This window comes from Coloeus monedula (assembly GCF_965178545.1).
Source record: "Coloeus monedula genome assembly, chromosome: 2".
Lineage (NCBI taxonomy): Eukaryota > Metazoa > Chordata > Aves > Passeriformes > Corvidae > Coloeus > Coloeus monedula.
In genome coordinates, this window is record NC_138782.1 from 33438843 (window position 1) to 33510931 (window position 72089).

General features: G+C 41.0%; 1 protein-coding gene across 1 annotated transcript; it reads left to right on the top strand.

Moving 5' to 3' along the window:
• Nucleotides 1-630: 630 nt before the first annotated feature.
• KCNK5 (potassium two pore domain channel subfamily K member 5) lies at nucleotides 631-31708 on the top strand (the record flags this gene model as incomplete). Its single annotated transcript, XM_082276743.1, has 5 exons — nucleotides 631-816; nucleotides 27101-27212; nucleotides 28628-28794; nucleotides 29894-30062; nucleotides 30894-31708. 5 exons carry the CDS (start codon nucleotides 631-633, stop codon nucleotides 31706-31708), a joined length of 1449 nt encoding a protein of 482 aa, XP_082132869.1.
• Nucleotides 31709-72089: the final 40381 nt, after the last annotated feature.

Here is a 72089-nt window from a genome sequence, read left to right on the forward strand (position 1 = left end):
ACGTACAGACGGCTGCGGGCGCGGGGACCAGCCGCGCTCAGGGGGAGGAGGCCGGGGCCGAGCCGCCCTCTCGGCCCCACACCAGCTCCTGCCAGGCAGGGCGGGAAGAGCGGAGGTCGCGGCCCCGCTCCCCTTCCCCCAGGCGGCCCCTCGGGGGAGGGCGATGGCGATGGCCGGACCCCACCGCCGCCCTCCCGCCCCGCGGGGACCGCCCGTCCCTGGCCGGGCCGCGGGCTGGGTCCCGCCGCGCCCGGGACACCCCGCCGGCCTCTCCCCGGCGGCAGCACCGCATGCGCGGGCCGGGGGCAGAGAGGAAGCGGGAGAGCACCAGGTTCAAATCGCTGCTCTGGAGGGAGGGGAAAGAACTGGGGGAAGGAGATCAGCCCGGGGGGAGTGGAGTGGAGCGGAGCAGAGGAGGGAGGAGGAAGAGTGGGAGGGGAGTGTGGAAGACTCTAAGGGAACGCGGCAGAAGCCGGGAGAGGAGGCACGGCGGACGGCCGGGGTAGGCAGAGGTGGTCAGGGAAGGACAGGGCGGCTTTGGGCACCCACGGCCGCAGCGCGGGGCACCCGCCCCGGCTCGCCCGCCTGCCGCGCTCCGCCAGCCCGCCCTCCTTGCCTGCCGCCGGCACCATGGTGGACAGGGGCCCCTTGCTGACCTCGGCCATCATCTTCTACCTGTCCATTGGGGCGGCGATCTTCGAGGTGCTGGAGGAGCCCCACTGGCGCTCGGCTACCGACAACTATAAGCGGCAGAAGACGGAGCTGCTCAAGCAGTTTCCTTGCCTGGGCCAAGAGGGGCTGGACAAGATCCTGCAGGTACAGCGGGCGCCGCCGGGGCGGGGGCCGGGGCTGGGGCTGGGGGGTGCCAGCAGCAGCAGCAGCAGGTGCTGCCCGGCGCCCTGGAGCGGAAAACCCCGCGCCCGTGGGCGGGCGGGCTGAGGAACCAGCCGGGACCCGGCACAGCCCGACCGCGTCTGTGCCTTCACAAAGCCCGCTGCCGAAAAACTGTCCCTCGAGCAGGAGCGTAGGGAAACCTCTTAATCGTTCCTAACTACTTAATGATAGAGCCCTTAAATGGGTCCGCGTTGCCTTCTCTTTCCCTCTGAGTGCTAAAGGAGCTGGGGGTTGATTTCAGCGTTAGCTGGCCGGCCCAGAGGTGCCCGCCCGGAGTGTGCTCCCGCCCGCTGCTCGGCGCGGCGCCCTGAATGCGGCTCTTGTTTTAGCGCCCAGGGTGGTTCCTTTTGCCTCAATGGATGTTGTGTTAAGAAGGAGGGAAGGTGAAGCCAAGAGTCTCGATCCTCTTCTGTTTGGTCTGATTTTCTTCCCTTTCTCTTTTTTAATTGTTTTCTTACTAAATGCTGAAGAGGTACCCTGGGGGTCCCGGAGGTCGGTCGGGGTAACCGGGGGAAAGGGTGCACGGCTCGCACGGAGGGATGCTCGCAACTCTTGCGCTGTTGTACTCTAGGAGACTGACTTCTTTCCAAGCCATAAGGAGTTGATAATCGTCCTGGTTTGGTCATCTGGCAGAATGCCTCTTCAAAACTAATTGTTAATCGATAGCATGTATTAAATCCGAGAGCAGTATAAACTTGGTTAGTGCTTTTTTATGGATCCGTTAAAATGTCGTGGCAAGCAATGGTGAACTATGAAAAACAGGCTGCCCAGATATGTGGGACTCCAGTGGTGAGAATGTTTATACCGGGTAGATTTTCTGTTCATTATTTCTGTTCATTGGGTTTTTTTTAAAAAAAATATTTTATTTTCAAATTCACTAAAAGTCTATTAAAATGCTAAAATACAGAAGAATGGCAAAGTGGCTCATTATTTTTCTTGGTGTAATCGATACTGTGCAAGCTTTGAAGAGTATAGGTTCTTGATCCCAAAAGTTTGTGGTTTAAGTTTCCTCAGTTGGTGGCTGCCTTCTGTCTGCTTCAGATAGCAGAGCTTTCTGGTGGTAGTGTCCTTATTGTTACCATCTTAGTGCCCTGGTGTGTCTTTGTGGTATACAGTGGAACAGGTGGATGGAGGCTTGAAACCATAAAGGAATGTTGGAAAATGAAAGATATGCGATGTGTTTGGAGTATGTTTTTGCTGTCCTGGAGTCTTAACGAAATCTTACTCTTAAGTTATATCCCAAGTCTGTTCTGATGTCCTCAAGAAAGAAACCGTGTTTGGATTGGGATGTGCATTAAGCCTGGTGTGCTTAACTTGCTGCAAACATAATGCAAAATCTACATTCTGCCTCAATTTAGGATGAAAATTATGTTGATATGAGGGAATCGTTAGGGGGTTTTTTGTTTGTTTGTTTTCTCCCATGATGCATATCACAATTAATCCTGAAGTGGCAGAAAGTTGCGGGTTTTTTGGTTTGGGTTTTTTCTTTTTTCTTAAAAAACAAGATGACAGTGAAAAAATGTGGAGGGCCTTCCCTCTTCAATGCGTGTTAGCCCCTGGTAATAGTCCCATATGTGGTTTGAGTTTTCCCTCTGTACTTCTTCCAGTCATGTCCTACTTTCCATGTCCAGTCTCGAGGGTCTGATGATCCCTCATAGATGGTCTGTTGTCGTCCTAAGCTCAAGTTAGCTCAAATGTAAATGCCTTTATTTCACTCTTACTGGTAACTGGAAGCTTTACTGCCTGCTTTCTTTTAGTCTTGTAGTTTTGTTCCTGTTCTTATTCAACTTCTATGTAAGAAGTGATGGGAAAGAGGGTAGTGTCATTTCTGACAGAGGATGATGGCAGGGTGAAATCTAACCTAGCTGAAGCTAACTGTGATGGGGGAATCATGTAAGGACATCGGGATTCTGTCCTGAGTAAGCTGTAAAGTATATCAGAAATAGTCGTTGTAGTTGTCCTTTCTCAGCCACTCAGTGCTGCTTCTGTTGGGTTCTGCCGAATCTTTAAAACATTGCTAGCATCTCTTTCACAAATCTTGATTATCCTCTTCTCTTATTAAACCTCCAGATTTTTTCTCTTGTAATAAATCCAGAAGGTTGCTGATTTGAAAGTGGGCTTTTAACACGTCCCCACCCATCCTCACCCCCACTTCTGTCTTGTTCCTCTGAGCCTCTTCCTCTAGCTTCTTCCATGGACTCCCTAAACTTGTTCTTGGGATTTTGCATAGTTTAAGTCATTTCTCTGCTGTTGTCTCTTTTTAATGGGTGGTTTCATCTTGAAGCCTTTTCTTTCACTCTGTTTTTGGTCCCCACTGACACTCATATGACTTTACAGAGCCATGTTGAGCTTTGCTGTTACTTCTCTGATGTTCTATTTAAGACCCCCATTTAAAACACACCAGATAAAGTTCTTCAGCAAATATCACCAACTGTAGAATTTTAAACGGGTATTAGTAAAATGAAAGGATGCCAAGAAATGTTCAAGTTGAACTAACAATACCAATTTTGTTTCCAGAAGCAGCCTGAAAGGTGACAAGGACTGACTTATTCAGAGACCAGTCTCTCTGCTGCCCTTGTTCCCCACCCAGGTTAGCTTGTGTGTTCCTTTGAGCCTAATGCTAGCTCTAAGTGCAATGGAAACTGTGTGGAATGACTACAAAGCTAGATCTGTAGCGTTGATCTTGAGCACTTAAAAAGACAAGTAGGTTATCAGCACAGATTCTCAGCTCACCTACAGACCAGTATCTCTGTGCCAACAGTTCAACTGATTATTAAGTGAGCTGTATTTGGTCAAATACTGTCTAAAGTTTATATTCCGTAATAAAAATTTCACAATGCATTACAGTAGAAATACACCACAATAAATGTTTACTGAAATGTGTTTAACACACGTGCAGAAATTTACAAGCTGAGTATTGTCGGATATGCTAAGAAGAAAGCCTTTTCCTTCCATGCTGAGAAATGCCTAAAAATAAACTTGCTTAAAAGCAACTTTTAGGAGTCTCTTGTGTGAAGAATCCATTTGCTTTTGATTGTTGAGAGCACCATATTACTTATCATAACTGTAAGAAGTAAAGAAAGTACTTAAACACTTCTTGGAGTAATGTTATGTAGACCCTGATTTTAAAGGTGGCTCACCCTGGGCAGTGTATAGGCTGGTTTCTGCCTGTCCATGTTCTTCTGGGTAGAGCTGATTGCTCAAATGTAAATGTGGCTGAGATGCCACATCATTCACATTATTTAAGCCTCCAAAGACCCTCAGCCACAACTGCGTATTTACACAAGAACTGCGTAATCTCCCATCTCTATGTACAATTACTTTGCAAGAGAAATGTCTCATACCTCTTTAGACTATATGCAAAAATTAACATTTTTAGCATTAATATACCATATTTATCATCATTGTAGAATCCTAAAAACAGTTTAACAGCTTTGTCTGTTGATAAAAAGTCTATGGCTTGTCATTGCCACTTGTTTCAGTGGCCCTAAATCCTGGGACTCTTTAGGAAGGGCAACAAAGCAGGGATCCATAGTGATGACACCTTTATCTACCCTGCTGCAGGAGGAAGACTGAGCCAAATATAAGGTGATTCAGTCATTTCCCTCTTCTCCAGTTCCTTACTTTTACTCTTTATTGCTCCATCCTGGTTGTGAAACATCAGCTTAATAATAAAGAAGCTATTCATGCAAGGAGGTGCCCTCTTGACCCTCATGTCTATTCACATAAGCAAAGGTTTGCCTACCCTGGGCCATGTCTTATTTACCAGGAAATCTTCTACTGGCCCCCCAGAGTCATTGAAAAATGAAATGTTTCCCATTGATAAACATCAAGGCTGGTGAAAAGAAAGGGAAGAATTTGCAGATGAGTGAAAATGGTTACTTTCAAAACAGCAATAAAATGAAAAGAGAAACTGCTGGCTGTATTTAGGGGAGGCAGACAAACATACTGAGTATGACGTCTTTATTTGAAAAGCATGCAAGACTCTAAACAGGTCTAAGATATAACTTTAGAAACCTAAATGTTTAGACTTAAAGCCCAGTGCTGTTAGCAAACATTTTAGAAGACTTTTAGGGATAGCTGCTGGGATATACATGGCACATGGTTTATGCTAAAGGCAATAACAATAAAGTGGGTTAATAGTAGTTTCTCCCCTGTTTTTTAAGCGTCTTCTTCACTTTTCACAAGTACAGGTGCATTTGCAGGATTTTGGTTTGTGTTTGAGGATGCTGAAGCTTGCTTTTAGATCTGGATATTCTTGGAATTTGTCTTAAATTGTGAAAATTTAAGAATATTCTCTGATACTGAACATTGTTTCCCACATGACTGTACTTTCAAGCTGCTGCCTCAAGGTTTAAATCTATGTGCAGTACTTTTGAGAGAGTCTGCAAATTAGTTTTCTTGAAAACTTGAACTAGGTTTTCAGTGCTGTTTGTTCAACATTTAACAGAGATGATGGCTTTTGCTTAGGCTTTGTGGAATGATTTGGTTTTCAGTGTAAAGTTAATAGGAGCATCTTTTTCATAATATTTTTCCCTTTTTTGTGCTCTTCAGGAGATGCATAAATGAGATTCTAGACTTACTGGGGTTTGTTTGTTTGCCCTTTACCTTCTTGATCCCTTCCACTAAGATATTAAAGGTGGGGTGGATAAATAGAGGACAATTAACTATCTAGAATGCCAGTTAACTTGTTCTTTTCAAGCCTAAGCCTTTTCCATAGGGTGAACAAAGTAAAGCTGAGCATCTTTCAGACAAGGACAAGTGACTGCCGATGAAACAAGGTTGTTAACTACTTATAATATCTTTCATATAAAAACTTGACAGTGTAAATTAAGGCTTATGTTTGTGAAATAGGTATTCCTAGGTTTTTCAAATTTATATCTTTAATTATGCATCCTTTAAGTTCAGCAGGTATGAACTGAGATGAAAATGTAGGACCACTGTCCACGGCTGCCTAAGACACCTCCGACTGTGAGGTATGGATATTGTCACTGCAACATTAGGAGAAAAGAATTGAGGACAGGCAGCACAGAATCATTCAGGTTGGAAAAGACCTCAGAGATCATAGAGTGTAACCTTTGACCAAACATCAACTTGTCAAGTGGACCCTGGCACTGAGTGCCATGTCCAGTTGTTTCTTAAATGTCTCCAGGGATGGTGACTCCACCACCTTCCCGGGCAGTCCATTCCAATGCTTATCAACCCTTTCTGTGAAGAAATTGCTCCTGATGTCCAGCTGCATTACCCCACAGCTTTTCTCTGTATGTTTCTACACATAAAACCAAATGTAAGCAGACATGCTTTTCTGTTGTGTTTTTTTTTTTTCATTTTCACTGTTTAACCATTAAATTGTTTGAACTTTCTTGGAACATAGTTAAACAAAGCTGATAGTGCATACACTGCAACTCTCTGCTGATGGAGCAATAGCAATCGATCAGAAGCTATAATTTTCCTGCTATGGGCTTTTCCTTTTTCCTGTTATGAACTTAATTCTTGAGTGTTCCTAGTATGCTGTCCTTCTGTTACCTTAGAACTGAATGTTTGTGTTACCTTACATGTTACCTTCTGCTACTAGGTGTGTTTTTGGCAAGCTCTGCTCTAGAGACCATTGCATGCAGGTAGTTTTGCAAGTTATCAACAGCTTGTTCTAAAAGATATTGGAAGCCCTGCTGTGGTTCATACTGTATATGTGGTTTTTGCAAGATACCTTCTGTAGCCAGTGAAGATACAGTGTAATGATGACTTCTTACAGATTTCCTATTTTAAAACAAATTTTTGTTTTTGCTATTAATACTAATTAAATATAATGAATTGTTTTGCTTTTCTCTGAATGCTGTTGACTTTCAGAACAGTTGTATTCCTTGCTGGTAGTGCAAGTAGATGTCAACATAGGAACATACAACCCAGAAGCAAACTGGATTACAAGTGACAGTCAATAATCTGATCAACTGGGGAGCAAAGGAGAATGCTTTTACACTTTGGTGCTTTGGTTCTGCTGATCACAGTGCCTGTGATTTGCAGAGGTTTTATTTTGTCCTGGCACTTATTTGATTCTATGGAATGAATACATACGAAATTGTAGTTAAATTTCTTCCTGGAGTAGGATGGAGTAGTACTATGTCTTTGGGCTTTGTTTAGTCCAAATAAGTTCAGATGACAAACTGAGTCTGCTCTGTAATATGTAGCAGAATGTGGTAACAGGACAAGTGGAAGAGTTGCGCTCTTCAGTTAAATTAAAATGCCAGTGAGGTCGCACCTGAAGCACCTGTGGTGCTACAGACATTCTCAGGAGTGCCACACTTTGAGACAGATTGAACCTTTAAAATAAGCATGCAATATGCGCTCTGCATTTTGCTAGCTTTCTCTGCTGAGGGGATGCCTTGGCCTTGAAGGGGCTTTGTCTTCCTTTATTTTCTGTCTTGATTCTGTCAGGTCCCTCATCAGCACTGCTGGTTCTAGCATTACTAGGTCTTTCCTTTAAAACACCAAGTTCTTTAGCAGGGAACTTCAGGCTGGCTGTTTGTTTTCTGTGTCCTCCCATCTTACTTTATTATGTCTTTGTGTTAGAGCTTTTAGATTTTACTGTGTTAGTTATGCACTTACCAACACTTGAATTGTAGGCAGGAGAGATTGCTCCTAGGCATTTATTGCCCTAGTAGCTCTATTTACAGTCAAATCAGTAAGGAAGTTACTCTTTTTTTTTTCTCCTCCATTGTGTTGTGTGAACTGGAGTGGATCAAAGACACTCTTGGGTGCAAAACAGTTTCTGAAATGTTTTAAATCAAACCTCATACACTGATTTTCTTAAGAGAAAGAAATGTGAGCGATAAAAAGGAAGTAGGAAACAAATAATAGGTTATGTTTCCTTTTCTAACCATGTGTATTGGTAGTGTTTCTTACGATGGACCTATTTTTTTAACCGCTGTTGTGGGATTGATTGCTACAGATCAGCCAGTCTGTAGGACCATATTTCTGCCTTAATCAAAAGGTAGACACGGACTGTGATTTAGCAAACTGGCAAATACTAAATTAGCTTTGTTCTGTGCCGGCATCTTGCAAATACTCTGTAAGCAGTCTCCAACTGCTGAGAAACAAAACCCAGACCTGTGCGGCGTCTCTTTGAGGTTGCAAGAGGTGCAAAAATGTCCCAGTTGGACCTATCCCAGGTTTCTGAATTCTGATACTTCCTAACAACAGGTGACAGTTAACATTCATTTGGACTGCAAAGTAAGTCATAAGATTGTCAGATAATGGCGGCGAGTGAGTAATAGCTGATGGAACTTGAAGATAATTCTGCAAAGGGTTGTGAAGGTCCTGAGGTAGAAAGCATAGTCAGATATGATACAGTATTTTTGATGGCCTGGCTAAAATATCAAATTATCAGTGATGACTTCTCTGCGTGACTTCGAAATGCTCTTATTGCTGCTCTTCTTTGCTACTCCCAACCTACTCCAAAGGAGTAAAAAAGCTTTGGAGGAAAGCTGCTCAAGAGTCACGTTTGGTCCCTTGCTAACAAAACAGCAGTTTGTAAGCAGGTTAGTTCTGGCCTATAAGGGAAGTGAGGTTGATGAGTCTCCTCCAGGCACCAAAGAAATAGGGGAGGTGTTTGGAGCCACCCAGCTGAACAAAGAGAAGGGGTCTAATCAAGCTCACTGTGATATTGACTTCTCCCTCAGCCTCTCTTGCATTAGTCTGGCTGGAACGCTTAGCCTGGCACATGCTCAGCTCTTACAGTTGCTGTTAACCAGCTACAGACAGTAGTGCAAATATGTTAAAATCAAGTTAAATAGTTGACCTATGGTAAATTGCCAGTCAAGGCTTAAGGCCTGTCTTAAGTGGTGTGTACGTGACTGCAGAATGACAGAGGGCAATCTATGCTTGCCTTGCTGGCAAAGGGTTTTTGAAGGGCACTGGAGTTTATGCTTCACTCTTTCTTATTTTTATCAGTGCACTCTGAAAGCTTTTCACCTGCGTCACTATCAACTGCCCTTTTAGAATATCACTTACATGTTTCCAACTTTTCTTGTGGCTTTTCAGGTGGAAGGCAAGGGAAGAGAGAGAGACTGAAAAATTCTGAAGTTGCTTTTGCCTAGCAGCAGACCCAGTAGTCATCTTTATTGTGTCTCTATTTTATTTGTTACAGTAATACTAGATTTTCGGGTAGTGTTTTAACTGGATTGAGACTATAGGATAACAGTGATTTTCATGAGTTGTTACATAGCCTCTGCAAGGCCCTAAAGCTGTCAACTTGATTAATGAAATGAGAATAGGATGTCTTTATCTTATATTTAGGGGAAGTAAAATGTAGTTCATACTTTGAGAGTGCCTTGGCTTTATTTACATGTTTTAATAATGCTTGTTCAGCTCTGCTACAATTAGACATTTGGTTATTTGGACAGATGTCCTCACACCTGGCTGCTTCTTGTCTCCTAGTGGAGAGACACTGCCATAAAGTAGTTCCACACTAGACATTGACTAGGTGCTTTGAGCTGAATTCTGTGCATCTTAGGAAAACCGTCTCACTTATTTGAGGTAACTGCAGCTTTTCTGTGGTTTTGTTGACTCCCTTGGCATCTTGAACGTGAGCAGCTTTTAAGCTTGAGGGTTCTCTACTTAGAAATGTGCAAGTGCTTCCCCTGTCTCAGCTTCTGAGAAGGTAATAAATGCTGCTGGACAGTCATGATGTCACTTTCAGGAAATCTGGGCTAGGAAGGAAAAGAATACAACAGAAGGCAGCAACTATAGTACTTGTGCCAGCTGATCCCTCTTGCCTTTAATACAGTAGCAAGAAGATGACAAAGTGGTTTGGCTTTAATACATCCTTAGGGATGGGACAGTTGAGAAGTGACAGGGCACAGAGTGTTATTCACCTGCCACACGTCAGTGCTGTACATTGCTCTTTGCCTGCAATTTGTCTCTTGTTAGCCGTTCAGGGGAAACCTGCAGACGTATGGGAAATTTTGTGAATCTGAAAGTGTGTGTGGTTTGGTAGTCTTAAAGTGGGAAGATTTTTCAGTTGACTAAGCTTACTTTTTCGCTTACTTTAAATCCTTTCCACAGGATATATGCAATTTCTAGTTTACAGTTGGGTTTTGACCAGGAACTAGGTGTGGTACAGGACTGAAAAGGTTATTGGAGAATTATTGAAGTAGTATCTGTTCTGCTTTCTGTCAGTTAGTGGTTGGAAGCTCTCTTGGTAAGAAAGCCCCTTCTGTGTACTTACTAGTATAGTGCAGAATATATTAAAATAGCAGAAGATTGTGTTCCAGTGCACGTGTTGCATGTGTGGTTTTTAATGTTATACAATTCCTGAAAAAATGGGGTTTGTATATATGCTGACACAACTGTGTTTAAGAAATACTCTAATGCACAGCCAGCTCTTAGCAGCAAACTGATGTTATTGGCAGTCTAATTCACTCGCCCAACAGAAGAAATAACATAGACTAGGCAAACCAAGCGATTACAGGTCTGAGTGTCTAGGTCAGACGTTTCTTTGCATGTTATCTCAGTTACTGATCACACTTCTTTCTAACCTGCTGTAACTGTGCCAGCAGATCTCTGTATTTGAAAACATTTGTTCAGAGCAGCCTCTACTCTTTCCCCAGTCCTCCTCAAAGATCAGTCTTGAGTTAATCTAGTGTTGAAGAGACTTACAGTAAGTAATACAAAAACGTTTTGTTTCAGGTTAAGCCCTGGATAAAGCTAAATACATAATAACAGAAATCTCAAAGCTAAGAGCATTTCTGTGGCAAGTTTTTTTCCCCGTGTTAGACCTCTTTACATAAACCCATCACCTTGCTATTCATACAAAGCATCCTGTCCCTGTTGACATTGGAAGCATGCCTTGCCTTGCCTCCTCCTCCTGCTGCCTGATACAGGAATGATATAGGGAGAGAGACTAGTCTGTGTGGTTGAGGTTATGTAAAGTTTTTGTTCACCCTGGAGACCTGGTTGTTAGTTTGGCTTAACAAGGTGGCTTAGTGAAGGTATTACCCTAAAGAGTTAATAGCCAACAGTGTGTCTTTTTCTTGTTCCTGTTTTGTGGTTCAAAAGTCTACCTGATTAAAAATGTTGTTACAAGTAGTACTCTGCTCCACCCAAGTCTGATCACTTTCGGTTTTTTATTTGATGCTGTTGGGACAAGCAAGATTTTTATTCTAGCATGTGTAAGCCCACTGAATTGTCAGACAAGTAAGTTGTTTTACAAGGACCTGCCTTTTTTTTTTTTTAATACTAATTTCTCCTTAAGATAGGTTGTTAAATAGGAAGTGGCGTGTGTGATGCTACTAGCACGCTTCGGCAGCAGCTTCTAGCTTCTAGTCTTCAGGGAAACAAGACCTTTAAAGTTGTATTGAAATTTGGGGATGAAATACAAAGTGCTTGTGAAACCAAAAGTCTATTTCCTCCTAGTGCCTAAGAAACAAACTCTGAACAGTTTTTAGAGTGTTCTGGACAAGTGACTTTCTGTAAATTTCTTAATCTGAAGCGTATTTTAATGCATGGCCATAAATGGGGGAGAGTGCAGTATGCAATGTTACTTTGTGCTTCAATTTACTCACTGAGTTGAAAAGCTTATTGGGCCTCTGTAAGCAAAGCTGTCAAGCTTGGATCACTTGTGTTTTGACTTGTCCTAATCAACTATTCTTATACACTGTGACCATGGTAGGCTAGGGGGGAGGAGGTGTCAGGAAGCACAATTTTAAACTCAGTTTCCATTTCTGCTTCTCCTATGTAATATCAACATATTCTGTCCAACCCCTCTCCATCTAGTAAATTAATCTCAATAAACTGTGTTTTTATTGACAATAGGACTGTTTTGGTTTCATTTAAATCTACTTGAATCAATTGCAACTGAACTGAAATGTATTATTTTGGAAACAGACTGCTGCATGGGTTACCATCTGCTTATGCAATCGGTACCAGCTCTGTTGCAAGAGGCTCATGCAAACACTGTGTGGTTCTAACCCTGCCTAACATAGCTGGTGTGAGGGCTTGATTAAACTCTTGACTCTTCTGCTTCCACTTTCTTATCTCTGAAATGGGGACAGCAGCATTTTCCAAAGCCCTTCTAAAGGGGAGTTGGCTACATTAGTCACCATGTATGTATTCAGATAGGAAGGAAGCTTAATCTGCTATTATAGATTATTCCAATGTCTTAATTTCAGCTGATGCAACATAAAAATTGTTGAAATACTTTTTTTTTTCTTTTCCCTGTCCACGGCAAAGTTTGTTATAAGCATATTGGAACAGAAGCCCACAAAATTAAGCTGTAATAATGAAAGTTATGACATATTCTGATAGGTTTTATTTCAGTATGAGAATGATTGTGGGCCAATGGAAAGTAGGGACACTCAGCATCTGCAGAACAGCTGCAGTTCTCATGCAGCAATAACCTTTAGCTAATTTGTCTTCAAAACATGTCTATGTGGAACTTGGGAAAGTGAAAAGGAAGCTTTTCTATTATTGCATTAATCACAAGAGCAAGGGAATGCTGGTAAAGCACTGAATATGCTTTTCATCAAAATAGTTTATTAAGTAGTTCATAAAACTGGAATCTAGTCCTGAAATTAATAGGGGGAAAATCCATATAAACTGTTAAATTCTCTAGTCGTGGTCTGTCAAAAAAGGCAGATGCCTCTTCAAAACAGTTGGTATTTACATCCATTACACATAAATGGAAAGGAGAAATAAAATTAGGCAACATTAGTTCGCTGAAGGGTAGGATCTGCAAGTATCACAAATAGGGAAGCTTCAGTATTCAATTCTGCAATGACAAAATAGTTCCAGTTAACTTATTTGCTGAATTAAGAGTTTCACTTATTATTTAACTCTGCAGAAAGTCATAAAAAGGAAATAACCTTGTTGATCTCTTTCCATTAATACCCCTCACATTGTTTGTCCTATGAATTATGACTTATAGGAAAATTAACTGTCCATGCTATACATCATACACGAGCAAGTCTTAAACAGTGCATGCTGTAAAAATATTGACATGCCTCCAAGAGGTTAATTTCCCTACAGGTTAGACCTTTTTTTCCAAAGGAAACAGTAACACCTATTTGTACTGCAGAATAGAAGTAGAGCTCCAGTTGTTGAAATTTTTTTTTTTATGGACTCTTACCACCTAAATCTCATTGACTTCATGTTTACTCTAAAATAAAAACTATTCCAAAATGTGGGGGATTATTGCAGAATAAACAATTCTCTCATCACAATAGTTCACCCCTCGTCTGCTTTTTTACACATGTGGGCCAGGAGGTCCCTAATCAAGCATGTTGTTAGCTAGTTGTTATGTCAAAGAGAAATTAGCAGCAGGACAGCAATGGTTGGTAGTGAGGGAAAGCTTTATTCATTCAACTGTAAAGATTCAATTTGCCAAAACCCCTCAAAATTCACCAGGTACCATTTTAACAACTGTGCAGTTTCTGATCAGAGGTCTTAAGTTTGCTTTCTCTTCTTGATTGCATGCTTGATTTCATGGTGTAGAAAGAGCAACAAATATTTCCAAAGACCTGACTACTCCGTTTTTCTTTCAGGTCATGTGGGCAATGTTGGCTTGGCCTCAACTGACCTTAGTGAGGAGGTGTGTGTAGGTCCAATCCCGTTTGGGCTGAACATCCTTCTGTGAATTTTGTCCTCGAATTTTACTGCATGAAAAATGAAGCCTCAGTCTTGGGGCATTCCTTTTAGTAAAGGTAGTTTGGGAAAGCAATGGGAAGTTTCCATGAGGATGGAGAAAGGCAAAATATGGAACTCACTGCAGACCATGAAATCAACAAGCAATATCCAAATCATGTCTGGGCAGACTACAACAGGTTTCCACAAACACTCATGTACACAATGTGAAGACTTTTTAGAAAACACATGTGTGTTTTGACTGAAAATGTCTTAAACTGCCTATTTTTAAAACACTTATTTTGTAAAATAGATGCTTATGATGGAAAGCTGCAAAAACAGATGTAACGCTTGCATTGCTTTTTACAAAAAAAAGAACAAATCATAGAATGGTTTGGGTTGGAAGGAACCTTAAAGATCATCCAGTTCCAACTCCCTTGCCATGGGCAGGGACACCTTTCACTAGACCAGGTTGCTCAGATCAGTGCTGTTTCCATTGTCAGATGGAATATTTTCATGCAAAATTTGCTTAATCTGAAGAGGATAGCTCTTGTGTTATGTCTATAGCTGGAGACATAACAGCCATCTGTAAACCTTCAGTAGAATAGCACTTTGTACAAATAAGGAGTGCAAATTATCATTACAAAATCATTAATCTTTACTTGTACTTCTTTTCAATGTTGCCCTAAGATAAGGCTTCACAAAGTCAGTAGGGAAATGTGTCCACTTCATAGAACCACTAATATATTCAGTAAAGGAAATTATATGTATTCTATATTGCTCGAACCTTACTTAAAGACGTTCTTGTTAGAAGTCTGTCAGGAGAAAAAATAAATCTCCTGACAGGTGGTGCTGCAAAAGTGTTGGTGTTCTATTTATCAGCAGAGTTCTTTCTTTCCAAGTAATTTGTTTTGCTCTTCACCGTTTATCTCTTGGGTGCTCTGCATCATGTCCATCCTTGAGGGAGAGCTCCTGCATGCCTTTGAATGGAGCCACAGAAAATGGTGAAAGAGTAAACACTTTCTCCCAACATCTCTCTGAAGAACACGTTCTCTCTTACTAAGAGGATTTTACTGTAGGATAAAAATAGGCTCCCCAGTGCACTAGAGTATTAATAAGGATTCCAGATCCAAAATCTTGCCTCTGACACCACATGGCAGAAATATTTACATTAGCTAAACCAATCACTGTTAATCTGGATCTTGGTTTAGGCAGGGAGGTTCATGCACACTACCATGCTGAATGCTTTGATTAACAGCTATTGCCTGGTTGAGAACCTGTTTTAATTTGCAGTTTAGTTTCACTCATGCTTTTTTGTTGTTGTTATTTATTCTTGTACCAAATGGCTTTTTGTTTAAATGGCTTTTGTTTGTGGTCTTGCATTATAGTTTCTGATATAGTACAAAGAAAGCAATGCTATCTCCTCTTGCCCTTCATTTTTGCAGTACAAATTGCTTATCTTCTCTAAACAAAATGATGACAAAACCTATGTTGTTCTCAAGGGCAGTGAGGTCCAGTTTCAAGATACGGAAGTTTTGGAGCTCTCCTCTTCTTTCAGGCTAATTCAAGGAGAGTTGAAGTTGGTAGCATAGACTGAAGTAGGAAATTAAAGAAACTATAGATACATTTTAAACTGTATTTTGCTAACCTACTCTCTCTATAATTGAACTAAGTCAAATGGTTTTGCCGTGGTTCTCATCTATAGACAGGCACTTTCTGTTGTTAAATTGACAGCCTTTCCTGGAATTACTGTTTTTCTATTACTTTTCAGATATTGCAGAAGTTGGGAAGCTAGGAGGGTTAAGTTTGATCCCCACCCATTTGTTTGTCCCACAAGAGATAATTCTCTCATCGTGTCAGTGGGGATTGTTTCCCAGGATATTTTCCATTAACTTTAAAATTCTCAGTCTTTGTTCTCCATGCCAAGTGACACACAAAAAAATGTGCACTTGCATCTTGGGAAGCATCATATCCTCAGGAAAGGTCTCTTGATTAGGTTTATTACTCAGCTGTAACTTTCCCTTCAGAACTCAAACATATCAATGCACTTCGTGATATTTGTGTCCACCTTGGAGGGAAGGAAAAGGTGGTGGTGCTAGTTACCAGCGCTGATTGAGCAGCTAATCTTGCAGAACATTATACATTACTAAGACTGCTGCTCCAAGTAGAAACAACCCTGAGGACTTAGCTGTAGATAGAGTAGAATTCGTGCAGTGATCAGCATTTACATCTACATGAATTTCTAAAATGTCCAGCACGTGAATGTCTGGTTTTAATAGCGGGGTAGGAGGTGGAGGATGGAGTGTGTGCAGGGGAATGTAGGAGAAAAAAATATTCAATATAGCAAATGCTGGCACTGTAGAGTGCCATAAAATTTTTATCCTCAAATCTTATGTATCCAGTTTCATACTGCTCATGCTTTGTCTAATTTTGATCATCTTTTCAAGCAGGGAATAGCTGGCAGAATTATTTACCTTTTCTGTTTCCAAACAATAATGTGGAATTAATTTGTCTGTAAACTCACAAATTGTTTCCACTGGACTGTGTTCTGAAGTTTCCAGACTCATAAATATTATATTTAAGCCACAATTAGAGTTTTATGTGTCTTTCAGGTTCAGACATGTATAAAGATGGTTCTTTACATCTCCTCCAAATTCATTATTTATTTCATGGCTTTCAGATAACAAGCTAAAACCAAAGTAGAGCATATATCTTCTAAATTTGTATGTAAAAACTTCCCCCTTTCTTGTCTCTGACTAATGAGAGCTATTTCTGGATAATAAATTGAGATTGTGCTCGAAGAGCATGATTTCTGTTGTCTTATATGGGTTAATTAACAGATTGCCTTTCTAAAGGATCACTTAGTCTGATTAAATTTTAATTGAAAAACAAGAAAACAGATGAGCACTTAAAAGACTGAAATAAGGAGTGTTTGTGTGACATGTGACAAATGTGCATTCTCTACCCTCATTCATTTTGCCGACTAGGAAGCATATAGAGAACACAGAAACAAAAAGAGGTGCTTGTGCCTCTAGTACTGTCTTTATTGAGACTGCCCTTTGCATGTTAAATCAATTATTTCCTCTCTTCACTGGGTTGCCACTGTCAGCAGTTATGGATTAATAAAGCTCAATGCTTGGTCCCTGTTACAAATTTATCATTTTAGCATTGTTCCCACACACATGTTGCCCTTGCAAAAACATAAAACCCAGGAGAAAAACCCCTGAAATGCCCAGACTTAAATTTGCCACTGTTATTTTTTAGACTCAGTCCGCTGAAGAACTTTCTGCATTGTTAAACATGTGTAATTGGTGCTGTGTTAAAATAATAATGCCGAAGAGAAGGGGAGGAAGAGTGTTATCCATCATCAGTGCCTGGGAGAAGGTGTGGGAAAACTCCTTTCCAACTGGCAGAATAGTCAGAAAGGAGGTCTATTCTGCAGTCAGGACAGATTTTTAAGCCACTAGCCTTAATAAAGGTAGGGAGCTGTGACAGTATTATCTCTTATGTTTTATTTATAATGGCATTGTATCTAAACACAAATGCTTTTGAAAAACTTAACTCGTGCTTTTTGGAAGGTCCTGGAGACTGTATGCAATAGTAAAATGTGGTGGGTTGACGCTGGCTGGATGCCAGGCACTCACCAAAGTCTCTCTATCACTCTCTTCCACAACTGGACAGGAGAGAGAAAATACAGTGAAAGGTTTGTGAGTTGAGATAAGGACAGGAAGAGATCACTCACCAGTGACCATCACAGGCAAAACAGTTTCAACTTGGGGATATTAATTGAATTTATTACTAACAAAATCAGAGCAGGATAATGAAAAGTAAAATAATTCTTAAAAACAACTTCCCCTTACCCCTCCCTCCTTCACAGACTCTACTTCCCCCCACTCAGTGGCTCAGGGAGACAGGGAATGGGGGGTTATGGTCAGCTTATCACACATTGTTCCTGCCACTGCTGAGGGAGAGGAGTCACTCACCTGCTCCACTGTGGGGTTCCTCCCACAGGAGACAGTTTTCTGTGAACTTCTCCAGTGTGGGTCTGTCTCATGGCAGCAGTTCTCTATGAACTGCTGCAATCTGGGTCACTCTTCCATGGGATGCAGTCCTTCAGACACAGCCTGCTCCAACAGGGGTCCCCCATGGGGTCACAAGTCCTACCAGGAAACCTGCTCCAGCGGGGGCTCCTCCCTCCATGGGCCTGCAGATCCCTGCCAGGACCCTGCTCCAGCACAGGCCTCCCACAGGGTCACAGCCTCCTCTCAGGCATCCACCTGCTCCGGTGGGTCTCCTCCACAGGCTGCAGGTGGATCTCTGTGTCCCCATGGACCTCCATGGGCTGCAGGGGCACAGCTGCTCCACCATGGTCTGCACCACAGGCTGCAGGGGAATCTCTGCTCCAGAGCCTGGAGCACCTCCTGCCTCTCCTTTTGCACTGACCTTGGTGTCTGCAGAGCTGTTCCTCTCACATTCTCACTCCTCTCTGCTCTGGCTGCAGTTACATCTGAGCAATAACTTTTTTTTCCTTCTTAAATACGTTATCATAGAGGTGTTGCCTCTATAACTTCTGATTGGCCCAGCTTTGGCCAGTGGCACATCTGTCTTGGAACCGGCTGGCACTGGCTCTGCTGGACATGGTGGAAGCTTCAAGCAGCTTCTCACAGAAGCCACCCCATAGCCCCCCCCCCACTACCAAAGCATGGCCACAAAACCACAATAGATTCACTAACTCATAGGAAGGATGCTGTTGTTTAAATCTCTTTGTATTTACAGGCCATTCTGGGATTGGGTAGTGTGAATTTTAAGAACAGCTAATGTGATAGAACTTCAGATGCATATAGGAATTCACTGGCATATCCAACAAACTCTTTTGCAGAATGATTTTGGAGCTCGTGTTGAGCAGTTCCAGTTTGCTTTGGGATATGTCAATGCTCTTCCTCAGTTCTGAGGACCTAAATAAGCCTTAGAGAAGCATCCTCAGAATTATACTAAATAGTGAATATTCTCAAGTGTGAAGGTATGTTTGTAGGATTAATATGTGGATGTTTCTAACCCCTCTTCAAACTCAGTTATGTCGTTTGAAGGACATACACACATACGCAGGGCTTCTTTACAGCACAGTGATGCAGTTATTTAGTCCAAGAGTATTTTCTCTCTGGTAAAGACTACTTCAGTGTTTCTCTGTGTTTGGTCGTATCTTGTTTAGTAGTTTCTTGTCTTGTGTTCTTACTGGACAGCCTGTTCTGTGCTGGTTAATCAGTAAATTAAAAGGGATGTCGAGCTCTAATCCACAGTTTTCTTCATAGCATGTACTTAATTACTTTCAGTGGAATCTGCTTTCAAAGTCCAGTAAAGGACAAGGTATCCCACTCTGTGCTTTCTCCCTCTAATAAAACTAGCAAGACTGCTTTAAAAGAAAAGAAGTGCTAGCCACATTGAAGTCTAGGAACAGGAGTTTCCCCACTTAAAAAAAAAAATCAATAAAGAATTGTGACAAAATTACCTAAATAAGAAATCAAGAACAAGACACATGTGAAAAAACCTTCTGGGTGTGCTGTGTTCTAAATTAGCAGCCAAAAATGAGTCTAGTTTGCTGTCTGTTATATCACAAAACTGTGCAAAGTGAAAACCAGGCATGTATTTACGTGCATTCTTTAAACATAAGGCTTAGATGTGGGGACAGCTTTGTATGAAGTGGCAGGTGCTGGAAGCTCAATTAGGTAAGAAAAATTCTGCTTAGGTGAAGGTACAAGTTCCTGACAGGCCAAAGCATAATGAAGGTAAAGCAATAGAGTGTCTTGGTTCTGTTATTCATTTGTGCATTGAGAAGCACTGTTGCATGAACAGAATGAAACACTAAGAAGTTGGCTGGGTACATGAAGAATCAACAAGATTAGCCAAACTTTTTCTGCAGAGCAAGTTCAATCTTGTTATATAATCTTTTGGATAAAGTGTGTTATATACAGTGCATTTGAACTCTACATACACGTGTCTGTTTTGTATGCTATAAGATACTGGTGGATCATTTAAAGTCACTTATAGCAAATTTAAATAACTTTTATAATTGCCTTATTAAAAGCACGCAAACAAGAACCACTGACATGTCGAAGCAGTTAAAAAAAAAAGACTTATTTCTTTCTTGTTCTTCTTTCTCCAAAGACTGTGGAAAAGTGAGAATACTCTATCTGCTGTATTGCTAGAAGTGTAAAAATATAATCTCATTCTGAATTAAATCTTGCTGTTGCTGGAACAAACTCCTCCCTTTGAAGTATGTTAAACCATATTTTGCCAGGATTTTTTCCCCTACTGGGAGTTTTCAAAACTTTGTCCTTTGATAGGAGAACTATATTTAAGACGAAAGTGTTGATAGAAAAATGCAAAATATGTATCTCCTTGCAATAGCATTTGCACTGCATTTATGGAGTGATTGGTTGTGACAGCAAGGGGAAAACTTATCCCTTGTTATTTGTAGTTGATCTACGCAGGAATGTAAACCTGGGGAATAACACTTGCTTTCCAGAGTTTGGGTTTGGTTTTTTTTTTCCATTTCAATTCATAGATAAGGGGGAAGGAATCCTGTATACTCATAGTGATATCTCTAGGTTTTTGCACAATCTTCATGTATTCTTTTGATTATGTGTGTTATTTACATCTGTCAACACCAAGCATTAAGCTTGTGGAGCTTCTGTTCTTCTAGAAGTGAAAGTTAATGTTATTCCCTCAATGACTACTTCCAATTTTTTGCTTCAGTTTCAGCTTTGACCTTGTGGTGGGTGGCTACTGTCCATAACCCCATTGTGCTCTTTCTGCCTTGGATTTTGTTTGTTAAAACAGACTGTATAAATTCTAGGATTATCAAGAGTCTTGCAGAACCTAGTTTAATATAGGCCAGCTGAGGAGTCACTCCTTTATGTTCAGTTGATCTGGAATCAGACTTGTGTAGTCAACTGATGTCCTCTTCATTTAATGTGGAATTTGTTAATTCCCACCATCCTTCTATAGTGCAGGTGCTGCTGACTCATATCCTGCACCTCTTGCCCCAACCACCTTCCAGCTCAACTCTCTGCATAGGTCAGTAAAGGACAGTAAAACTTTCACAGGTTAGCAAGACACGAGGGTGTTGCCTGTCAGACTGAGACAATGTGGTTCATTTGTCTTATTTTTCTTTCTCAAAAAAGGTCGCAAACCATTCCCCACAGAAGACAAGTAGGAAATCCAGGGCTCAGCTAAAAGACTTCTTTTTACATCTGGCATGGTTCTTGCCCTGACAAACACAAAATTCATACTGCAAACACAGATAATGCTGAGAGGGAAATGAGAGGTCAGCTATCCTAAGTCCTGCTGGTTCGTGTAATCCTGCAGAGACTGTCGAGCGGCGAAGGCAGCCTCAAAGGCTTCTACGTTTGGCCCTGTGTGCTGGCCCTGGTCATATGCCAGCGTGATTCAGCTGGGAACTCTTGAGTCCAAGCAAGCAGTCAGGGTAAGTCTATCATTACAGTAGAGATGGGAGTGAAAAAGATGGCAGGAACCACAACTGCGTGCCTTTCTGGTGGCTTTGAGCTGCTCAAAAGGGGTGGATGGTAACTACCATCGATTCCTGAGAGCTCTTGCCTTGAGCAGATTACATACGAAAGGTGCCAGGTGCCAAGTGGAAGAAATAAGCATCCAGATAGGGTGCTGCTGTTCTGTATTCTAGGCTGTGTGGGTCTTTTTGTATTCTAATCCTTAAAGAATTTTTTTTTCCTTTCCAAGAAGTGATGAGCTTCCATTTGTGTGCACAGGCACGTGTATAGCAGCCATCCTAAAGATGACATGGGAATAGCTGATCTTTCTGCTGCCTCGATGAAATCATTTCACCGTATGTGAATTCTCTGGGCTTTCTGCAGCTCTGCCACGTTGTATCTCTGGCTACCAAAGTAAGCAGCGTGGCACAGCAAGATTTTCTTAGCAGTACTGCATCTGTCTTTGTAATTGAGGTTGGGATGAGAGGTGAAAGAATATATAGGTTAATATGAAGTCTTCGAAAAACTCAAACAGGAAATTTTAATAGAACATTACTTGTATACACCTCATATATCTAGACATGAAAAGTAATTGGGGAGAAAGAGTTTTTTACTCATTGGTAAAATCATTAGTTGCATAGTTGGCTTCACTTTCCCTTTCCTTGCCCAAACCCCAAGCTGCCAAGGTATTCCAGAGAGGAAAATATTTTCTCTGATGGACGGTATCTTCCATTCAGTTGGGGCACATCAGGGGTGCAGAGTGAAAGCCAGTCACCTTCAATATCTACTTCATTTGTTTGTTGTTCTCACTTTCTCCAGTGACCATAACTCAGAACAATAGATTATGGCATTTAGTGTTATATTATATATTTGTTGTTTAACAACTAAACCCACAAACTTAGTCAGTAGTTGAGCTGTAAGCCAGGATGCATATATTCGAGTTTGACTGTGAATCTACAACTTGATCTAGCTATAAAGTACTTACAAAATTCAAACTGTACCTGTGAAATAGGTTCTGCTGCTTTTAATGTGCAAGCAGATGTCAAAGTGCAATATGCCAACAGAACAGGAAATTTCTGGCCATGGCCACTGTGCTGCCTGTCTGCATAAGGAGTCTGAGGAGGCTGTCCTGTCAATCTAGCTGTGACCACCCACAGACATTTTTCCTTGAAAAGGGTTACTGGCTGAGAGGGTTTCTTTTCCCTTTATGTACGTGTAATCAATCCTGAGACAGTATTATCCAGGTCAGCAGAACTTTGTAATGTATATCTGACCTGGGAGTCTTAACATGTGACTCAAGTTTTTTATTATTGGAAAGATATTCATTAACAATGAAATGCGTTTTTATTGCATTTAAAAATATGATTATTATAAACAGCTGACTGCTACTGTAAGTTTATAGCTGGAGCCAGAAAACCTAAGTCACTGCAAAACCCATGTGGGACAAGTAAAAGGGTGTGCAGTTTTCATGGGCATGGATTTTAATTGTTTGTGTATTTTAAGGTAACCAGGAGTTCCTTTAGGCTTTTTGTTCATACAAATGCTTGTATGACTTCACCTATCTGTTTTGCCCTGCTGCTACTGCATTTGGTTAAAGCTGAAATGAACAGCAGTATATGAGTTTCATCTGATAGTTTAAATTTAAAATTTGTTACCCTGGACAATTTTATTGTGATTGACTGAGTTGTCAGTATTATGCATACCTATGATTAGATAACTACTGCACTTTTCTGGTTTCTTCAAATTGTATAAAAGGTTTAGATGTCAGTGTGAAAAAAGATTGCTGTTGAAGCTTTTATTCCTTGTAGGAAAGTCTCTGAAGTCCTTGGTAGATTTGTAATTCAGTGTTTTTCAGTGTACTAAATCTTTACATCCTTGATAAAAGAACTTGAGAAAGAAGAGAAATTACTCCCATGTTCTTTTGGAGTCAGAAGTGAGGACAAAGCCTAGGAGTCCTCAAAGGATGGGTCAGTTTCTGCTTTAGTGGATTCAGCTTTTGGATCCAGTAGCGAGCTGTGATTGTCCATTACAGTCTAATACTGTTGAGAGTAGAATGAAAGCCACTGGGTCTGATTTCAGGCTTAATAATTCAATTACATCTCCTTTCTTGTGGAACAGCAGCATTTCAAAAGACAATTGTTCATACCACTGGGAGAACCTTAAAGCTGCCATTAGACTTACATGTCAAATCTCCAGGGAATGCTCTGAATAAGATGGGAGGCTTTAGCCTCTTCAAACGAAACCTGGCTCTGAGCAATATCTGGCTGTTCTTCCTGTATGTAGTAGTGTGCCTGTGGGGCAGGATCTGTTGCTCTAGTTTATATATAGCCAGTTTATTGTCTTCTGTCTTCAGTCTGGTGTATCTGTCTATCTGGCCACAAGTACCCCAGAAGTCCTTTTTCTTTCCTATTGCTTATTGTCATCAGACCCAACTATTCCTTACTAGAGTATCTTAAGATTTTGTGCCAAATATTAAATCATTCCTACTTGTTATGCAAAACCTGTATCACAACTTTTTTGCACTCCTTAACTCTTAGAAAAAAATTAGTAATGGTGTGTGCCCTATTTGGGCCAAGACTTCACCTTGCTATTTCTGAATTTGTTTTGAGAACTTTTCAGCCCTACTCTTACTCATATAGGGGGGATTCAAGTGGTATGTGCCTAAATGGCTCTCCTTTGTCCAAGACAGAGGAGATTTAACAACTATTTCCTGTGATGCCTGGTGAATCTGGAGTTTTCCTGGTCATCAGAGGGTTAATAAAAATGTCACCAAAGCCAGGAAACACAAGGCTGTATTGGAGCAGGGCTGGGGTTTGTGGGAAAGTGGGAAGAGGTACCTTGCAAATGGAGCATATTATCTGCTTTGTTACTTTCAAATTGCGTCCCTTTTTCTGCTTGTGTTAATGTCTCCAGAAGAGGTGGTAGTTTTAAGGCTGTTTAACTTCCAATAATAACACAAGAGTCCCTGAAACTTCTTTGCGTTTTTCCCTTGCCAAGAAGCAGAACTGGAGAAGCAGGGAATGAGGGAGAAGAGAGGGTTTAATTCTGTGAGGCAAAAGACATTTGACTGAAAATACAGTCCTGCCTTTATCAGTATTAGCTGTCCTGAGGTGAGACCTAAGGCAATGTATAAATTATGAGTTAGCTATTTTCAGCTTTTGCATTTGGGCTTACTTGAAAAGGTATTTTTAAATTACATCTTTCAAGATACTAAGAACACTTGCACTATCTACCCTCTTCTTCCTTGCTTCCTATTTTACAATCCAAAGACTTTTTGGAGGAAGTTTTCTGTAGTTTGAGAAATCAAGCACAGCCAACTTGAGGCATTCTGTATCCTAGCGTATGAAGATACAGGCATCTCTGACATTAGAGCCTAACAGATTTGCCAGGCAAAAAAAACACAGCCATGTTTGCTGTTCACTTGTATAATGTCCACTCACATTTTTTGTTCTAAGCCAGAATCTTTAATTATTTCAGTATGGCAGAAGTTATGCTGCTTGGAAAGCAGCTACATATTTCCCACAGCACCAAAGCTATCTAAGCATTTTTGTGACTATCTTCATTCCTGCAGCTGGGATGCATATAGTGCATTCAGACTTATTGCAGGTATAAAGTAACTTAAAAGACTGGACTGGAGATGACAGATAATTTTGTGCTAATAGCCAATAGCTGTGTGCAAATAGGGACAGGAAGAGGGTGTCAGCTGTGTCTGGAGAAGTATCTGTGGTTCTCTGTATATAACTTGTAGAGCTGGTCATCTGCCCCCCATATGTTAGCTGCCTGGCTGTGAAGGGCAGCTATGTCCAGCAGCTTCTTCCCCTCAGATCTGGGCCCCCTTTAAACCTCCAGACCTCAGATCCTGGCAGGTCTTGACATAATTGTCCGTGCTGGGAAACTGAGCTCATGAGGTCAGACCAAAGTGGAGTAATGAGATAATGGCCTGTGACAATGGGAACGGATCGTTCGCTGGGTCTCTTAGAGATCACTTGCTCTGTGAGGAAACAACAACTAAAAAACATCCAAGTCTGCTTATGGAATGGAAAATGACTGGAAAACTGGTGCTTAGTGTAACATTTAGGCAGTGGAAGAAGTCAAGGCATGTTTTCAAGCATAATAGAGAACAGATTGTGTTTTTCAGGTGGTTTGGATGTCCTTTGGGACTTCCAGGAAGTTCATCTGCAGACTGTGGCAGGAATGAGTGATTGTACTTTGATTGGTTTCTCCTCAGATGATCTCCTGTGATCCATTTTTTTTTTGAAGAGGGGTGGCACTGTGTGTTTTAGTTGCCTGCTCTCGACCTGCCTGTTCTAGGTTCTCATTTGTACACCACTTTCTCATGATAAATGAGTGCCTTGGTAAGAATTCTGTCCTTTTCTGTCCGGAGCCTGTAGGATATGGAAAGGCACTGCATGCAGTTTTGCACACACTTGTAGTTTAGCAGGAGAAAAAAGAAAATCTAGTTCTTTACCTTCATTCACTTTCAGTGCTTCTCCTTTTATCTTCTGTAACAGCTTCTGTGTTGAAAGTGCATTCTTAATTACATTGTTTGCATCTTGTATATGCACAATACATTCACTTTGAGGGCATTTTTATTGCAGTAGGAGGGTGGTGATATGTATTAAGTCTGAAGAATAATTAAAACCTGTGTTAACTTGTGTATGTTTTCAGTAGTGATTGAACTTTGTGTTGAGTCTCTGCTGGGTCCAAGATCAGATCTTAATCAAGTAGAAAGGAAGGAAGGGGTGATGGGGGAAGGAAGAGTTGGATGTAGTTACCTTTATAAGTTCTTGCCAGTTTAAGATAAACTTCACCTGTCATGTTTATTCCTAAAAAAAAAAAAAATTTTAAAAGTACATTGCTTCCAATTTTTTAGGTAATCAGCTGAAGATAGTTTTTACGTTCAACACTTATTGAGGGAGAAACACAGAAAGTGGATAGCGTTAGAGATCAACATTTGGAGATATCTTCACCTTTTCTGTATATGGGTGTAGCCTCAGAGTTTTGATAAGTATTTACTCTGAAGGGAAAAAAGCAGAGTAACCTGATAAGGTTTTAACTGCATCATGATGTGACAGGGCAAAGATTGAAATAACTAGAGATTTCACAGAGACAATATAGTACATTGGTTTGGCTTTTTTCTTTTATTCTGGGGAGGTAGAAATGCACATCAGCATCGGCAAGATGCATGGTTTTGATCTGAAACTTTCACTTTCTACACTAAATAGTAATTAGGGTTTTTTAATCAGTGTGTTTTCTAGAATCTAATTTTGGAAAAGGAGGGGAGGCTAGTTCTTCCAAGCTCCTTCCTACAAAAGGTGAGTGGTTAAGAATTCTTGAGCACCTGGAGATGTGAAGAGCTGTTAAAAAACTGACTGGCCGAATCTGTAGAAATGCTGCTGACCTCACTTGCTTCCCTGGACCATTGTTAACAAGTGCTTTGCATTTGTCATGGCATACCAGATTCCAGCATGGGAGAAGAAAAGGGCCTGATTCAAGGACAATGATTGGAATCCTGTTGCATGAAATGCTGTGAAAAAAAGTTAATTTCTCTGTCTTTGAAATGTACAGTTTTACAGTTTGCTTGTAGATGGTTTGACTTCAGTAGAGACAGCAGGTGAATTAACATGAATCACATGAGCTTTGCCAAGGATTCTATGACATTCATGCCCAAGTCAAGCTGAGGCATGTAACAGTGTTTTGAAATGGATAGTAGTTCTGAAGACATCCCTAATATTAAACCAGATTCAAGATCTGCACTGGAGGTTAAATGCTAGTTTAGTCTGCAGGAGTGTTATTTGCTCTCTGGAAGAGATCCATTCGGCTTAAACTTGTAAATCAAGTAAAAGTTTATCTAATTAAAACTCCCTATTTAAATGTCAGAGCACCTGTGTTACTTTTGCTTATGTGAAACAATTTTTTAGTATTTCATAAAATTATTGTTAGTGAATATACTAGGCCAGCTTTCACAAAAAATTCAGAGATTATTTTGAAAGGGGGACTAAGGGGGAAAACCTGAGAGGGACAGGCACATTCTTTTTTAGGCTGCCAGGATTTTATAAGATTGACAGTGAGCTTTTTCCTTACAGATTGTGTCAGATGCTGCTGGACAGGGGGTTGCCATCACTGGGAACAATACTTTCAACAACTGGAATTGGCCTAACGCTGTGATCTTCGCTGCTACTGTGATCACTACGATCGGTAAATACTTGCTGTATCAGCCTTCCTAACTGTAGTTTTCTGTAGGCTTTAGTGTGTTTGTACTCTCCCATTTCTGTGTCAAGGTAGCCACTGAGTAAAGTCCCCATGGCTGGAGCTGCCTAGAGTGTGTGTTCACCTGCAGATTCATAGAGGAAAAAAAACGAGGATTTTGGCACTCTCCATGGGTGTACAGAAGAGAAAGGTGTGCCTTTCCAATCAGTAATGGATTACAGGTGCTGTTTGGGTTGGCTGGTGTCATTCCAGTTCCATTGATTCATGCACTTAAATTTCCAAATCACTTAAAATTCCAAAACAAAAGCGTAACAAAGCATGCCATTAAACTAATACCTCAAGCAAGTGCATATGAGGTTTTTGTACTCCTGTCTTGTTACACACATGCATCCTCTTGAGCTACTACTAAATCATCAGTGTTCCTGGCTTGCAGAACAAGCTAGACTTTTTATCCACCTCTTAAAAGAAGGTGAAGCAGAACAACTGTTGTTTTTTAAATATCACTGCTGATTTGTGCTTGTAAGACCCTCTGCACTGAAAAGACTTCTTCCTCCTCTGATACATAGGTTTTCAGAACTCAACATCATTTGCCTTCTGCTTTTACAGAAAAATCTTTCTACATGGTGTTGTTAGATACTTGTTGCACCTACAGTTAAAAAAAGAAAGGAATGCAAAATAACCAGAGAGGACTGGATTTAGAAGTCTTACTGTTAAACCATATGCAGTACTGTGGTTTTCTTTATTATTTGAAATTCACAATACTCAGCTTATATTGTAACTTATGACAAAATGTTGAAGTCAATAACACACGTAAAGAAGAAAACTCTGTCAGAAGTTCAGAAAATAGGCTGCTGATTTTGAAGCCTGAGTCTGTAATACTCTGTTGGGTTCTGTGACCAGCAAAGAACAAAATTCAGTTGAAATATCTTGCACTTACTTACCTTGCACTTAACTCACAAGCTCTTACCCTGCAAAGGTACCAGGTCACAAGTTAAATGTGTATAGTGGATCTTTCATGTGGGAGCTAGCTTCAGGATGAATTTTGAGTTTCATTCCATAAAATTGAATCAAATTAAGTTTTTAATAGTGCTGCTTAAGATCGGGGCATCATATCAGAAGTTTTGAGATGAGCTTTATTTTGTATTTATCCCATCTTGTCCAGAAAAAGATGCACAAAATCTAGGGAACTCGTGAAGTGCGGGTTTTTTTGCGTGTTTGCTAGAGTGAAATTGGAAGGCATCCAGATTCAGAAGATCAGCAGCTGGAGTAAAATCCCTTTTAGATGGTGAAGTAAGGAGTGCCTGACACAGTGGGAGCCCACACAACGTTGTTTTGTGCACAGGTAGAAGTGCCTTGAATTCTCTTCAACAAGAACAGACGGACCACATACTTATCTCTTTCAGGTTACGGAAATGTTTCTCCAAAGACACACGCTGGGCGTCTCTTCTGCATATTTTATGGGCTTTTTGGAGTTCCTCTCTGCTTGACGTGGATCAGTGCGCTGGGGAAGTTCTTTGGAGGACGTGCCAAGAGGCTGGGCCAGTTTCTGACAAAAAGAGGAGTAAGCCTGGTAAGCCCTTACTTGTTTACCCTTGAACTGTGTAGTTTTGATGCATGAATTAAGCTTACACTTCTTAACTTGCCTGCTTATCTTGTAGTAAGTGAACACTTGCACAACTATGAATTTTCCCAAATGATGTTGCATTGAAATAACTAAAAGAGGGATTGGGTCTGATGTGTTAGTTCTGCAAGAAGTTTAGCAAAATGAGATCTCATAGAAACCTTTGGTACTACTTCTTACATTAAAGACCTTTAGGACAAATGTACATAAGTCTTCATTTCACAGACATTTCATTCAAGCTCCTTCAGGCACGGAAATGAAAAAAGCTGTCCTGCTTGGCTCCCACCTGCCTGCATGCTAACATGAATATTTCCTGCTGTGCAGTGAACTTACTGCACAATAATATTTTGTTCTGAATTACTGGCTTGTGGTTTTTTGTTTGTGGCTTTTTGTTGGTGTTCTGGTGAGAGTTTGTTTGAGTTTTTTCTTCCCTTCCCCACTGCAAATGAATTCTCAGTCCTAACTCTGCCCAGAGATGGGAGGCAATGCAGGGTCATAGTGCCTGGAGGGTGCTGGGACTGCTTTGGGTCCTGGTTTCAGAAACAGAGCAAGAACTTTCTTGGTTTTGCACCTGAGAAGAAAGTGCAGAAAATAATAGTGAACTACATGTGTATGTGCAGTTTTGTACAGAGGTTGCATGAGTGGCAAAGGGAAGGAGACACAAGTAGGAGAGAAACATCTTAAGACTTCTGTATTCAGAAGAGTAAAAGGAAAGTCAGAGGTACTGATGGCTTTTTAGACTAGAGTGCTATGTCCATATCCCATGCCAATTTATAAAATACCAGGGACTCACTAAACTCTTCCAAGAGTGTGAAAGAAAACTATGAGGAAATAATCCTTTTTTAGCAAATAGTTGTAAGAATAGGGAGTTCTGCCTAAAGGAAAAAAATGTGTGTTTATTTCAGTCACTTTTAGTGACTTTTAATTATGGTAGCTAAATTGTTAGCACAAAACCCTGAAATATCTGGTACTGTCAGATGATTCTTGGTGCCATGGGTGGGGAAAAAAAATTGAAATCTTTCCCTGACTTTTTCTTTTTTCTTCACAGAGGAAAGCCCAAATTACATGCACTGCTATTTTCATTGTTTGGGGTGTCTTGGTCCATCTGGTTATTCCTCCCTTTGTCTTCATGATGACTGAAGGATGGAATTACATTGAAGGTCTCTATTTCTCATTCATCACTATCACCACCATAGGATTTGGAGATTTTGTTGCTGGTCAGTAATTGTATTTTATGTATTACTTCATTACTTGCATAGTGTGGCAATTCTACTTCCAAACTCTAATTCGAAAAGATGTTTTCTAAGCTTTTCCAGCACATTTTGCAGAATAGAATGTTCACTTAAGGCTCAGTACTGATCCAGTGGACTTGATCTGTCTCTTCACTGTTGGTGTAGACACCTAAGGCCTTTATTGGGTTAATTTGGCAGCCAAGTTCCAGAGTTCATAAGTCCTTCTGGTGCCCCAGGTCTCTACTTCAGGCAAGGAGCTACTGTACCCACCATGATAGTTGTGCACGTGTGAATGGGGTCCAGTGTACTAAGCAGGATGTGTAGGCATTGGGCAGTGCTCTCCACACCTGCCTAGAACTAGTCAATGGGGAATGCTGAGTATATTCCTCTCTCCCTCCTAAGCCTCTTCTTTCTCTAAAATCCACTGCTTTGTTCAGGGCTTTAGAGGTGGTCCTTGTAAGTGGAACTCTGAATCTTTTTCTCAAGGAAGGTGCCTATATATACATTCTTCAGTGGCAGGAAGAAGACTTGTAGTTTTCAAACAGGAGAATGTTCGCTTTTATATCTTATAAGGAGAGGATAGATATGCTGCATTTTAATTTTGTTAGTCCAGTGGTCAGAATACATGCAGCCAAGAAGTGGAAGATGTGGGATCAACTTTTTCTTTCAGATCCCCACTTACTACCTATCAGACCAGTGTTAAAATAACGAGGCTCTTTTAGTGAGGAAGAGAGTAGTTCTCAGAGTCATAACTTCAAAGGTTTATCAGCTGTGAGTCTTCTTTCAGTAATGTTTTTGTTTTTAAATTTCTTGTAGGTGTAAATCCAGATGCAAACTATCATGCGCTTTACAGATATTTTGTGGAGTTATGGATCTATCTGGGACTAGCTTGGCTCTCACTCTTTGTTAACTGGAAGGTCAGTATGTTTGTGGAAGTCCACAAAGCAATCAAGAAACGGAGGAAAAAAAGAAAAGAATCATTTGACAACCATCCTCGGTCTAAAAAACCCCTTCAGATGGGTACCTCAAAGGATGTCAACATTTTCAGCTTTCTTTCAAAGAAGGAAGAGACCTACAATGACCTTATAAAGCAAATCGGGAAGAAGGCCCTGAAGACAAGCAATGACAAAATGATTATAGTGGAAAATGGCAAACAAATGAATGCCAGTATAGATGTTCAGGTGACTTACACAAAGACAGAGTCATTTGAGTATGATGAGGCTTCCCTGGACATTCAGAATGGTCATGTACTGAGACCCCTCCATGATAAACGTATTGGAGACAGCCCTCTAGAAGGAACCATGTTTGTAAATCAGCTGGACAGGATTAGTGAAGAAGAAGGTGAAGTGTGGGATTCCAGAGACTATCGACCCTTAATATTTGAGAATGCCAATATAACATTTGTAAATGAAGATGATGATGAAGACGAAGATATCTCAGATGATGAGGAAACGTCAAAATCATCTATGGATGATAATCTTGCAGAGGAATCTGAAACCGCAAAAAAACTGGTAAAATTCCCATCCTCTGATGAATCTACCTTTACCAATAATGAGCTAGAACTTTCTGTGCCTTATGAACAACTGATGAATGAATATAATACAGTAAGCAATGTGAAGGCTGCCACGTGAAGCATGCCGGACAATGGTTTTCTGAAAGTGGTCAGTGCATATTGAACATAGAGCAAGGAGAAAAATATGTTTGCAGCTTCTCCTGTCTCTTTGAAAACAGAAGCAAGTCCCAAACTAAGAAACTCCAGTCTTCTTTTCCCATCCTAACTTGGCTTCTGAGCCCATCAGCTTTGCTTTTCTGACAGACTTGTAAAATAACAGTTGAATTTGGAGTCCCACTCCTTCTTTGGATTTTATGGTTCTTGAACAAAATAGAAAAGACTAGTTAATACACTGGATCTGCTCTGAGTTCATACATTTCATTGAGGAAATAGTTAAGGAGTGTAACTATACTGTTGCAAGACTGTTTTGGGCATCAAACATGTTCGGTTACTCCATTAGCCTTTCACCTCTGAAAACCTGGATTTGAATCCTGCTTTTATCACAAATTAAATCAAGGGGGTTGCCCATTGTTAAGTTGTCACCGCCAAAAATACGGCGCTAGCACGCTGTACTTAATGAGAAACTTTAGACGAAGTGCCAGGACACACAGATCTGAGCTGAGGTGTGCTGGTAGACTGAGAAGGAAGCTTCTGAAGCATCTCTGTAGAATATGTCAGTGCTTGTCAAATTGTAGTGAATTCTAATTTTATAAATAAAATATTAAAATTTAGAGTTCTAAAGGAATGGATTGAGAAGGAGCCCTCTAACAAGGAAGAATCATCTGGGATGAAGCTCACCAGTTGGGCTGCTAAGCTGCACATCAGCCCCAGAACTGTTAAAAGAGTAAAGTGACTGGAAGACTTACGGATCAAAGCATGTATGAGCACAAGCAGGATGCAATGAACTTTTTTAATGTTGAAAGTGTCCTTCCACTGTCCATTTCCTAAAGGAAATACTTGAATGAACTTTATACAGTATCTGTGTACAGGTGAAGTTTCACCGATACTGTTCTTAGGAAAAAATCACCTTGGGAAGCACAGATACTCTCCAAATGCCCTGATGCCTGTCAGAAGGGACCTGTAGCACTGCTGCTGATCTGGGCAGTGTGTTAGTCAGTATTGTTGTTTGATTTTGCTCTCTGCCTTGGTACTTCAGACATGACTGGAATGGGAGATGATTTTTGAAACAGTTGATAACACTTTGTATATTTTTTTTGGTTTTATAGTTTGACCTATGTGTGTATACAATGGTTATTCTATCCCACTTGAAAGAAGATTGGGCAATATCAAACCTTGGGCAAACTGAGATGTGATCAAGTGACTTCAGGCCATAAGGCACTTTTTTTAGAAGGAACTTTGGCTCTAAGCTTCTAAAAGTATTATCTTTTGACTTGGAGATGGGCTACCCACTAGAAGGAAGCATGTCTGTTCATAACATGTATGCCCAAATTGTTTTGGCTACAATGAAATTTTACCATGGTTTTATTTTACTTTCTTTTTCCATATCTGTGCATTAACCCTGACAACTCTTTCAAATGAGGCTCTTGATTATATGCTGGCAAAAGGTACTGACTTCAGTTTTATCCAGTATACTTGGAACAGAAAATAGCCAAGATCTTTAAACCTTAACATATCAGGTTCTGCTGATCTGTTTGGTTTTAGAGTATTTAAGTCATTCTGGTATGTCCGAAAGTTTCCAAAGTCCAGTGAACAGTTAAAAATTTTCAGTGTCTCAGTCTTGTTTTCAATGTAATGCTGGCAGACTCACTAGCTCTGTAAGAAGAGCTTATGGAACCTTGGAATGCTAATCTTAAATTACTAGCTCTTTCTGATAACTACAAATATTGGCTGCAGCTTCAGTTGCTGGCCTGTTCCACAGAAGGAGGAGGATATATGGGAAACTGGCACTCTGGTTGGATAGCCTTTAGATGGGAAGTGTTGAAGTTATCTACTGTGAAACAAGCGACTGTCTTTCCTAGTCTATTTTTCTCCTAGAATTTTCCACATATGTGGCATTTTTTCAAATAGAATGTGAACACAGTGGTGAAATTGTGGCCAGCTTGTGTCCACCTCTGTTATACTAAACAACTGTGGAGTCAACATAATTTGATTTGGTATTTAATCTGCAATTTATGATGTTATTGTTGAAGAGAGATTCTCATTTATAATGAAATTTTTTTTAATTTACACTACTTGGAGCAGGGGTGGTTGGATGACTTTGACTTGTATCTGACAGGAAAGCAGGAGAGGCCATATCAAGAAGATTCTTACTTACTTCTAGTAAGATACCTTAATCCCACTGTTTTAAAATTACTCCAAGCCCTTCAGGTTTTTGTGTCTGAAGGGTTGTGGTTGACAGCTGTACTTAAAAACTGTAAGAAGTGTTAGATAGGATTATGTGCATGATGCGCAGGATGCTTGTGTAGTCAGTCTAGCCTTCTCTTTTTTTCCTAAAATATTTTTTGTTTTAAGAAGTCCTCACTAACTTAAAAGAAAATGAGAAAGCACTCCATATAGCTTTTGTTGTCCTCCAACTCGTCTTCCATTATTGATGCAAAGATCAAAGTTTTAGTAACAGTTAGAAAGCTACAGGACAACGAGGAAAGAAAAGACTTCCAGCAAGTGTGTGAAATGGAAAAGCATAGTCCAATCTTCATTTAAAAAAAAAAAAAAATTCTCTTTAATACCGGAATAATACAACCCAGACACTTGGCTGGGCTGCTTTGATTGGGAGGGGGTGTTGTACACTGGAACCCAGACTCTGTTCTGCGTAGCAAAGTGCACTTGTACGCCAGAGCTGAGAATAGATGGGATCTGTTTCATATTATCAAGCTAGATGTGGCTCTCTGGCCTTTCCCAGTGTAGTCAGCATAGACTATAAGTCTGCATAATAAGTATCTTGGGATTTAAAGTAATAGTTTAAATTTATTAAAACAAAGTACAATATTCCCAGTTTTTCGGGGAAACATGATCACACCTCACAAAACTGTTCTCAAGATATCCCACCATGTGCCTTAATGTAATCTTAACACTGAGAAAAAATTCCTCTTTACACAGGGGCCAACAGAATTGGTCTCGTTAAGTCCTACATGTTTCAGAGTTTTGGAGGGGTTTAGTTGGTGCATAGCTTTCATAGTGGCTCTCTCCAAAAGGCTGAACCATTCCCAGGGTTTTTAAAATTATGGTGCCATCTCAGAAGTGCCAAAGTGCTAAACAAGACAGCTTTTTGCCTGCCTGTCTTCCATGTCCTGAGAAAAGAAGCTGCCTGGGGGACCTAAACTAATGTCTTTCTGCCTTCAGATTTACATGTAGTGACTTAGAGGGGTGTCCAGGCTGGATTTTGTTCTATTCAGCTCCAAAAGTGCCTCTGAGTGAATTCCCCAGTGCTACCTGGTTGTGTCTTGTAGTTATTTCAATTATTTGGTCAATCTGGAAACATTTTCTTCGGACACTAATTAAGATTTCATTTGGCTAACAATGTTAACAGTTTTCTTAAAGCTGTGGAATTGGTTTTATAGGTGAGACAGATCTCTTCCTGGAAAGAGAGGAAAGGGGGATTTTTAAACAAAGAAGGAAAAAAAGTTTAAAAGCATGTATAAGGAAGGGATGGAATAGCAGTGGAAATTCTTCTTTCTAGCTATTGCCTACAAGCAGATTTTATTTCCAGTCACATCATGCAAAGGATGGGTTCACTTACTAATTTTGCCAAGATGAGCCAGTACTTTCTTTTTTTTTTTTTTTTTTTTTTAATTGAAACAAAAAATCCTGAACTGTGACCATGGAAGTCTGTTCCTACAAAAGGCCTTTCAAGTGCTGTAAGACTATGTGACCCCGTTTTTCATGACATCGTTGTGATGCTTCTTGGGTTTGTATTGTGCTGTTGAAGGCTGTTTTTACCAGAAGGGCATCATTTCCGGATACCCGTCTCACACCAGGCAGTCGGACACATCTGATACACTGGTACGAAGTCACTGAGGAAATACAAAATCGGAGTGTTAAATTTTTCTGAACTAATGATTCGTGAATCTGTTGCTGGCAATGGATATCACAAAGCACGCAGAATTAAAACCAGACTGATAACAGATCCATGGTGACACAGCTGTGTATGCTAAGATTTTATTTTTCCTCCGGTTGATCTGGGAGAGTGTGTAGAGACAGATGAGGAGAGCAAAAAGCAATATACAAACAAGTCTGTTGACGAAACAAAAGAACTTTGTTGTAGACTTGTAATTTTTGTGCCTCGTGGGATTCATTCCATTTGTGATGGATTTAACTTTTAAAAATTAGCTTGTCTTTTGTATGGCTTTTGACATTTGTACAGTTCTGACCCTTATCACTCCATAATATGCTTGTCTGTCTGTTCTTTGTTGCTGATTGTCACTGGAATCACACTGTATGTAAATATTTGCTACGTCTTTGTAAAATGTAATTTATTTTAATATTTTGCAATAAAAAATTTACAATTTGTCCTCTCTGACATGAGAAGAATGGCAATCAAGATTACTTTTTACAACTACCTACTTTTTACAACTACCTACACTTGTAATGCACCTCACAGCTGAGACTGGTCTTGGCCCAAAGAGCTGGAAGGCAAAGAGCCAAAAAAGCGAGTTCTTTTATGCAAGCAGATGCCTGAACTTGTATGGGTTATTGATGACTTCAGTTCAATGGCATCTGGTCTTCAATTAGATACAGCATAACAAACTATTATTCAGCGTGGATTTTGGACAGCTGTTGAAAAATAAACTGAAGTTTATTTTAAGGGCTGTGTTTTATCAGTGGGCTGCTTTTAAAGCAGATGAACAGAGATGGGAAGTGTTAGAATTAATCAGTACTGTGATAAAATAAAATGGACATTTATGACTGGTATCTGAATCACATGCCAGAGCTATTAAAATATCTGAGTAGCTGGTAATGAATTTTCACAATATTTCTAGTAGCAGTGCTCACCATTTTCCAGGCTAGAAGTATTTTCAGTCCTTCAGCTCCAGCAGTTTCCTTGGCAGCACACTGGAAAATAGCTAACTACCTGCCTTAATGGGCATCAAAATGTGACTTGGTTATAACCCTGATAGAGATGCAGCCATCTGGAGAAATTGGGACAACCTCAACCTGAGGAGGAAGAGACTGAACCTTGGCTTTTAGACAACTGAGTGAAATTGCTGAGGCATGAGCTAGGAAAGTGGGGAGATGCATGAGCACAGGACTGAAGGGTGGATGCTGTTGGGATTTGAGTAAGGACAGCCACTCTGCATTTTCCTCCAGCCACACAACAGAGGGACAGTGAAGGAGGAAGAGGTGCCCAACTGGTGACTGATGCCAGAAAGAGCCAAAGAGGCAGGTGGCAGCTCCTCATGGAGCTGAGGGCAGCACATAGCATGGATTCTGGTAAGCACCCAGTAATATTTCTGTCAGGTCCCAGCAGGTTGGAGACTACTGTTCACCTTCTGCCCTTGGTAGTGTCATTAATTTATAGAGGGTAGGGTAGCAAGAAGTAGGAAAACAGGACAAACCTGTATGTGTTACACACCTGTTCTTATGGTCCATGCCTGGCTGCAGGGTTCTCTGCACACAATAGCTTAATCGATAAAATCACAGACCAGCTGACACTGAAAAAGCCTGAAATCTTTTCACTGAATATGTATCAGAGGCCTTTACAATGCCTGGTGCAACATGATACCAGCAACCTGCAGCTTGTAGACACAGGGAAATCAAACCTTTAATTCTGGGAGATGAAGAGAGTAGAAAAGGCAGGACGAGTTGTGGTTTAGGACCATTTTAAACAGGGAAATGCTACTCCATTCGGGGCAATTTCCTGTAGCTGGACCCAGGTCCTGGAGAACCCATAAAATACCTCATGCAAGGAAGTGGTGGAGCTCTGTTCCCTATAGATTAAAGAGGGAGAGTTTTCTTTTTAAGTTCATCTCTTGTGCCTGTCAGCAAGGGTTGACTGGTTTGGGGTTTTTTTTCTTTGTTTTTTAGCTTTTTTATTTTGTAAAACATATTTTTAGCCTCATCCTGCCCTTGGTAAGATAACTAATACTGTGATACATAGGAATAAAAGGTTGTGCTGAGTACAACGTTCCTTAGATTTTTACTTCTTTTTGTTAGAGAATTCCCCTGACCTACACCCAGACTGGGCCTCCTCCACATACCCTGCCTGGCTTTACAGGGTGATTGTGGGCTGTGGCTTCATCCCTGAGCAACAAGGGGAAATGATGGGCCAGTGGGAGTAAACCTAGACCTGACCAGAGTGACCTATCTTGCTGAGAGCAAAGCCATGGCATTGCCTCTGCCTGGCAGGCCCTTAGCTCTCCACTCAAACTTGCTCATCGCTGGATCTTGTGCAGCCTGGGATACTCAAGGGGTTGCTGAGGGATTGTTTTTCACTTTGTTTTTGGCTAATACCTGCTTTTGCTGACTCATGGCATGAGGGCAAAGACTTAGGGAAAAAGGGGTGCAACACTGCCCTTTACTACTGACTCCCAAGGAAACAGACCCATAAGGGGTCAGGGGGATTGCGGAGGGTGAGGGGGGTTGATGTTTTTTGGACAATAGGTGTCCAAGGAGGTATTCTTTATTCTGGGGTGAACAAAGTAGCCAGCACTGGTTATCTTGGACTACCCAGCCAGCCTAGCACAGGGAGTGGTACCATGACTGATAGCATAGAGGTACAAAACAAAACACCCACAAATACTCAGCTAACTGACCAAGGAAATTTGCTGTTTCACACCAGCAGGGCTCCTCTGGAGAGGGAGAGTTAATGTGGATGGGAATACTGGAGGCATTATCCTGCACAGAGGCTCCCTGAAAGCCAGGTGTCATGTTGTAGTTGGGAGGGCTTCCTCTGATAGCCAAGATTCCAAGTACAGCCCACAGCCAGAACTCCTTCTGCCTTTAAAAAAAAAAAAAGAGTAGATATATGGAAAATATATTAACATATGAGAAATGTTCTGATGAAAATGTCCTGATAATCACTTTGGATTTTATGAGTTAAACTGAAACAACTCTGAAGTCAAAGAGTTTTGGTTCTCTATTTTTAGAATGTTTTTTATGGGACGCCAGAATTTTTCTCCCTCTTGTCACTCCTTGCTGCTCATAGGAAAGAGCAGAAGAGTGATAACTCACTCTTCGTATTTTGGTGGTTATGTTGTTTCCTACATGGAGAAAGCTGTGGAAAATACAACCTGTCCCCCCTTTTCTCCTTACTGGGGTGGGGCTGTGAATGACAAAGAAAGCAGAACAAAAAAATTGAAAATATGAATTCTGAAATTAGGGTGAGGAGGTTAAAACACAACATATCTTAAGTACAAGTCAGTATTTCTCCTACAGACATTCTTTGACATTTCCCATGCTAACCTTTAACAACATTCTTTTGGCTACTCTCCTAAATATGCTAAACAAAAGAAGCACCCATGTTTTCAAGTTAGATCTATACATAATTTATTTGGTAAAAAATAAGTACTTTGACACAATTTTAATTGTATTTGAATATAAAAGTATAATGTGGCGCAATAATATGCCTATAATTGTAAGGAGAATTAATACACTCTCTGTGGATGACTGAGAGGAAAAAACTCCTGTTTAAGGCCTGTCAACAGCTTTGCACTGTTCTGTGGACTTTTAGCTTTGGGCACTTGTTGATCACATTTCTGTTTATCTAGTTAAGTTTTTGGGTGTATAAGGAAGTATCATAATTCCTAATGCCGCTAAGATCAGAGACAAAAATCCCCTTCTGTGCCGATTTGTGGGTTGGGCGCTATCCATACCGATCAAAATAAACTGGGTGCAGAGGAGCACTTGTTCCTACATACTCCTGGTTGCTGGGCAGAACTGCAAAATATGTGCATACCAATGTGAAATAAATCTGTGTTCACATTGAAATAGAAGTCACAAGCTTCTGAAGCTGGAGTGTAAGTGTTTATTCATAAAGCTCTGTTGTCCTTCTCTGGCAACCTTTGTATTTGTGGCTTATGGTAGTTGGCAGTTACCAAAAAGTAAGGGAACAAATTAACACTTCACATGCAGACAATCTCTTTTGATATATTCTATTCCTCTCAGCCTGGGGCTTTTGCCAACTCATCTGTGGCACAGCTGGAAAGAAAGGAAAAATAGTAAGCTAATTGGCCCACTTTTTAATTGCTGGTTAGAATGGGAAATTAATACAAAAGCAGAAGTAAGCAACACACCTTGGACACCTGAGGGGGACACTGCACTCTTTGGCTGTTTTTGTGGCTGTTAGTTTTTAATAAATGATAGAAAATGGGTGGCTTAAAGTGAGGAAGTCTTGCAAGGGTGGCTTTCTTTCATACAATGAAGAAGACTCAAGTCTTAAGGTTTTCTTCTGTGCTGCGTTTCTTCAGAAAGTGAAATTCACCAATGTAAATTGTGAGACTAGAATCTGAGATATATGATAGAGATCAGGTGAAGGCAGGAAGGTAAAGCAAATACCTGCTTTTAAAATTTAACCTTCAAGTTATCTGTAGTTCTGGGGTGTAAGTTCTCTATCCTTTTCAGCTGCTTAAATTGACATTTAGCCCCAACTGGTAATCCCAGCATGTCAGTCAGGCAAAGTTAAAGGGATGGGATGTTGAATTAAGAAATTTTTTTTTAGGGGAAGAGATAAAATTTGTATCAAGTACAGGAAGAAATCAGAACTACAATAGCTGAGGAATCTGTTAATTGTGGGGAGATTTGCTCTAAATCACTAGGAAATTAGTTTTCCGGCAAATAAGTTCAAGCAGTTTTCTGAAGATGTTGTCTGGCCAAGTGATACTGATGTCTCTGGGGGAGTTTAATTCTACAATGTTTGTCAGTAGATGCAAAGAATAATCTAATGGAGGAATAACAGCTGAAAGATGCAAGATCTGCAGGGAAGAACTGTCAGCCTTTTAAAACGTAGGTTTGAGACAGGCTTCTTTGAGAGAATGCAATGAAAATAAAAAATGTGGTGGAGATGGATTGAAGCTCTAACTGGCTTGTATTCAAAAGCTTCTGACCCCAAATATTACTGTGCCTTCCAATACTATGTGGTTTTGGAAATGCATGGGATAAACTTATCTTCCTCTGGCACAGAGAGGGAGGGAGAGACTTTGGGGTTGTCAGAGTTTATGTACTGTAAAATGACCATTCTTGAAAACAACAAGACAACCCAGGGTGAGGAGAACTGTGACTGGTTTCAAACACACATTCTACTCAGACCTATGCAGTAATGACCCAACTAATTTTTCAAGGGAGGATACCATTCCAACCTTTTGGTCTATATCTTCTGGTTCCCGTTGCTTTTCTTCCTGTTTATATGTCTTAATTTTCCCTTCCCTCAGCTGTGTTGCAGCTGTCCCATTACAATTCCCATGCCCCCTAGGAATGCCACAGCTGCCTGCAGGCAGGACACTGCAGCCTCTTGGCATTTGAGACTGACAGCCAGAAGATAGACTTGGCTTCTCCACTCAAGCAATGTCAGTCTGAACTGCTTCAGCTACAGGAGGCGGACACTGAGCAGCCAAGGCACTCAGCTGAGCAGCCATGGCTTCCTTCAGTGAACAACTCAAGCTTTTGTACACTTTCAGCCATGCTGTTAATATCTGCTGGGGATTAAGATTTGCATGAATGTAGTTCTGTAAAGGGCAGGGGTAGAGCTTCACTACGAGGCCATGAGGTGGACTGGGCAAGCCTACTGAAATACAGGGACTTGTTAGTGAGGCTCCAGTTCAAAACAGGTTTTGAAAGAGGCTATGCCCGCTGTGAATTTTAGTTGCACCTTTTCTAGCTCGATGTTCCTCCTCTCCTTCTTCCCACTCCAGTTCCCATTTACTGCCACTCCTACGCTCCTCAGTCCCACTTCATAACCACAGTGGTCTCTACTGCTGCAGCCTTTGAACTGGGAGGATAAAGCTTAGCTCTTTTTAGTCTGGAACTCTCCAGAAGGCTTCCAAACCTTCCAGCTTCAGCTTGTTGCTGTGTGTTCAGATCTCTTGGCATGACTACCTCTGTCGTTTTGTGACCTAAAATCATGTTACCATTGCACCAAGCAAGCAGCAAAGTTGTCACCTGTTTAAATAAATCTTTGGCTCCTAATCAATAATTCACCAGAAGAAAAGAGGTTGAATAGAACAAAATATGTTTGATTATTTACTAAAGACATAATGGCCTGGAGACTGAAAACAAAGAGTGGGACTGAAAGCCAGATGGCAACCAATATTATCTAGACAGCCTACATATCGAATCTTTAGGGTACAGAAAACTCCCACAGTGGAATCTTTTTAAGCAGTAGAGAAATCCATATGTGCTACTTTCCCAGTTACAGTAATTCCAAATAAATGCTGAACTGTGACTTTAAAAATACCATAGATCAATGTCAGGAACCATTTATGTGTAACACTTGAGTGTAAGTGGCTTCAGAATGCCAGTGGGAGGGGAGGAGTGGGAATGGGGTGTCACTCCACATTTGTGCAGAAGCCCCCACCACAAGATTTGCAACCTGTGCTATGAAGGAGTCTATAGAAAGCTGATGATGCGTGAGAGCACAAGCCCATAGCATGGACATTGCTGGTACCACGTGCCATAGCTGAATTCCAGGGTGTTATGCTGCCAGGGAGTGTAAAGGGACCATTTCAGGCAGGGACAATCAGCTGATTACAAGCACGGAACAGACCATGAATAGTAGCTGCCAGTGGCACCAGGCAGGATTATTGGAGATATTTGTACAGTTTGCATAGCTCTTGGCTGGTCAGCTCAAACTGAGGCAGAGGAGTCTTCTTCAAGTATCAGAGGTATCTAGCATCACCAAAGTAATTGTACACAAAAATGAAACCCTAGGAATGAGATAGTGAAACAGGATGAGATAGTGACAGTCCCCATCTAGAACTTTGAAAAGGAGGAGGAAAATGGAGAAACCCTCACTCCTGAGCATGTGCACACAGTAGGTACTCTGCATGAGGGGGAATAAGAAACTATGTCAAGTACAAATAAAAAAGATTCTTCTACATCCCCATATCCTGCTAAACAGACCATTGCTTGGGCTTATGTTTAGGCCTGGCTAATATTTGGAGTGGGAAGGATAAGAACATGAGTTTGGGTGGATACAACAGTTTTAGAACACTGTCTCTTGTATTTCTTGTTGCAGCTGAGGGCCCTGAAGTATCCCTGTGCACTGGGACTCTGGGATGGGACGTGTTCCCTTAGCAGGAGTCCACAGGCAAGGAGGGCAGGGCATGTGCCACCATATGCCACCTGCTGGGAAAGGACTTTGAAGAAGCAAGAATTGTCATCACAAGAAAGAGCTGTTTCCTCTCTCCCACTGAGTCACTACAATGATCCTCAAGGGTTAAAAAGAGGTAAACCTGTATCTTCATACTAAAGGTCTCCATTACATGACATTTAAGCAAAGATTGATGTGCAGACGCTCATCAGAAGCATACAACCCTCTGTTGTTGAGAAGACTCTCCAGGAGAGCTGCTGACAATTCCTGGAGTGATAACCTTGTTCCCTGTTGTTACAGACTGTGAGGTGTCTCACATCTCCTTGCTGCTCTACATTCACTCATCTCCTTACAGGGAGACAGTGGTGCTGTTTCCCTCAGGATCAGACCAGAACTTAGGTGGGTCTCCTTCTCAGAATCCCTCATGCAAGGTTCATTTGCTCTTACCTATTTTTGATGCTGTTAAAGCCTTGTGAGGCCATGGAGTGTGAGCAGACCTCTTTCCTCCCGAACCCATTTCTCTTTGCAGTGGGCAAACCCATAGGACAATGTGCTGACAATGAGGAGCTGTCTGGTTGTAGCTTTGGCGAGATCTACTGGTGTTGTTTCCACCAGCTCCCTTAGGAGGTTTTTTTAGCAGGTAACATAATTTTTCTTACACGTAACATGCAACTCTCTGAAGTTTAATTTTGCGATCATTTTATGTTCCCATTAGCAAGTAGAAATAATTGGTTCCTGTTCTCATCTTCATTTTAATTTTTCACTGTCCTGGGTGCAGAGGCCTCTGGGCAGCAAAATAGGAAGAAACTAATAACAGAATTAATGAGAGAGAAAGCAACATGCACCAGTATAGAGCCCATATTAGGAAATTCTTAAAATCCCATCCTCCCACCTCAAGAAAGTAATTTCAAACACTTTAAAGATAATTAAAATCAAATCAAATACCTAGAATTGCACCGGAATTCCTACTATATGAAAGGATCTGGGAGGTGTCAAAGATCCCCCACCAAACACTTAAAATGGCTTCCAAAGCCATGATTCCTGGGATGTATGAGCAAAATTAGAAAGTGTGAGAGACGAGAAGTGTTGTTCCACTCTCCAGGATGGTGGGGCTAATATGGGCTCTAGCATGGGCATAGATCATCAGATTTTAAGGCAGCTGTAGGTAAACTGAGAGCAGTCTGTATTACAGCAACAAGAAAATGTTTTAACAAAGGATGACATTCCAGAAAGTCATTAGAAAAGGCTGAAAACGTGTTTATTCAGACTAAAAAGGAAAACAAAAGGGCCAGTACATGTAAGTTTTTGATGGGTAAAATACTGCTGAAGAGTGCTAAGCAGGGGCTAAACTGTTCTTTCCTAGGCCTTGGAGAAAACAACAAAAGAAATCTGTCAACATTGCAACAAGCATGACAGAGCCTAGTGCTACAACAACATGATTTCCAACTGTAAGAGTAAAGAACTCCTAGATGGACAAGGACTTTAAATTCTTGGAGAATTTCTAAATGGTTTAGGCAAACAGCTAAACTGTCAGGTACAGTCTTGCTACATGTATGGACATGCAGTACAGGAGGGCATATTCAGTTATCTCGTGAGGTCCCTTTCAGCTGTGTGTTTCTGTAGTTTGTGTCCATTCTAGCAGGTCTGATCTGTTTTTATAACTCTCTAAAGTATTGCTCTTATGTATAGTTAGGGTTACTCAGACTAATGAGACTCTGCTATAAATTAGATGTAATATTTCATGCACACTGTAGAAATAACATATTCTCTTCTACTTACTTAACTGGCTGCCCCAACATGGTTAGAATGTACTAACATAAAAGAGAACAAAAACATGTAAATAATAAAACAAGGAAACTTCATATCCTTTCTATTTCCTTCACTTGTTGTCAAGGCCACTGGAAAATGGTGCTGTGTAGGACCTTCCAGTTCAGTGTCTGGCTCTCCCTTCCAGTGTCAAGGGTTTGGATGTAATATTGTTGAGGCAAAGATTGCTATGTCTATGCCAGTGTATTCCATCTCCTTTTCCACTTGAAAGAATGAATGATTTTTTTCTTTTCAAGCAGCTTCTCCTTGAACAGTGTATCTTCCTTGCCTACCTTTTCCTCCCACTCCTTAGTCATGTTCCATTGCTTTTCGGCCACGTGTATGGATTTGTGTGAGTTGGATGAAGTGGTTGTACTGTACATCAGTTGTCATGCATGCAAAGTTGCAAAAGTAATCTCTTGATCATAGTCCTCTGGATTCTAAATTTGGTGGCCTTTCACTGCTGTGTAACAAGCCCCTGTTCATCTACCTCACTGCTTAATAGAAGGGATTGGAAAAGAGGTAAGGAATTCTGTGAAAGGCTTTGCCTTCCGGAGTAGCACAGATGGTTTGCACAGTCACAGCTAAAAGGCAGTAACTGGTATCTCAGAGGAACATCACTCCCTTTGTGGGTGAGAGAACTGGCAAAACCTCTGACTATTGGGAAGTTTTATGAAAAGGGTTCTCTCAGGAAAGAAAGGAAGAAGCTTATTTACAATTCACTTCCATTCTTATCACTGCTTTGGTTTTCTTTTTGTTGTTTTTTTTTTCCTTTGAAAGGTTTTACATCAGCTCTTGAGATAGACAAATTTACAAAATGTTATGCTGTTTCTGGAGCAGAGGAATTAACAATCTTCTCAGATACCTATGATTTGCTTGTAGACAAGGGAAGCATATTATAGTGAACTTACAAATCAGCTGGACAGATGACTTGAAATTGCAGTGAAAAGAGAAAAAAAATGCTTTACTAAGGTATATAGAGACTATCTGAAGTACTTACTGACATAAATGATGTTTTATTCAGCTCAGAGAAAGGATCTAAATAAGAGCTGCATTTCTTATTCTTAATTTATTGGGTTATTTGGATTACAAGACCTTGAAAGATTATTCATGCTACAGCTAATTCCATTCCCCCAGAACAGAGCCAAAAAACTTCTTTACCCTTGTATTTAAAAGTTTTCTGGTAAAGAAAAGGGAAGTGAGGTCCCACATGATATCAGTGGAAGACCCTTCCTTGAAGCCCATGTTAAGCAGCAGTTCAGGAAACACAAAGGGAAAGCTGATGAAGATGTGGGGGTTGGACAGCAGCCAGGCCTGTCCCTTTCCTAGGCATGGTAGGGACCGACAGCACCTCAGGCAGACAGGGACACATGTCTGTCCCACTGAGGACAGACAGACTTCTGTGCCTGAGTCCTGCAAGGCTCAGCACTCGGCTGTGTTGCATGGAAACTTGTGCTCACAAGATGCGAGAAGCAGCTAAGAAAGAGGTCCGGGGGCACCTCTTTTTCCCAGATTCCCATACCTTTTTGCCTTTTCTCTTAGTTCATGCAATTTTTCTGCTCTGCAGGGCAGCCTGTGTGCTTGCTCGCATCAAGCCTAAAGCCATCCTTGCCCTCTACTGGCACCCTGTAGAAACACAGGAACACATCAGGCAACAGCTCCCTCTCTTCAGCCAGTCAAAATCCCCGGGCAGGAGGAGCAGGTACACCGACTCCACGCGGTTCCTCATGGGGTGGGCAGCGAACCTGTGAAAACGCTCAGTGAGCAGCTCCCTACAGCATCTGCAGCAGTAGCGTCCTGGTGAGACAGGGCACAGCAACCCCTTCTGCTCATTCTGTCCTGATGTTTGCAAGGGGAAAACCTGTCACTTACTGAAGTGCTATATGATTTCAGGTTACTTATGAACAAACCACTCTAGAAAACAAGAAGCAGCTCTGCCAATTGCTGTTCACAGCGTTTCTTTCCTTCATTTTTAAGGAAAGCACAGTCCAGTTGGTTTGTAAGCTCAGGGAACACGAGCAAGAGTGGTCTAAGGAATTGTTTGAATGGCTACCACGGGTGTGCAAGCAGGCTGGTAATGTTAGGTGGCACTTTTGACTCTGAAGGGTCACACAGTGCTTGAACATACTGTAAGCTTGAATCCGGCAGGAAAGCCAGCGCTGGGGTAGGATGCAGTGGCTGCACAACAGTATGTAGAAATCTGAGACAAAGTAGAAAAAGAATTGTATTCACTTGAAGATATGTGACACTTTAGTTTGGCAACAGATTACTAGATAAATGGAGTCAGCACACCAACACGGCTGAAAATGTAGACCACAGTTTCAGTATTCAGGCTGACCTGCTCATAGGATCACAGAAGCCTACAATGGTTGGGGTTGGAAGGGTCCTTAAAGATTTATTAGGTCCAACTCACCCCTGCCATGGGCAGGGACAGCTCCCACTAGACCAGGTTGCTCAATGCCCCATCCAACCTGGCCTTGAACACTGCCAGGGATGAGGCATTCACAACACACTTCTGTCTTGCAAGGTTTGGACAGATCTTTCATATCAGTCCCAGTTGTAAAATCCTATAGATTCCAATTTCTGATAAAACAGGATGTGAAAAGCCTCACAGAAGAACAAGTTAATACAAAGTAGTTTGCAGTAGTTGGATGGCTAATGCTCAATTAGCTGCTATATTGGTCACTATAATTTTCTAAAATTCGAAGTATAGAAAATGAATATGAAACTATGTACAAGTAATAGTTTTCAGAAAATAATTGTTTTCTTCCCTCAGTCTCTGTGTCCATGATAACAAATAGCAATGTACACCTCCAGCAATGGCACAAATAAATAGAAAACAACAATTCTTTTATCAGAGAAGAAATGTTCAAATGGTAACTGTAATTCAAAACTTGTGATGCCATTTGTACTTGTTAACTGTTCATGTTTAAATCAAATTTATCAAAAGAACTTATTTTTCTAAATTTTGATCTTGTTTTAGAACAGCAATTGGAAAACCTGGATTATTCTTTGAGACACTGTCAATGTGCACATTACTGAGGAGATACGTGCACACCGTCTGCCGAGGTCAGACATTTTGCCTTGTCCAAACCTCTATAGCAGTGCCCTTGGAGTTCTATTCTCCCTAGCCATTCCCAGTTTCTCTTCTAGTATGCTTTTCTGCAAGGTGTTTTGATCAGTCTCCAGCCTCCACATTTAAGATGGAATTCCCCTCCACCTCTTTAAATCTGCTTCTGTTTTTTGCCACCACAGAACCTCAAAACCAACTAAACATCTCTCAACACCTCAAAGTTAGCAAGGTCTTCAAGAGGAGCTTTCTTCTTTGGTCTTTGTCTGAAGAAGCTGCCATTGTGGTGGTACACCACCCTTGAGCCATAGAGAGGGAGCCTCAATGTTGCTGTTGGATCCTGCTCCAGCACTAAATCAACTTGGTTTTTTCTCTGCTCCACCTGGAAAGATCTCTTTGTCCTGCTCATGACTAACTGCCATACAAGCATTTACCTTGAAACTATCTGATCCATCAACATCTGACTTTACAGTAACAAACCCTTCCCGTGATCTTGCCCACCAAATTTATGTCTGAGACAGATGTGACAGGACTTCACCAGACCTTCTCAGCACCTAATGCAAATATTTTTCATTCCTTCTCTGAAACTGTGTAAGTCTTTGCAGTAACAGACACTGGTCTTTGGAACATGTTTTGGCAGAACAGCATGTTTAACTTTGCACCCCAGACATGATTCCAATGTGGCACTGTCCTTGGATGCTCTGGTGGCTCACAGAAAGCTCATATACCTCAAAAAGCAATTAAGATCTGGGTATAATTTTCAAAAGCTGTTTCTTTTCTGTCACTGGTTTTCATATGGATTACAAGGAACTTGTGGAACTGATTTACCACCAAAATCAAACCACGGTGCCCTGGTGTCCTGCAGAAGTGCTTGTTCCTCTGAACTAAAAAGACAAGTGTAAGTATCTGAGATACTCCATCCAGTTACCCTAAAGGCCAGATCTTCCTCTTACTTTTGAAGACCTTCAGAAATGTCCCATACTACCACTGGTGAATGAATGCAGCTGCTCAGCTAGTTACTTCATGTTGACCCTTATCTCCAGCTTCTGGTCTCCCACCCTTTCCAACTTAAGGTATTTCTCTCAAGATTGTGCTGCTGTTCCTTTGCTACTGTCTTGTCTGCAGCATAGAAGAAATAGTAGAGAAGCACTGGTTTGGGATGTGAATGTTCACATTACCATCAAGCTTCACTACAGAAAAGATCTGAGGCTTTTGGTGAGCTTGCATTTATCACCAGAGCTTTCATGGGAGAGGCAGCCCATTGGCCACCAAATTACATCATTGGAAAGACATAAAAAAAGAGCCAAAATATCATCGTATTTATCAAACAAACATCTCCTGGATTACTTGTTTTCTTGCCTTTAATAAGCTCCAAATGTACCCTGCTTCCATAGGATCTAAGAAGTGACATCTTAGGTAATTTTATCAACAGCTGAAAAAGTGCATTTTTGTTCCAGTTTTTGTATTAGGTAACAATATCTTTCACCCTTTGGTTACTAATTTCTTCAATTACAAAGGAAGAGAACAGGTTTTTCTCTATAACTCACAAATGAGGCTTTTATTCACCCAGTAACAAGGGTTCCTGAGATGAAAGCAAAAGGCATCTGGTCTATTGAAGTCACCAGCAGAACTCCCACTGCCTGCAGCATTGTCAGAATTTCACACTGAGGATTAGGTATATCCTAATCTGTCCTGATCTTTTATGCTAAAGACTGGTAAAACAGCATTTAAAGTTTTATCAGATTAGACACACACATACTTAACAAATAAAAGGCCTTTTAAAGATAAAACTTGTGCCTCTATGAGGCCTGAGTCATGATGTCTGAATGTTTGGAGACTGTGACTTAATTCTGCTGAGAGGGATACCTTGTTCAGGCTAATGATCTCACTGGAGCTGATGCTTGAGGAATTATGCTGGCAGCAGCAAAATCAAGAGGCAGTTTACCTCAATGGTCTGAGGTAGCGAAGCTTTGGCAGGCCTGATTCCCCTCTGACACTTTGGATTCACCAACTCCCATTAAATTAGGTATTTTGTTCCCTCTTGTTGCTGCCTAGGTATAGAAGGGGAATTTGCTTATGCTCCTATAAACATGTGTTAATAACTTAATCTTTGCAATTGGTAGATGTAAAACTATCCTGGCTTGGAGCAACTCAGCAAGGTCATTTCCAAAGCAATAGTTTCTCCCTTTTATCCTTCCTACCAAGGGAGTACATTCCTGGTTTCTTTCCTCTGGGAAAAAAATACAGCATGGAGAGAAACAAATAAGTAAAATACAGTGTGGGGTGAAACAAGTAACTTATATCACTTGTTGAAAATTTGGTTTTGCTTAGTTTGACTGATAACAACTTTGTACTTGAGAAAGGCCATGTTTCAACTCCCACTGACAGATGCACAAGAGGTGCACTCTTACTGCCCTGTAATTGTACAGTGAAGACATCCCAAAATGTGTGTCTGGCCTGCATACTTTCTGAATTTTTTTCATCCTGCATCCAAAAGAGAGGGCTGAAAATAAAAATGCCAGAGCAGAGAGTATCTTCATCTTCTGTGCCATCAGGCATATTCCAGGAGCATCACAGGTACCCTTTTCACAAATACATCCAGCTTCCTTTTGAAACTAATGAGGGATTTTGGCCCTAGAAGAAGGCTGCTTTGAATTCTCATTCCTTTGGGGTCTGGAAATCTGTTTTCCAGCAGAGATCTATTTTTGACTAGTTCTTACCTATTTTTAGTAAGCTAACCTTATCCTTTAGCTTAAGTATTCTCTTCCTTTTGAAGTGTTATGGTCCAGTGTATTTACTTACAGTAATTGTATCCCCACTCCACCATTTTGTGCTTATTTTGTTAGACTAAACAAGTTGATGTCCTTCATCTTCTCCTTAACCAGCATATTTGCCTTACTCTGCTCCACTCCAGTGTGCACAGCAGTAGTTGGGAATTTTTACAGATTAAAGCTCATCAAATAAAGATTCCTTTTTCACTCCAGGAAATTCAACAAGGAACACTCTATTATAGTAATAAACTCTAGGTACTATTGTTATCGATACTATTGCTATTTTATCAATAGCAATAAATTATACTGTATCTGCTTTTCATACTCTAATCAACAGATGCATTTACTTATTTATTCTCCCCTTTCAAGGGAAATGCATCAAAGTCAAAGCATCATTTTTCGTCTTCAGTTTACTGATTGTCATTTTTTCCAGCTAGAATCATTATCCTGGAATCAAAATCCCTTGGTTCTTTATGATTCACACTGTGTTTTCACATTCTTAACACACTTCAGTGTATGAGAGCTGACATCACATTTTAGGTCAGACTTAACTCAAATCTGGCTGAAATTTCCTCTAGGGAAACAAAACCAAACCCTACATATTCTAGGAAACATCCCTGCAAGAAGCAGAATGGAGATTGAAAGCAAGAGTCGATTTCACCTGAAAAGCAATTTGTTTCATGTCTCAATTAGGAAGGCAGGAGGGAAAACCACAATAACTACAGCTACAAAACCCTTGATGCAGGCAAAGTAACAGCAAAGAAGTGCATTTTCTTCTGGTGTACTTTACAGTGCATGGGCACTGACTGGAGCCGTGTTACCAAAGAACTGCAGCGTTGTGCCTCATCTGGGAGGTGCAGGCAACGCTCCCTGTCTGGAGAAAAGACCTAAAACAGAGTAACAGTCCTTGGGACCACAGCTGGGGCTGGGGACACGGGCTGAGCACTGAAGGCAGACTCAGAGAGACTCAGAACATCTGAAATGTCTTTTCTAAGAGGCTCTGAAGACACCCTAAAAACAGGGATACTGTCACGAGAGGGGTGAGAGGAGCTGCTTTGCCTGCAGTACCTCGTGCCATTGGTGCACAGACACTCTGCTGAGGTCTGTTGCTCTGGTACTCCACCTCTCATCCCAGATCCAGATCTCAGGTTTCCCAGCAGGGAAGGCTGTAATTCCCAAAACACCTGGGTACAAATCAGCCAGGCTTCTTATGTCAGACTGATGCCTTAGACGTCTGCATGCTGCATGAGTTCTGTGAGCCTGAAATACGGCATTCATGTTTGGTGTAAAATCTGTTCAGACCTGCCTTCACTCACCAAAAAGTCAGTTTCCAACCACTGTGATTGCAAGGGAAACCTGAACATTAGCTGATGCATCGGTATTTGCTACCTGAACAATGGGTCTCTAAGCTACTCTGCTCACCTTAGCAGGGATCTGAGTGTTAGTGCCTTGTGGTGAAAATGAAATATTGGTGGATTTTAGGAAGAAGAACCAACTAACTTGTTTATCATCCTCATCCCACACTGTCTCTCCCTCCCTCACAGCTGCTTAAGTAAGCAGATGTCCTCATTCCAGCTCTATCTCCTTTTGATAATTCTGCAATACTGTCATATTTTGTCAACCTAGTTTTGCAGCACACTAAAGTTTTGAAAGTGTGGAGAATTAATAAACCAAATTTCACTTCTGCATAGAAATATTATTTTATTACCTTTCTCTAATGTATGCTTAGTTCAGTAAATAAATATGCATTTAAATAGAACAGCAGCTGAGTTTTCTCTTTCAATTTGATATGTTCCCAAATCTACACCTTGTTGTAAAGGTGGATCTAATTTGCTAAAACAATGGCTGATTTAAGTAAACATCAAGAGTGACTGCACTGCCAGGATCTTTGTGCTGATGACTTTTAGTAATGGAACATCATTTTCCTTTCATGAAGTGCTTCATGTAACAAGGACAACAAATCTCTGAGGCCTCAGTGTGAGAAACAGAAACTGAATTTCACTGGCAAACAGATAAAAACTACTTTTTTTTTTTTTTTTTGACCTCTCTCAGTGAATGCATTGTAAGGAAATCTGTAAGGCTATACAGTGAAAAATATTGAAAACACCAGAAACTTCTTCCCACCAAAATTTTCACCCTGTAAACCTCTGCAAACATAAAAAAAATATTTAAAGATGTGTATGGCTATGGTATTATCCAACATTTTTCTTTACCCCTAAAACTCAAGACAAATGAAAGTACCTGGGAGTGCTTTGGGAAGAAGGGAACATCAGCATCTGGGAATGATCTGCTTAAGGGAATCTGTTGTTCTTCCAACAGCTCCCAATACCTCCAGGTGAAACTTAGAGGTTTCCTTTACATTTATACCTAGCACAAGGATAATCTGAGTGTTGATGTTAACCCACACTAGATCATCCTTCTAGTCCCCTGGGGATAGATGGTTTTGGTTGTGAGAGGTCCTTATTCCTACATAGAATTTCAGGTCTCAAAAAGCCTTTTAGAAGTGAGGATTTGGCTTTGAGTCTTGCAAAACAACTGCTGAGCATCCATCATGAAGATACTCATCAGGCATTTTTTAATATCTATTTCAAAACATCTCCAGGAAGAGAATGCAACAGGCAGAGGAAATACTGGGAGAGACTCTAATGGAGCTTGAAAGGAGACCCCAGCTCTTACTGAGTCCTTCCTATGGAATGTCTGACTCTTGCAAGCACCATGTTTGCTTCCTTAAATGTATCAGCAAGCTTGAGTTACCCACCCTATGTTATTTTAATTAACAGATAAAGCAAGAGCTCTTTGGAGTGTCAGGTGCAGCGCGTCCTGGCTCACTGGGTAATTTAGAACATATTCTAGTACATCTCTGTGCCACAGCTGTCCCAGATGAAAAAAAGGAGTAAAGCACTTCAATTTCACTCTGTTGTGAAGTGCTTTGAAATCCACAAGATCAAAAGAGCTTCAAAGCAAAGAGCAATGTTATCAATGTTATCACAAACTCCTCATGTGTATTGCTAATTTCTGATTGCCTTTTGTCCCCACCTCCCCAGAGTGACAACTACGGAAAAGGCAGGCAGGTACCACATATCTTATCAGCAGTTTCAGGTGAAGACAGATGGGAATGAGGGGAGAGAGCTGGAGACAAAGAAGGGAAAACCACGCATCAGTTTGCGTCTCCAGATGAGATTAGTCTTCCCTGGCTCGTGATGTCCATCTAACTCAGACATTACCTGAAGGTTAATTTCAAACTGAGAGAGCACCACAGCCCCCAGTACCACGGCTGAGCTTGCAGTAGTTGCAAGTGTAGCTGACAGAGACAGTAAATTATGGCTCCCCAGTTTAGACTGGACTTGCTGGTTCTTGCCGTCTGCAGGAACATGTCCTGAGCACCGAGTGATTTAGAGCAATGCTTTGAATAATCAAGGGAATAATGTGTGCACCCACTGCTATGTTATACTGATGCATATGATAAATGAATTGACCTGTAATTTCCTGCAGCATTAGCTAGAGCAAGTATCTCCTTTTGTAGATTGTATTTATGGAAACCTGGCTGTAGCAGGTCAGAGTGACTTGATACACGCTGATGCAAGCAAGGATCTTTTTAAAGTCAGACAGGCCGGGAAGAAGTTTTCCTCCCATCAGGCTCAAACATTGTTCTGTCACTTCATCTTCTGCAACTATGAGAAATCCAGGTAACTGGTCACTGTCAGTCATATCACATCCACATGCAGGGATGGTCACAGCTGAATTAATTGCAGCAGTCAAGATGTATCTATTCAGAAGTGTCTTTGAAAGGATCATCCCAGGTCAGTGATGGTAAAGAAGTAGCACTGGTAGCCAGTTCAACACGGGCAAAATTTGGACCAGCCGTAAAATTCAATAATTTTTAAGAGTAATTTGGTACTGCAAATCAGAATAACTTACTGCCATAGCTCTAAATAATAATTTTTTGAGACAGACAGTACAGAAGTGTATCTGTGTATAAGGAGATTCACACTTTTATCCATTTGGAAAAGAAGAGCAAAAACTCATATAAGAAAAAATAATATGCTAAAGGCAACTGTCATCTACCAGCTGTGTCTCTGTGAGGCTAAAATAAATTAATAATCTTTCTGATTGCAGACAGCCTTTATAAAAAACATAGGTACTCAGTGTCAGCTGCCCTAATTCATAAGAGAGCTTACATAAAATCCCCAAAGTCTTTACTGAGCCCAGGCTCAAGCTTCCAGGCCCACTCCTGTGCCACTTCTGTGTCCCACCAGGACCCAGCCGTGCTATCAGGTACCTGCCCTGGACAGTCTCTTGAAAACAGGCAGCAAGATGAAGCATTACCTGAGCAAACTTCAGTGCAATTATCTTCATTTAAACAGTTCACTGCAGTAATTCCCCCCCCCCCCCTCCCACCCACAAGCAGGGGCTGGGGAGAACATTCCCCGCCCTCAGACACAAGTCATTTTTTGAGCACAAGTTGTACATATTTTGAAACTTTGTATCATGAGTAACTCTCTAGAGCCCCGTCATGGTCCAGCCCAAATGACCAATTCCAGCAAATTTCTGATATGCCACCCTGTGTCCCCTGCACTTCCCTTTAATTGCTCTTCTCTTCCCTCCTGCCCCTGACCAGACTGCTGGGAGGGTTATGGTAGTAATGGGAGAGAAATGGGGAGATTTTGTTTGGTTGGGTTGGTTTTGTCATATCCCTGGCTCTGAACCCTGCCCTTCCTTCCCTTCCTTCCTCCCTCCTGCTTTTCATCTTGGTGCAAAAGGAAGTGGCACTTGGCTGCAAAGTCTTCTGTTTTGCCTCCTCCAGGGGAGGATTAACCAGTCTTCCTCACACTCCAATCCGTCCTCTAGCACATGACAGGCAGCTTCATCACCCTCCACCTCCCACCATTTCCCTCTGGTACCACGTGCTGCTGCCCAGAGCAGGCAAGCAGTCACCGGCAGGGTGTATCCTGATGTGTCCTGACACTACTGCATCTTGCTAATCATAAAAAGCCCAAACCAGCGATTCCACAGAAGAATGTCTCCATTAGAAACTGAGAAAGCGCACAAGGGAGCGTGGCTGAAGCAAAAATTGAGAGCTGTTTCTGCTCCTTTGCTACAGCCAGGATCTGCCAGATATTTGTGCAAAGTTCACAGCACCACCTATAATGATGCTCCTTTCCTCTCCCTCTTTAACTGTGCTCAGGAGAAACCTGACACTAAGCCCATGGTCTCAGCACTGCAATGACAAAAGCTTACCAGCATGTATACAATCAGCCTTCTTTTTCTCTGTCACCTCAATATAAAATAACCCACTTCTGCTTAGTAAGTATTATCAAGAAATTTTGGACTGAGATCACCACTGCCTTACTAAGAAATGCCTTGCAATCTCCACCCAAATGGAAAGAAAGGGTGATTGTTCCTTGGGGAAGGTGACTCAAGGTTTGGGGGCAATGCAATGTGCCTTTTGATCACTATGTTAAACAAACAAAGTCTACAACGCCAATACTCCTTTTGCAGACGACGACATTAGCAGTGCTGCCAAACACTTGCACAACATTTTCGACTGACAGATGCCCAAATGCTGTGTAAGAGCAAGGACCAAAAAAAAAATCATAATCATTAGCAAATATTTGAAATACGCCTGTATTATTAATCCTGCTTTAGTGGTTGTTAGATAGTGGTATGCAAAGTCAAGGAATCAATCCTGCTGTGGAGAGAAATTCAACCACACAACCACAAATAAATGTCACATAAACACCCAGTCCACTGATGTATAATTTAGATACCTTAAATATTGGAAGCATTATCCTGCAATACATCTCCACTGACTTTTGTTGTGTTGAGTAAATGGAATTGGAGGGAAGTTCAATTAATTCACAAGTTGTTGGGCTGAAATATTATCTGGGCCTATTAGCATAAATAGTTGCCTATCTTGTTGAGAAGAAGAGTATTTTAAACTTGAAGTAATGCAAGTGACTATAATATAAAGAAGCTGTCAGTTAAAGGTGAAGGAGCTTTCCTGGTCTGTGTACAGAACATCCAAAAATTTCAGTGTCTCAAATTTACCCAAAATTAAGATAATATAAAAGTGCATCCCTGGTGACATAGGCCTTCCAAATCTTTAGACAAAGGCAATTCACAATTGCTATAACAAGTTGCAGTCATTGAGAAGTATAAGAGCTGTGTGGAAGGTCGAAGAAATTTGAAGGAATATATTTATTCCAGATGAAAGTCATCAGCTTGTCTGATAATAGATTCCAAACATAAAAAATGTCATCAGTTGCTCTCCTTGTCCAGTACAGGCAGGACATAAAAGTGAAGAGATCAGCACTCGTTCGAAGGCTTGAAAAGAACTTTCTAAGTTCAGGAATAAGCTACATAGCCCTTTTTGGAGAGTCTGATTTTGGAGGTTTTTAAAAGAGCCCGGTGCCAGGGAACATCTAGGTGTTCCCTGCAGGTGATACCTTGAGGTCCTTATAGATTTAAAAGTCTGTGTTTCCAGAATATTCTCCTGAAGTTTCAGCTTTGAACATTTACCATTTTTTGAACTTTTTTTTCAAAAAATTAAATAATTTTAAAAGGCTATTTCATGCTGTCTTGGTGTGACAGGAGCATAGAAAATACTGCTGTGAGGCTTTTCCATAATTAGGAAGTTCCCTTAGGTTGCTTGTGCTTGCTGTCCCCCAGGCTGAAAACTACAGACCCTGGGATGGCTCCTCAACAGCAGCAGCCACCACAGCTGCTCTTGTCCCTGTAGCTCTTGTCACTTAGTATACAACTAATATTTAGTCCAGTCACCACAGCTGGTAAAAGCAACATATATGAAATGTGCTGCAAGTAAATAACCTAAAGTCAAGTAGGATTTAAAACCCACAGATAACATCATTGCAGTAAATTCTTTTTCAGTCCCCAAAATTGCACAGTGTCTGAGTGACTTTAAAACCTGAAAGGATTGGGAGGGTGTGATAAGAGAGCTAAATTTACTGAAGATGAGGTATCTGTCTAGCCCTATGAGAAGGCTGATGGAACCTGACAGGAGGTAGGAGTGGCCATTCTGTCTTTAATTGCCTTGTTTTTTAATTTAGTTGAAATCACACCAAAAAGAACAGGCAACGCCTCTCAAAATTCTGAGGAGCTGAGGTCTGTTTCCCCCAGTCACCAATGACTTCCAGGAATGTACATCTCATACACACATACATCATCATCTCAAAATACATGTGTTTGTGGAGGAGACTCAGTGATTCAGCTGACAGCTGATCTGAAGATGTGGGATTACATGGCGTGTTGACCTGATTTTAGAAGCTCACTACTGGGGAAATCTTGGAATAGAAAGTGTCAAATGACATGATTAAATCTTTAATTAAAAATCAGAGATCCAGGAATGTTTTACATCTGCTATTCTCAACCTCTGGAGCATCCAAGTGTCTTCTATAGATGGTAAAGCTCATGTCTGTGCCAAGCTGTGTGTGCTCTGCCCCTCATCCTCCCAGCCCAGCCTTGTGAACACTGCAAACACTTGCCATAAAGTTGCTGAGAACAGAGGAAGGAGCAATGCCAGCTGATGAGCACCATGGTCTAGGAGAGGGCCTAATTATTAGGGACTTGACTAGAGAGTAGTACTTGCTTGGGGTGTTGTTTGGATGAGGGAGTCTGAATTAAATCCTGTGCAAGGAAGAGTGCACCATGTCCTGCATTCATATTGCTCTTACATCTGGAAACACTATGGCATCAGCACAAAGGCTGGGAGAGGAATATTTAGGTCACTTCAGTCCTGATAACTCACAAAGCTGCTAGCACAGCTCCAGTGTACAAGACCAGAGCCAAATACTTAGCACAAGTAAATGTTCCCATCAGTGAGTGATGCTGGATGAAACGATGTCTGAAGATTTGGCTTTCAGGTCTACATAGAGTGGCAGGATCTGAACTGTTTTCTGCTGTCTTTTTCCTGTCTTGTACTACATGCATCAATGGGAGAGACCACAGAGAAGTTGGAAAATAAGCTAAGAATTATTCTCCACTGAGTCATGGTATTGAAACAACAAGGACATAAGTGAAAATCCAAGCATGCAATAATGTGGTTCTACAATGAATGCAGCAGTTAAAAAAACGCTCATTAATGGCATTTCTGTAGTTATGATTAGCCACCATAATGTGGTAGTCTTTAAGCTGTTTTACTGCAGGTTCAGGCAGCTTTATGCTGCACAAAAGATGCAGCCCAAGGAAAGAGGAACAAAATTGCTTAGTAATACCGATTCCCTTGTCTCCCTGTGGACGCGCTCACCCACTCACTCTTGTGTAAGCGACGGTAACTCTGGGAGGGCTGTTTTAATTTCTGAGAGGCCCATCAGTGTTAAACATCTGTAACAAAAATGCTGCTCACGCTCAGGTCCTGCCTTTGTACCCAGAGTCAGAGAGCAAATGGTGAGGTGTGGGTGGGCAGCAGCTGATCCAGGCCAGGGCTGAGCTAATTCTCTGTGCTCATTACAGCCTCTGCCACACCAGAGATGGATTTGAATGGAGAGTAAAGGACTCTGAACTGGTACCTTAAATAAGCACTCAAGCAATTCCAAACCAGGTAATATAAAAAACCAGGCCATTTCAATTATGCACTTTCAAGTTTGGCAAGAACAGGAATAGATAAACTCCTACTGCAGTTTGAAAATGGCAAAGATAAGAGTGCAGCACAAATATTTATCATTGTTTCAAATATCTCCTCCTGACTTTCAGTAAAGATTTTAAATCTATTAATTTTTGTTTCCCAAGGAGGTTTAGGTGAGATGCATCTTTTTATGGAGGTTTCATTGTTTTCAATGCACACACACATTTTTTTTTTCCCACAGAGACTTTAATGTTTTTGTTCCAGATACTGTGTTTTCTTTTTTGCTGATTTTGTCCATTATATTATATTTCAGCCTATCATGCAACCATAATTTTCTGATTCCCTCCTTAATAGCTGTGGAAAGCAATTCTTCCCACCAACCAAGTAATCATGACTTTCTGCATACTACTGAAAAGGGGTAAGGACCATGCCCTTCCAGAAGAGGGGATATGTGTCATTCACTGGCATATAACAGCAGAATATTTATGCAAAGTCTGTGGTTTCTCCTCAAATCATAGGTAGTTAATATTTAAGCAAACTGTATTAAATCTTTCTTTGTTGCACATAATTACAACATTCCTAAGGAAGGAGGAAAAAAAAACAGGCCATCAAGATGACTGAGGGGTTTTATGACTAAAGCTACCTCTTTGTGTTTACTTTGGCCTCAGCTCTTGTCTGGACCAGACATAAAGAGCATTTCTTTAATTTGGTGTTTACCTGGTCTTCTCATGCACATTTCAGGGCAATTTACAAGACAAGAAAAGGAGCAAGTAAAGCCCTCAGTCCAGTGAGTTTCCCACCCTGTTCTCATCATAGACAGCATTTGCAGCTTTTCTTTTTTTGCAAAGAATTTTATCTGATTTTGTTACCTCCAAGAACAAGTTGTCTCATAGTGATGCAAGTTACTTCTTCATATACCAGCTTTTGGTGAGAGCAGTGTCCTTCAGGATGAGTTGGCTTAGCATCTAGCAGCTTGTCCACCCCTGAGAATTCAATTGCCTGAATATTATTTCCTGAGATTGTGTACATCCCCACATTTCTTCAGGGGCTTTCTCCTCTTTTGAAATAACTGTCAGCTTCATTTTGGAGAAAAAAACCAAAAACCTACAAAACCCCCACCCTGTTCTTCTTTGCAGTGCAGAAAAACAAGGTGTGTGTGGCATATTTTGGAAACTGGACACTAATATTGCCTGTCCCACACACAGCAAGCTTGAAATGGCTGGTGTGCTCAGTCTCTTCTACTTATGGAGCAACATTAGTTTTATTAAGACTCAAACTAAAACTTTCATCATCAAGACTTTGAACAGAGGAAGTTAGCATTAGTTTATATTTCCTAAGTAGTCTGATGCTATAAACCACTCATCATTGGCTCCTGTGTCATCCAAGTTCTCAGTAACTGGATCCAATCTTCATGGGGAAAAAGAGGAATGAGAGCTTCATGGTTTTAACAGCTGCCTCTTAAGTGAGTCACAGGGTGACAAGAAATAACATTTGGTGACACTCTTGTGGTTGGGACACTGTGTGTCTCAGATTGCTCAAGTAGTTTTCATCCATTACTAAGGAAGTTATCACTGAACTTGCTTATTCTTTAAAAATTGTTTTTCCGGCCATTTGTGAGCTCCAAGTCAAGAAGTGGAATAATCTCTAAAGCTATGTCAGCATCAGTGTACCATTGTTTGATAAAAAAGTAATGTCACTTTTACACCACAAAACCGCAAGTAGTTTTCTGACCAATTACGTGCTATGGGTTTGACCTTTATCCTTTCCCAACTCAGTGCTTTGCCTCTTCTCCAACTGGAATTGTTGTGTATGTAGGTGGTTTGTGGGGAATCTTTTTTACCCAGTGCAGCAGCAGCATTAGGAATGTTGGTCATATGCCAGGTCAGCTTACAGTTTTGGAAATGGCACCATCCAACCACAGGAAAGTAAACAATGATTTTAAAAAGCACCAAAAATAATGGGTTTTGGAAATTTGTGGGTATGGTGGGAGTAAAAGTGGGAGAAGTAGGGGGAAAGTAACTTCTTCAATTCCTGGGGACTATTTCCTTTTTATACCATGGCACATGTAGCTGTTACTAAAATATGGTGTGCATTTTATTGTACTGCACTAGAAAAAGAGCTCAACTGAATTTTTGAAATAAAACCAGACAAAAAAATGGTGCTGGAGCATTGGGAGAGGTTCCATAGGGAAGTGGTCAAATCTCACAGAGTTCAAGAAGCTTTTGGACAATGCTCTCAGGCACGTGGTGTGACTCTTGGGGCTGTCCTGTGCAGGGCCAGGAGTTGAACTCCCATGATCCTTGTGGGTCCATTCCAACTCAGGGTGTTCTATGATTCTGTAAGTAAGCTGGGAAAAATATTAGTAATTATTTAATAGCATTTAATGCATGAGAGGAAGTGGTCCATTCTCACAAAACCTTAAAGATGTGGTGATGAGAAAAAGTGAATGCATTCCCTTCTGTACTATCAGGCCTACAAAACTTCCAACAGCATGTTCCAGTGCTCCATACTTTTATCTCCTGAGGAAACTCTACAGTAACAAATAGAACCGTGGTGCCTCTGATACTGCATTTGCCTTCTGTGTCCAAACAAATCCACCTCGTGTCTGACCAACCCTGCATTTTCGTAAAAGTTGTTGTGAAGAGGCTTAATGAATAAATTTACACTCAAATATAGATTGAATCATAAGTTTTACATTCATGGTGTGGACAGAGAAGGAGGGCTACTTTAAAAACCAATGAGTGTCAGTTTTTCCCTGGATGAGTGGGCGTGGGTTCTGGGCTAAGGTTTTAGGATAAGTCACGATCTGTTTTGTCAGTTGTGTGGGCTGGGCAGATGAAGTGGCTGGTCTGAAAGTCATAAACATCATCTGTGGAGAGAGCTTAAACACCCCCACCACACACAGGCCAGTATCAGAGGGGCAAGGACCAGAGGTGCTGTCAGAAGAAGAGATAATGGAAAGAATAAAGGACCTAAAAAGTGTATTGGTTGGTATAGTGGCATCCTAAATATTTTTGTTGTCTTTGTATTCCCCTGTATGAATTCAGAGCCACATCCTGTGGCCCAAACTGTTCTGGTAGCTCCAAGAATTGCATGTGTTCTTTAATTTTCACCAAATCCTTGCACAGCTATACCTGCATTTCCTTCAAATGAGGCCCTTCCCAGTACTTTACCTCTTCTTAAAATACCCCTATGTAAGCTCGGAATTAGCTATTTTGAAAGGGATGGGACCTGAAGGTGAGAAGATGAAGGCTTTGTCAAGAGATGCCTTCTCTTTCCTCCATTGCCATGATTTTGACCTTTTAGAAGGGAACACGAATTCACAAAAGAATCTGCAATAAAAGGCTGTGAGGAACTTCCCCCCCCCTCAGGTTTCTTTTCACCTGTTAAAGCTGTATAGTCTCAAGTGCACATGGCTCATGACATCTCTGCCACAACTAACACACAAAAGAGAAGACTGATAGGTAGCAGTCCAGTAGATAAAATTTAATAAACTCATAGCAACATCTGAATTATTCTAAATACATGCCCCAATCATATATATCTCAATTTTTGGCAGAGGCAGAGAAGTTATACAGTGTTTTTTTGGATTGTAGGACTCAGAAAATAAGAGGAGCCAAAGAAGAAAACATGAATGGAAATTAAAAAAAACCCAACAACCCTTCACCTATGGACAGGTGAGCAGCTTTTAGTGTTTAGTATTTGCTGCTAAATTCAAAGGAAGACATGGTGCCCATCTCCTGACTTGCTATCCAGCATTACCACAGGTATTGACCACAGTTAAGGATAGATGTGCTGCTTTGCTCTCTGCTGTGATTGAATAATATAGGTGAGGTTTTCTTTCACTTGATAATCTACTTTATTAATGATGTTACACACTGAAACTGTGTGTAAGGCTGTTAAGTTTGAGAAGACAAGGAGACTTGAAAGAAAAACATGCAAATATGATGGAGGGAAGAAATAACAAAACCTCTCTCAGTGATATTGCTGGCAATAGTTCATTAAGACAGTACAGACATCTGAAGGATATCAGATCTTAGAAGCAGACGCCTCATAAGATAAGAAGCAGGTTAGCTCACATGCACCCTGTGACTTTGCTAGAGCCAGAACAGAACCATGCACTTGGTCAGGTAAGGTAGTCTGGAAGCAGAAAGAGCATCTTTTGGGCACACAAAAGCATAGAGGAGCTTTACCACAGCTTGACAAAACCTGACTCAGCAGACAAAATGGGCAACTAGGTTTATAAATACGTGAGGATGGAGATTGGTCAATGGGAATGATAGCTTGGGGAAGTAAAATTAATTCATGGTGCTGTGACACAAACAAAATTGCCTGGATGCATTGCAAAATTGGACCTTCCTGTCCTTTTATAAAGCCATCCAAATCAAACATGAAAGATAAAGTATTTTCCCAGCCCTAAAGTAGCTCAAGCTCCAGCTGGTTAAAACTCTCCCAACTTCAGACAATCTATAAAATTTTGCAGTTAAAATAAAAAAATTCTTCCCTGTCTGTGTCTCATATAGGAGACAAAAATCCTTTGTCTGTTTGTTTAAAATATAAGTAAAGCTGCAAATATGTCTTTCCTCTGAAATAGGCAGAAACATTCTTTTATATTCTTTAGTTCATGGCCAGGTTTCAATCATGTCCTTCTCAGTCCTATTAACGCTGAGAACAGAACAGAGGCCCTTCTTACTGTGAAGTGTTCCTGAGGATGGCAATTCCCTTTTCCCTGGGAGTTACACAATGTCTGTGCCAATACAAATACCCTGAATGAATGAATGAATGAAGATATAAGTGCTGCTCTTCTCCTCTACTGAGCAACACTAACCTTTCCTGGGCTGCCCCTTAGACATGTACTGGCATCACTGGTCATTTCCAGGAGTGATTGATCATGAGATGTTAGAGCTCAGAGGGTCTTTTACTGCCTGGCCTAAGGCTGCATATGATACCTGAAGCTAGAAAGCTTCATGGGCTCAGTTGTGATTTGTACTTTGACTCCTGCTGATTGTGCACTCCCTTGCTTGTAAGATGCCCTGTAAACATGGCAGGGACTTCTGCTCCCCCTTGACAGGACAGTCCCTCTCTCCCTGTCTGGACCTTCAGGAATGAAGAGCAGTATTTCCTTGGAAGCACCACTTGTATCTATGACCTGTGCTTTCCTACAGACCTGTGCTTTCCTGGCTGTGCAGGCTAGGTAGGATTCATCCTGGCTGAGGCTGTTTTGCAAAGCTACATCTGCTCTCATATGAAAACTGAGCAGAGGAATGAGCTCTTTCAGGACCTGTTTGGACAGGTTGGAACAGGAGGAGTTGCATAAAGGCATCTTCAGCCTAAGCTGGTCTCAATCTGGAGCCATTCTGCTACCATGGGGGGATCTGGGGATGTAGGAGGCACGCCCTGGTGAGGACTGGGGAGCAATGCAGTTAGTCCAGTTGAGGGAAGAGAAAATAACACTTGCCATGAACCCTCTGACTTTGGGGGGGTGTGGCAAAAATGTACCAGAGGTGAGAGCAAAGCACAGATGTGAGGGCTAGCTCTACTTTTTTGTTGTTGTTGTAGGCTATAGTTTGTAGAATTGGTCATTGCATTACTGGGTTCATCTACTTCTGCTTTCAGACACAGGGATATGCAACCCAAAAGTTGGTGGGAGTCTGCACAGGCAGAAGCTGTGCTGCAGCAGTGTGAGGTAAGGGAGACTGAACTGAGAATGGCAGATCAGTGCCAGGGTTGTTCCTTATATGGCTGCTAAATGTCTGTAGTGTATTTCTTGGTGTATGGTTTACAGTAAGAAGCTTCAGGTGCTGTGCTCTTGCTCTGCTGTATATCAAATGCTGTTGCTGAGGCTGCACTGAGCTGCACTGAGACTGGGCCAAGAGGATGTAGGTAGCTAGGATTCATTCAGATGCTAAGTATTTGACTAGCCAGCCCCTATATGGTCTGCAAAACTGCTGTCAGAAATCCCTCCCTTTCCAGTGACTGGCAAAGGTGGCAAATATCATGTGGGAAGCCTCATCCCACAGCTGGCAGCACATCCCCTCCACAGGGGGAGCAAATAGGGCAAGGTGCTCTCAGGATGGGGTCCCCAGAACAGATTTAACTTAGCCAAGGAGAGACAGCTTTTTATATCAGGCCCTGATTCAGTTTTTGTTTCTTTGGCTGAGAACATCAAAGGGGTAAGCTCCTGTTCGCCAGGCAGAAACCTAACCTACATCTGGACTAATACGTAATGCTGGCTGCCTGTCTGTGAGTGGTACCCACACACAATTTGTTTTAAACAATATCTATTTACGTTTTATGGGGTTATTTTTCCTCTTTCTAGACTACACTTCCACTGGCGATCATCCACTAGCACTGCTGCTTTGGGGGCTCAGCCACAGTGAATCATGCTTGGAGAACATGCCGTGTTTTTGATTGCTGGAACTATGGGATTGCACTATGGGATTTTTAAAGTGAAAATATTTTCAGCTTTCCCAAACCCACAAAAATACTGTTTATCAGTATTAATGCCCTAGAGATCAGGGTTTAAACCAAACAATTTAGTGCAATGAGGAGGTTTTGACGTATGGGAAACAAATTTTAAAGAAAAACAAATTGCTCTATAAATATACATACACCTACACAAACACACAGACACACACACACAGACACACACAGACACACACACATGTATATACATATATATGAATGGTAGAAATGTAGATGGTTCGGGCAACTCCAAAACTCTAAAGCTGTGTCTTAAAATATACATTTTACAGATGTGATACTACAAGGTTTCACGGTAGATTACTATGAGCTGATATTTTTATAAATAATGTTTGAGGCCTCAAATAAAACTTATTTGTTTCCTGTTTCAAGCATCTGCCAAATACTTCTGATTCTTGAGAGACTAAGAAAGTGATAGGCTTCATCTAGCCCTTCAAAAATTCTGCTACCAGATTGTAAAGTTGCATCAAATGTTGGCGGGGTTTTGTTTCTCACTCTTATCGTAAACACAGAGTTATCTTCCTCATATTTGTTTGAGCTTTGCCTATGCAATTCTTATGCCTTTTTTCCCACTGTAAATTATTCTATAAATCATCCTTCAAAAATATCAAAGCTGTCTCAGCATTAGTTTTGAACAACTGGCTTTTACTTCGTGGTACAGCTCGAGATGCCTTTGTTTTACTTAGACCTCCAGGATCTTATGGTGAGGGTAGTGCACTTTCTGGTCTTTTCATGCTATTTTAAAATTCTAAATATCTACATCTTATGGGACCATTGTAAGGAAGAAAAAGAAGCTGGTACATGATACATTCAGACACAAACCAACCTAGGGATATGCAATGAGCACACAGGCCCCTGCACCAACGACCACAGCCTTAAGTGGTGGTAATAAAGCAGTGAAAGTATGTTCAAATTACTTCTTAAATTCTTGAATTGTCAAGCTAAGAGACATTAATTAAAACATCATAAACCATGGCTCTTGAAAAGGAAATGAAGAAGGCTCTCACTTCTTGTTTTTACAGCAAATGTAGTACAGTGTGTTTGTGATGAAGCCTTTTGACCACAGCAAATTCCCAGAGGGAAGATCCTTCAAACATAGCAACCACAAAATGACAGAAAGAAGGGATTTTCTAGTCTGCCTTTTAAAGAAGCCTCCAGAAGTTAATGGTCACATTTAAATCTAATGTTAGTGGAAATGAGTGAATATTGTATGCATGAGCTTGGATGAATGGATAGGCTTGTTTGGAAAATGTTGAAGAAAAATGGATGCTCTGTGGTGTGATGTTGGGTTAATACAGGAGAACTACTTCAAGGTATATATCAGAGGAGACATTGTTTGTTTATTTGTTTGTTTATTTGTTTGTTTTTACTGTTATTGGAATTTTATGAGGCTCTAGTGAGAAGTGCATGGACTGCTACAAGCTCTTCTAAAAAACTGTGATGTTCACCTGATGGAAGCAGGCTGGGATGCTGTGAGAATTATGCAGCATCTACAATTAAATTGTGATCTAAAATATTTCTCTTGTAGCTGTCTTGTTGCTTTCTCCCACACTGCAAAATGAAAGTAATTTTATGTAATTCCCCATTTTATGAGGCACTTTGATTCAAGGAAATCACCATGTAGGACTTGCATTTCCTCAACAGCAATTTTAAAATTGCTTTGCCCACTGTGATAAATTATGTGTCTCTGCAGAGGCATGGAGGCACGAGAGTGTGGAGTAAAACAGCTGTACAAAGTCACCCCAACAATCCTGACTTCTTTTTCTGTGTGGTAACAATTATGCAATACCTGTGACAATAAAATGCAGGTTAAGAATAAAATAAGTTATCAAAGGATAAGTGAAATCTGCATACATCACAAACCTAACCATATTTTAAGCAACCTGTATATCCCACAGGCTGCCGGTGAAATATCTTATGCTCAGTGGTGAATGACTTATTTTATTTCATTTTTATGGTCTTGTGGTGTTTCTCTTCTTTTTGGAGAGGCTTTGGTGTTGCTTTTTGGTGTTGCTTTTTGGTGTTGTTGCTTCGATTTGGGGTTTTTTGGCCTTTATCCCCCTCTTCCATAGTAGATCTTCCTTAACAGAAGAAACAAGACCATTTAGTAAATGCACTGAGCTGTCCTCATGACAACTCTTGTTATTGTTTTAAATCACTTGGAACATTCTCAAACTATATCAGACAAAATATTGGACAAAATTCAGGATAGGCAGCGCTCTTGCACTTTTCCAAAAGAAAAGAACTAGACAGAATTGAGGTACTTTGTGATGCCTGTTAAAGGTGGTGTGTATGTATGTCAATGCATCCCAGTAGAGTTGCAAAGGAGCAAAAAGGAGGCTGAAGGCAGCTGCTTCAGAAGGGTATGCATGCATTTTTAAAAGAGACAAATTGGACTTCTGTTCTGCCAGAAAAATCAGCAGCTGAAATTATTTTCCTCTCTTGTGCTGAACATTTCAGCTGTATTTTGAGTCTTTTCACTGTTTCCCCCTTGAACATGGCATTTTTTGTTCCTGCTTGCTTTCCATTCAAGCCCAACCAATCTGTACTCCAGGCCAAATCTGTATTAGCAACTTTCATTAGAACTCACATTTCAGGAGAAATGACCCAGTGCAGGGTGGAAGTGATAAAAATGTTTTAATTCCCTGATTCTTATACAGTGCTATTCCTGGAGCTCTGACTAATGGATGGTGTGAAAACACCTTGTATTTGCCGACTACTATTCTTAGCTGACTTTCAGAATATGAGTATGGTTTTTAAAATAAACTTTCAGCTAGGCACATGTGCCTATTACAACAGGAGAGAGCAAGATAACCTTGCATGGAATTACTATGTCACCCTGCTCTTAAGTTGTAAATTCTTTTGATATGATCAGTTATTTCTCACAGTCATCATGAGGACTTATTTATTAATGGTATTTCCTAATAGGAGCTATTTATGTGTGATACTGTGGACTGAGAATAAATAATTGCATCTTTTCCAAATCTCTCCATTTATTTCTGGTGTGAGATTAACAATTTCAAGGCACATTCAAAGGTTATAGAACAGTTCTTGGCTTTACAAGAACAAAATGTCATGGAAATGCCAGCTCTCAGTTCCCTCTCCATCAGCGATAGCACGTATTTGATCAGTGTGTACTTTCCATTCAGCTCAGCATCCTTGGGATGGTTTGGCACATTTGCTCTTTTGGAGAAGTCTTACATTTGTGATAACATGATCATAGAAGGGTCAAGGGGACCTTCCTTACTGTTTCAGTGACATTGGTTCCGATAACAAAACAAGAGGAAGATGTGGGTAGACTTTAATGAAACACACACAGACAAGAGGCCATTGTTATTCTACAGAAGTTAAAAAACGTATTTTTAGAGAAGTGTTTTACAGTGTAAGGGTAAAACACTGGAACAGGTTGCCCCAAGAGGTGGTGGATGCCCCATCCCTGGAAACATTCAAGGCCAGGCCTTGCAGGTGTCCCCGGTGACTGCAGGGAGGTTGGACAAGATGACCTTCAAATGTCCCTTCCAATTCTACAGCCATCTTGACTCACTCCCCCCTAAGGGGAGGCAAGTCATCCTTGCTTTCTGTGATTTCCTCTGGATTTTTTATAAAAATCGATAAATCCCAAGTCCTGATCCTCATATTTTTTTTCCATATTTTAAAATCACTCTGTCTTTGGAGCAGACAAACCATAGCTCTTTACTAATGTTGTTGTTGTCCCCACATCGGTGCTCTGGCATCTGACCAGGCAAGGGGTGCCAGAGGGCAGCTGTAGGCTCTGCAGGACCTCAGCTGTGAGATATGGCACAGCAAGAACCACTGCACTCGAATTTGCCCATTTGCTCTTGAACACAGCCGTGTGCCAGAGCCACCAGGAAACCCCATCACCTTCTGCCTGTGAACTACCCTGAGCTGCCTTCCACCAGCTCCCAAAGATACGGGGCATGCACCTAATGGCTCCCCAGTAAAATCTGCACAGAAGAACAAGAAAAGAAAAAGTACTTAGTGGGAGGCCTTCTTTAGGAATTCTGCAGGCTCTCCTTGCTGGAAAGCGAAATGAAACCAAAGCATAAGCAAAAATTAAGCCAGTCACTGTTCTCACCAAATATGGGCAAAAAGTAGGAGCAGCTATATCACATGCTATTGCCTTGAAGGAAGAGAAAAAGACTTATTCTTTTAAATCTCTGCAGAGAAACTGAATTCCAGGGGAAAAGCACTGATAACAATCTGCTACAAACCCAAGATTAGAGTCCAGACAAAGTAGACTTGTTCTTGTTCTCTAACAAGAAATTTATTAGCTCACACAGCCCATTCAAAAGAGCTTCTGACCAGGTAATTAGAGTCCAAAATTCCACTTTCAAGGTTTTGTCATATATTACTCCTTGTTTGTTTTTTATCCTGCAAGCTCAGACACGCCAGTGATAAACTGTTTGCTCTGTGGCCTTGCTGTGGTACATGGAAAACTTTCCATGACTGTATTGCTGTGGAACAGAAATAGCTAGGCATGTGTCAAGCAGCTTTTGAAACCCAGTTTGGATCCTGATGAAAAGAAGGATTGTTCAGAGGCTCATCACTGTCCCATACAACTTATTTGTTTCTCTTTAAATGTGCTTTGTGAAGGAGTGTGAGGTGCTGGGAAGAGATTTTATTTTATATTCTCTCAATAGCTTTTAGAGGTGCAGAAAGCTGTGCATTTCTTGAAACACCTTTCTTTCAGAATTCTTTTTTTTTTAATGCAGTACTGTATTGGACCGAGATATTGTCCCTATTCTGTAGAATAACCATTAATTTTACTCTTATCTAGTGAGAAATGGAGTGTTTACCTGGTTTTCCTTCTGGAGTTTTCTACAGGCAAAATTTTCTGCCTGTCCATAGTGAGTCTGGGTGCTGGTATTTCAGATACAGACAGATGAGAGGAGAAATCCCTATTTTCTGCCTCCGTCACTACTGTTGTAAAGATCTCACTTCACTCCTCCCCTCTGTTCAAAATTTCTTGGATAAGCCACCTTGCTGCTTCATGCTTCTTCTCCTTCTTTGAAGGACTCCTTCAATTTCCACCATCTCCCCCTTTTTGTTTCACTGGGGCATGACCTGTAGTGCTTAAAAAGTAACAAGTGGCTACAGCTAATGGGTAACTGACTCTATCAGACTGACTTGAGGCTGTATAAGGTTACTCCTTGTTCTCCAGGCAACGAAAATTGGCACTAAAATAGTTATTCTTGTGGGTTTTACCTTTAAGAAATGAACCTTTGTATTTTATATGTGAGGGCAAGAACACTCATTATTTAACTTCTCCTCCTCCAGATCATGTTGAAATTTCTCAGGCCTTTTTTGTGGTTTAGAAAGGTTTAATAATCTTTCTTATTAGGCTGGTTAATTCTAGATGGGCCAATAAGCCATACAGGAAATTCTGTTTATCTTTGGAAGATTTTTCTAAATAGTTTTGTTTGTTTGTTTGTTTGTTAAAGTTTGTAACTTATTTCCCCCCCCCTCTACAGATGCATCTTAGTGAGTTTCATGAACATATTAAAACTGAACCATTCTGTGGTTGATGAAAAAATCTGGAAATTTGCACCTTCAAGGAGTGGTCATAAAAATCCTGCTGGATTTGGGTTTCCACATGAGCTAAATGCTAGTTTTGCAGTAAATCTGCTAACAGAAATATGGTCTCCATTAGCAGCCTCAGTAGGTACGAGACTATTTAGACAACTGATGCTAGACAGTCGAAACTTCCTTCCCTGCAGATGACTTCACACTGAAGCATTTGCAGGAACTGTCTGCATCGTTGTTCAAGATTACTGTCAGACAAATCTGAAGGCTTGAGTCCTTAGGTCTGTCCAAATTACTTCAGCATTATTCTTCTACCACTCTTCTTGTCCGTAACCTCATAGAGGTGCAAGAACATTGAATTCCATTGGTCAAACAGGAAAAAGCTGAACATAAGATGTTTCTTTATAAGGGACCTCTTCCATGCATTTCTGTGGATGGCTGTCTCCTCTGCCTTGATGGACATCTTTTTCACATAAATCCTCTTCTCTTGTTTTGCCATGCACAAGTAATGACTGTATCTATTCCCTTACCTAAGCCTGGATTTATCTGTCATCCAGCTTGGACTGTTTACCTGTATTTCATACAGCTCTGAAGCTTGTAGGCACCTCACAGCAAAGTAACCCTGCCTTCAGGGCTGGACAGGACTGTAGCTCAGCTTCTGGCTCTGTGCTTTTCCATACACAGTGCTCTCACAGCTAGAGTTTCCAGAGATACCCTATCAATAGCTCAGTACCAAGTCCTATTCACAATGAACCGTGGAAAGCAGAATCCTTAGCTAATACCCTTAGGGGGAAAAATACTTGAGCACTCCAGAGCTTTTGGATTGGAAACTTGAAGGTCTTGTTATGATGGATTCAAGGTTTCCAGCTGTGACACTGTGACCCGCTGTTTCATTTCAGTGATGTCACTTCATAGGATATAAGCAACTTAAGAAGTTTCCCAGGACATCATTACATGGTTTAATAAACAAGTAGACTGTGTCTTAAGATTGTGGCTCTGAACTCA